Genomic DNA, 72,089 nt, shown 5'->3' with positions numbered 1-72,089 from the left:
TAATCACTCTGACATCAACGGAAATGTAATTGGAAATATAATCAAACACTTCATGAGTGCCCATGAGCTCATGTTTAGCAAAATTTCTATAGGCTATGCAAATGCATGAGAAAATGTTTTGATGGCCTCTATTAAAAAGAGGAGGATCCCATTATCTTTCTAAAATGGCTAGGCTTATTACATGTTATTAATCTTATACCTTGATGAATAAAATGTGCTTTTTAGCTGAAATGTGCTCCTTAGCTGAAATGACTGTGACAAATATATATATATCCCATTTAGCAGACGCTTTTGTCCAAAGCGACTTACAAGTCGGCTGGGGCCACTACTTTTACATATGGGTGGCCCCAGCGGGAATCGAACCCACGACGCTTGGCGTTGCAAGCGCCATGCTCTACCGACTGAGCCACACAGGACCCTTAGACCTGTGAGCCATATGATTGGGAGGTGCTTTGGAGCATGGCAGCCGGGAGAAGGGATCTATAATTAGCCTGTTATATTCAGCCCAAGGGCACAATGGCCACTTTGGCCGTAAAAGGCATGGATTTTTAAGGGGGAATTATGGCCACACAGGGGGGATGCCGGCAGGAAATTTGAGGACTGGTGAGAATATTAAGTGCTTGTCAAATTGTGAATGAGAGACTGATGAAGTATGTGCAGCTTGCAGCTTTTTTTCAAATCATCATTAGAGTCCCATCATGGAGCCTTATAAAATAAAAACAATGTTTATATCACAACTAAAATTGTATAACTAACTCTATATTAAGCATATAGGACCAGTTTCTTTGTTAACCGCTCAACACAGAATTGCCGCTTGTGCACACTATCTTTGAAAATATATTTCCTATTTTATTAAGCTTTGTTCAATTGTATCCTTCATACTATAAAATTTAAAAAAAATCATGTCACAGAATTCTAAGCGAATATTGTCTGCTAAAGGAACTAGTGAAGCCCACAGCATAGCCATATCCGGGAATAACATAAAGGCAACTCAGAGTATGCTATTCTGTTCTTCTGAAATAGACTACATTTTTTACGCTCCACAGTTTTCTGTGTGTATCAAGAATGGTCCGATACCCTAAGGGCATCCAGCCAACTTGAAACAACTGTGGGAAGCTTTGGTGTCAACATGGGCCAGCATCCTTGTGGAATGCTTTCGACTCCTTGTAGAGTCCATGCCCTGGTGAATTGAGGCTGTTCTGAGGGCAAAAGGGGGTGCAACTCCATATTAGGAAGATGTTCAAGCATTTAAGGGCATTGAGAACAGGGTGGTGGATAGGCATAATCCTATGACCCTGGATTAGAAGGTTAAGTTTCGATCCCAGGTGTGGACGTTGGTTTTAAATGTTTTGGTTTAACCCTATCCCAAACCTTAACCCTTTCCTTAACCATTCAGATAGAGTGCCTAAACGTAACCCTTACCTTGAGCTTTTGGAATGAGTGCCTATACTTATTGTTTTAACCCTTTCCCAAACCTCAACCATTTCCTTAACCATTCAGATAGAGTGTCTAAAAATAACCTTTAACTTGGAATGATGGAATGATACAGAGCAGCAGCAACAACAAAAACACTTTGTTTGGATAAACGTCTAATTCTGCAGTGAGACTGTGAGAGCTTGTTGAAAAGCAAACATTTTTTTCCCACGTTACACATCTCAAAAGGCACCGAATTGGTTGAATGACCCACATACCATGTCTGCACTCAAAGACCAAGAGGATGGGAGAGAGAGACACCAGGACAAACACGCAAACACGCACACAACCCTGGCCTCCGTGTTGCAGAGTTTAATTCCCCTTGCGTGTGTGTGCAAGTGTGTATGTGTGTGTCTGTTCAGATGCATGGTGAGGCCCTTTCATCTCTCTGTGATCCCCTCTAGGGATGCGGTAAACAAGAGAACATTTGTTATCCAATAAACACCCTAAGCATCCACAACAGGAGACTAATGGAGCTAAATAGTAGTGTGTGTGTGTGTGTGTGTGTGTGTGTGTGTGTGTGTGTGTGTGTGTGTGTGCGTGCGTGCGTGCGTGCGTGTGTGTGTGTGCGTGTGTGTGTGTGTGTTTCTGTATGTGGTGTGTGTCTGAGTGTGTTGTGTCAGCACTGATTAACACACACACATTCACTCACACACACAAAGCTTTCTACAGTATGACCTACTTTGTAAAAGGTGGAACCAAACTCTGTGATTATACAGTGGGTGCTAATTTGATCAAAGAAAATCCACAAAGTGAAGATATCTGAAAATAAATTGGTGAAATGAATAACCCACAAACATCACTGAGCTTTGGTATGGGGATAGGGGGAAATTCAGATCTGTTTTCTCATAATACCATAACAGGCAAAAATGTATAACTGTATCAAAGGCTTTTCAGAAAAATAAAGAAAGCAAGCAAGTGCTGGTGCTGTTTAATTCAGCTAAATAAAGCTGCTTTCATTCTGAGCTCATAACGCGGCAACAATCTACTGTACACATTCACTGGCAAAGTAATGAGTCAATGAATCAATCAACAACAGACGCAAACAAACGATGCACATGAAATAAACCACTACAAATATCCTTCTCTCTCTCTCAACATAAACTGCCCAACGTGTTTGTTTTTTTGACGTGTGTATTTGCAGTCGGACGACTGAGGAAAAATACATCTGGAGGAGAGTTTTTGTCCAGAAACTCAGACATACAGTTGAAGTCGGAAGTTTACATAAACTTAGGTTGTAGTCATTAAAACTAGTTTTTCAACCACTCCACTATTTTCTTGTTAACAAACTATAGTTTTGACAAGTTGTTTAGTACTTCCAATATGTGCATGGCACAAGTAATTTTTCCAACAATTGTTTACAGACAGATTATTTCACTTATAATTCACTGTATCACAATTCCAGTGGGTCAGAAGTTTACATACACTAAGTAGACTGTGTCTTTAATTTCCAGAAAATTATGTCATGGCTTTACATTTTTTATTTTTTATTTAACCTTTATTTAACCAGGTAAGCTAGTTGAGAACAAGTTCTCATTTACAACTGCGATCTGGCCAAGATAAAGCCAAGCAGTGCGACACAAACAACAAAACAGAGTTGAAAAATGGAATAAACAAGCGTACAGTCAATAACACAATAGAAAAAAGGAAGTCTATATACAGTGTGTGCAAATGGCATGAGGAAGTAAGGCAATAAATAGGCCATAGCAGCAAAGTAATTACAGTTTAGCAAATTAACACTGGAGTGATAGATGAGCAGATGAGGATGTGCAAGTAGAAATACTGGTGTGCAAAAGACCAAAAAAGTAAATAAAAACAATATGGATATTCCAGTCCCCAAATCAAGACATCAGTCAGGAAGTTAATAAAGCTTGGTCGTAAATGGGTCTTCCAAATGGACAATGACCCCAAGCATACTTCCAAAGTTCTGGCAAAATGGCTTAAGGACAATAAAGTCAAGGTATTGGAGTTGTGATAAAGTGCGTCTTGGTGAGAGGTGTAGGAGTCAGGCGCAGCAGAGCAGGGATTTTTTGAGAAGCGTGTTTAATGTAGAGATCTGTACACATATTCCACCAATACAAAATTGGCCCAGATGAATGTCCAAACAACGCTCTCGAAGGAATGCAAACTCGTGTCAGTACACGGAGGAACACAGTTCCGACACTACATACACATACGTCAATGAGAAAACAATAAACAGTATAGAACACTGAACGCTAATACCCACAAGCTTAATCCTGCACGAATTATGGCAGGTAACAGGTGCCCTATATACCCACAGAAATCAAAGCAATTGAAACCAGGTGTGAAAAGGAACACAGACAAAACAACCAGAAAAAGAAAAAGGGATCGATAGCGTGGCCATCACAAAGCCCTGACCTCAGTGGCCATCACAAAGCCCTGACCTCAGTGGCCATCACAAAAGCCCTGACCTCAGTGGCCATCACAAAGCCCTGAACTCAGTGGCCATCACAAAGCCCTGACCTCAGTGGCCATCACAAAAGCCCTGACCTCAGTGGCCATCACAAAGCCCTGACCTCAGTGGCCATCACAAAAGCCCTGACCTCAGTGGCCATCACAAAGCCCTGACCTCAGTGGCCATCACAAAAGCCCTGACCTCAGTGGCCATCACAAAAGCCCTGACCTCAGTGGCCATCAGAAAGCCCTGACCTCAGTGGCCATCACAAAGCCCTGACCTCAGTGGCCATCACAAAAGCCCTGACCTCAGTGGCCATCACAAAGTCCTGACCTCAATCCTATAGAAAATTTGTTGGCAGAATTGAAAATGCGTGTGCGAGCAAGGAGGCCTACAAACCTGACTCCAGCTCTGTCAGGAGGACTGGGCCAAAATTTACCCAACTTATTGTTTGTAGTTTGTGGAAGGCTACCCGAAATGTTTGACCCAAGTTAAGCAACTTAAAGGCAATGCTATCAAATACTAATTGAGCGTATGTAAACTTCTGACCCGCTGGGGATGTGATGAAATTCTCTCTACTATTATTCTGACATTTCACATTCTTATTATAAAGGTGTGATCCTAATTTACCGAAGACAGGGAATTTTTACTAGGATTACATGTCAGAAATTGTGAAAAACTGAGTTTAAATGTATTTTGCAAAGGTGTATGTAAACTTCCGACTTCAACTGTATACTCTGGGCCACACCTCATGCACACTTTCCTACAGGCCAATGCAGCTAATATTTGAATTACCGCCCAGCCCAGACTTGTCTGAAACACGCTTCTGTAAAAAATACTCTGGATGAAGAAAACTGTCTGGATGCTTCGTATGTTTTATGTATCTGTAATAGGTTCACAAATGGAATAAACTGGATGAAACTTGTTTTGGGTTAGTTGGCGGTCACAAGGCAAATGCATTGGTTCCCACTAACGCACCTTTCTATAACAGCATCCTAAATGAATTACCTTTTAGCTTTTTAAAATGAATCACCCTTTCAGGGACCGAGGAATATGAACATTTTTACTTTGAAACTGATCTGGGCCCAGTTATCACCTCAGTTGAAAGAATCAGGGAGCATCAAAGAGAGTCTCCAGTGAGGCCACAACACCATTCCAATACCACTGAGACACAGAGCAGGGGGGCCTTTCAAAGCACAACACCAAAAGAGGACCCGGTGTGCCTGCAAATCGCTTCCCCGCCTGGTGTTTTACAAATTAGCAAACTGGAAGCAGGAGCAGCAAATGCCTGCCTGATAACACACACACACACACACACACACAAATATACACACACACACCACTCTAAAAACCAGGAGCGATGCCAAGAGTGAGCGAGGGTATATAAATGAAACGCTTCTCATGAATCCTTCCCAACTCTTCCACATGCTTCATTCACACAGCCCAAATGGCAAAGATGAGGATCTTAACAAATTGACGCTTAAAATTGTGTCCCAATTACATCTAACTACCTATACTACTTTGCTGAGTAGTGTGCTAGCCAGGCTATTAGCAATATAGCAACACTTATGCTGGCCTGAAAGGATGGAAAGAGAGAGAGAAACTAAACTTTCATTCTTTCATTCTCTTCCTCCTGTCCCCATATGTCCACTCCTTGCGCTCAGAAATGCTTCCAATACTTTTCCAACACTACTTTTAACTAACTACCGCCACTATCTTACTTTGAAGCTTGTTCTTTAACTGTATCATTTGAGCTTGCACGAAAAAAAGTTAACTTATCATGCTGTTTTTTCTCTTCCCGTAAGTGCAAATGCTGCAATATTTCTCAAGCATTTCATGAGATGAGGTTTTCAATTTGGGTCTGGTTGGCCCCCACAGCTACAGTCATCATCAGCCCTCTCTTCTCTTCCTCCTGACGACTATACACTACCGTTCAAAGGTTTGGGGTCATATTAAATCGTCCTTGTTTTTGAAAGAAAAGCACATTTTTTGTCCATTAAAATAACATCAAATTGATCAGAAATACAGTAGTACATTGTTAATGTTGTAAATGACTATTGAGGCTGGAAGCAACAGATTTTTTTAATGGAATATCTACATAGGCGTACAGAGGCCCATAATCAGCAACCAATATCTGGAGCATCAGCATTTGTGGGTTCGATTACAGGCTCAAGATGGCTAGAAACAAAGATTTTCTTCTGAAACTCGTCAGTCTATTCTTGTTCTGGGAAATGAAGGCTATTCCATGCGAGAAATTGCCAAGAAACTGAAGATCTCGTACAACGCTGTGTTCTACTCCCTTCACAGAACTACACAAACTGGCCCTAACCAGAACCAGAATAGAAAGAGGAGTGGGAGGCCCCGGTGCACAACTGAGCAAGAGGACAAGTACATTAGAGTGTCTAGTTTGAGAAACAGATGCCTCACAAGGCCTCAACTGGCAGCTTCATTAAATCGTACCCACAAAACACCAGTCTCAACGTCAACAGTGAAGAGGTGACTCCGGGATGCTGCCTTCTAGGCAGAGTTGCAAAGAAAAAACATCTCAGACTGGAAAAAAGGAAAATATTAAGATGGGCAAATGAACACAGACACTGGACAGAGGAACTCTGCCTAGAAGGCCAGCATCCCGGAGTCAGTCGCGTCTTCACTGTTGACGTTGGAGACTGCAGTTTTGCGGGTACTATTTAAAGATCAATTAGCCTTTTAAAATTATAAACTAGCTAACACAACATGTCAGTGGAACACAGGAGTGATGGTTGCTGATAATGGGCCTCTGTATGCCTATGTAGATAAAAAATCTGCTGTTTCCAGCTACAATAGTCATTTACAACATTAACAATGTCTGCACTGCATTTCTGATCAATTTGATGTCAGAAAATGTGCTTTTCTTTCAAAAACAAGGACATTTCTAAGTGACCCCAAACTTTTGAACAGTACTGTCGATGATGTGACTGATCATAGGGCCCCTCTTCCTCCTCTTCCTCTTCTACTTGTCTTTTAATGGAGAAAAGCCGTTATATCAGTGGATTTAAGTCAAGCTCCAAGAATTTGATCAAAGAGACAACATACTTAATACGGCATTGCCGACAAACCAGTGTGGAAAGACGAGGGGAAAAATGCTTAACCTTTTACTGCAGTGGGCTAAATCAGGGTCACACAGAGTGAAACAAACGTATACACCTCACACACATGGTTATGGGCTTAGAAAAAAGAAGACAGTACCATGTCAGATATTGTATTACATTTTTAGTTTGCCTCCCAATATTACACTCTATATACATCACAAAAGACTGAAATATAACAAAAATGTTTGACATAGAAACACTGGATTTTCGGCGGAATTATAAAATAAATGTTTTATTAATTATAAAATTATGAAAAACATTAACATTACACCACTAAAGGGCACTTTGGTCATTTGACTTCATTTTAAATGCTCGAACGTGTGTGTGCTCATGCGTGTTTGTGCATGTGGGTGTGTGTAAGTGTGTGTGTGTTCATGCGTGTTTGTGCATGTGGGTGTGTGTAAGTGTGTGTGTGTGCATGTCAATGTGTCTCTGTGCGTGCGTCGATGTGTGTGTTTCTTTGTGCGTGCGTATCTGCGTGCTTGCATTTGTGTGTGTGAGAAGAATCCAGAAGGATGGTTAGAACACAGTTGATAGAGCAAGGTGCTTGCAATGCCAGGGTTATGGGTTCGATTCCCACGCAGGACCTGTACAAAAAGTATGAAAATGTATATTTTCTGTCGTGGAAATTCTAACCAATAATGAGTGGAGACAAGGTCAATCGCCAATCAGGATATTACTTTATTCAAAACATATTAATAAGGAAGGCATGTCACACCCACACACACAAGTGGATGATGTGAGTGCTCTGCAATAACGATGGCTGGTCGATGAACCACCCTTAGATATTTGTTGAGAGCCCCGACACAAAGAATACAAAGATCTTTTATAGCAAAGATACACCCCTTTTAGTCTACATGACAGATGTGTGGAATGGGTCACAAGTTTAGGATTCATATGAAACAGTATCTGCTGTAAAGCCTGTTCTCGTTGTGTGGAAACATCATTATCCATACCCGAGACATTTCCACCCTGGTACCTCCCAGTACACAAACACCAACTCATTCTATAGAATGCGGGCTCCGAGAGAGGACAAGACCGTCATAAATCAGTCGCTAGCTCCTCTCAGTTCACACAGACAGTAGAGTTCGAAGAACCCTATTCTGTTGCATAAAACAACCATTTGATGCAATAGCAGTATTAAAACATAATCTTGTAATTTCCCCGCAATAATTCACTACTCTTAAGTCGCTCTGATACGAGCGTCTGCTAAATGACTCAAATGTGACTGTAATCTAGACTGACATTATTTACTGAGCATCTAAGAAAGAGAAACAGGGATAGAGTACTATATGTTCCTGAAGTGCAGACTGCATGGACAAAAGAGGGACAATCTATAGGTAGCTTATCATATTTACCATAGCATGAATGAGGCAGCTCATTATGCTATGGTTGACAGATTAGGCGATCATAACTGGGTGGACTGTGGTTAGCCTTTAGCGCAGCTACTGTTGTCATGGATGGGAATAATAACGAAATATTATGCTATTATGCTGTGGAAAGATGAAAGGGACATCATATTATGTTGGATTTGGTTATTGCTCTATAAATATGAATAATGTGGACTGTTCCTTTCTAATGTAAAGTAAGTGTCTCATCTCCATCTCTTGTCCTCCAACTCTCACAGTCAAGAATTTCAAGACTCACAGTGAGAACTCCGTAATGCAGAAGAACATCTAACAGCGAGTTAGCTACAGTGAGTTTTAACTCCATGTCATTATCCTGTTGAATGTTCCACATAAGCTTATCGCATAATAACATAGTTAGCCTTTATTTTATTTAAGTTACTGTAATACACAAACACAAAACAATGTATGTTTTCAATTAATTAAGAAATTGTAGATCAGAAAATTAGCAACTCGCTAGTTTTTGTGCTGCAAGTGGTAGAGAAAAAACACGCACACACACAAACACGGTTGTTGCTCATTTGGAGGACTGTGTGCCTTGGGTGGAGGGGGGAGACATAGGCTCACCACAGGACAGTAATCAACATCTGCAACCAGTGTCCCCTACAGTCATTACAGTCTCAGAGGGCCTCCCAAAACCTCCACACACGCCCACGTCATCTCCCACCATGAGCTCCACATCAAAGGTACACCCCCTCCCACAGCACCTGTAGAACACACACCTGCTCTTCCAATGTTTCCCCAAGCAACACATTGGCATACTGCCCTGTGACCCCCCACACAAAAAAATACAGCCTTCCCATTCCCAAACATACAGACACCTGGACCAACAGCATACGGTCACCGCGTATACCCTGGCAAAACACCAGGAGAAGAGAGGGAACGAGAGAAACACACAGAGGGAGGGCTAGCAAAGGATTAAAGGCTACAGGATGAATTGAAGACAAGCTCAGGCCTTTGCATAGAATAACCTCGATAGTCTCATTTCTCAGGAAATGAAACTACTCTCACAAATAAAACTATCCGAGTTTGAAGACCGCATTAAATCACATTCTTCAAACTAATAATCTATTTCCTGAAAAACAGCCTAATATGATGACTGATCCACTGCCAACCAACTAGTGTCTCTTTGGTGAGATTGTAGTGGTCATGGTTATCCTACACGTATGCCCGTAAGGACAGTTTAGGATATGCTGTCGTTGTTTCATTACTAACAAAGTGAATTTATTTCCGTGTCCCCCCAGGCAGTAACTATGGTATACAGTACTGTACATAATGAAAAAGTCGAGAGACAGATGTGTTGAAACCGTTGTTATTATTGTGTCATATGCCGTCAGAAACTCATGTTTCTTTTATTCTCTGTTCCATGAGCGAAAGGTTGAGTTCAATTTGATCTCCTCCAGAGAAGTCCATTTGCATTTATTTAATTTCTCTCTCCCGAGGCAGGAAAATACTAAAGGAGGGAAAGATGGAAGAGCGAGGGAAGTGTGAGAGGAGAGAGAGATGGGGAAAGAGGGATGGATAGAGAGTGGGAAGGGAAAGGAGGGAAGGGAAGGGAGAGAGGGAGAATAAGAAGGAGAGAGAAGGAGAGGGGAGATGGTGAAAGTCGGAGGGATAGAGAGTGGGAAGGGAGAAGGAGGGAAGGGAGAGAGGGAGAATAAGAAGGAGAGAGAAGGAGAGGGGAGATGGGGAAAGACAGAGGGATAGAGAGTGGGAAGGGAGAAGGAGGGAAGGGAGAGAGGGAGAATAAGAAGGAGAGAGAAGGAGAGGGGAGATGGGGAAAGAGGGATGGATAGAGAGTGGGAAGGGAGAAGGAGGGAAGGGAGAGAGGGAGAATAAGAAGGAGAGAGAAGGAGAGGGGAGATGGTGAAAGACAGAGGGATAGAGAGTGGGAAGGGAGAAGGAGGGAAGGGAGAGAGGGAGAATTAGAAGGAGAGAGAAGGAGAGGGGAGATGGGGAAAGACAGAGGGATAGAGAGTGGGAAGGGAGAAGGAGGGAAGGGAGAGAGGGAGAATTAGAAGGAGAGAGAAGGAGAGGGGAGATGGGGAAAGACAGAGGGATAGAGAGTGGGAAGGGAGAACAGCAAACTAAGAAGATTGAGGCAGAAAGAGAGTGACAGAGAGGAGACAAAAATATGCAGGGGCGTGACAGATGGAGAGAGAGATGGAAGACAGAGAAAGTAGAGGGAGGGGTGGAGAGCAATCTAGGAGAACAAAGGCATTGATGGAGTCATTAATAAACTATTCATGTATTGACCTATTGAATGACAGGGGTGCTGGTTAGTGGCTAAGCTAAGCTACTACACAGTTCTTGTGTTTGACACGTTGTTGGAGAGAGAGAGAGAGAGAGAGGGAGAGAGAGAGATTGAGCCATCCTCATTACACTAAAAACAACTTTTTATCTTACTTTATTGAGCCCCCCCACATGGTGTGCCACCACAACCGCCACACAATCACATTACAAAGTACACAACAACACATTACAAATCACCCTCCAGCACCACATTCCAACCGTACCCTCCCCCCTCTTAGGGCACCGTCACAACTCGCACAAAGGTCAGGTGTCTAAGCTACATACTGGCCCCGTCTAAAAAATACTGCTGCCTAGCTGTGTGTGTATGTGCGTGTTGCGTTCATGTTGCGTCTGTGTTGTGTGTCTGTGTGTATGTGCATTCATGTGTTTTGTGTCCTTGCGTGCGAGAGACAGAATGACAGAAAACTTTCTGGAGTTTCATTCCACCATCATGATATGCTTGACTTACTTTTCTCATTGTTTTGGAGTAGAGGTTCGGTATTTGGGAAAATCTGTCAAACATTCAGACACCCAGGTCTCAGCGCTCAGTAAAAAAACATTTAGCAGAGACTCTGAAAGGTGTTTTTTCTCTCCCTCAAATGACTCAGTATTTACCTGAGTGGTTTGACAGCGTGGACTGGAGCAGCAGCGGTTTCATCTTGTTTTCCAATACAGCCTTGCCGTCTCACAATAAAGCAGTGTTATTTCCCACCACGGTCAATGCCAGGCTCCTGTCTGAAATATAACAACTCTGAGAACTCACACAGCTTAAAGTCAAAACATGCTGGGTGTTACAATACAAACATATATTTGTCCACGGCGGGTTCAGGGACAACAGATCAACAGATTTTCAACAGATTGAAAAGGGCCAGTGTGGGGACTCTGCTGGTGCATGGGGACGCTAATTGAAAAACATGTTGTGTGGGGCTGTCACCAGGTCAGAATAAGTATTGACTTCCAAACAGAGTGCTTTGCACATTGATTTACTTCAAGAAACAAATGAGCTTATTTGTAAAGAGACAAATGACATTGTATTCTGTGAAACTGTAGAAGTGTGGAAGTGCTGTTGGTAGCTGGTAGCTGAAAAGAGAAGTATTTACTCATCCAAAATAATGTTTTGTTGATTACCGGGACATTGATGTAGTCATTAATAATCTATTCATGTATTGACCTATTGAATGACAGGAGTGCTGGTTAGTGGCCAAGCTGAAACACTACAACGTTCATGTGTTTGACACTTTATTCCAGAGAGAGAAGAAAGAAATTGAGAAACCTGTCCAACCAAAAACATAGAGACCCACGATGGTGAATCACTAAAACAATAGAGAAATACACTACAGAAGAAGGAACAGCACGTCAGAAATCAACTCAATGTAATTGAAGAACCCATAGACTCTAACCACTTCTGGGCAATTTGGAAAACACGAAACAAACAACAACACGAATAATTATCTATCCAAAATGGAGATGTATGGGTAAACCACTTCTCCAATCTTTTTGGCTCTATAACAAAGAACAAACAGCAAAAAAATATACATGATCAAATAAAAATCTTAGAATAAACTATTAAAGACGACCAGAACCCAATGGATTCTCCAATTACCTTGAATGAACTACAGGTCAAAATAAAAACCCTCCAACCCAAAAAGGCCTGTGGTGTTGATGGTCTCCTCAATTAAGGATCGATCACCACACCATTCACAAAAGTGGAGACACATTTGACACCAATAAGGATCTGCTATACAAATTGATGAAAAGTGGTGTTGGGGGAAAAACATACGACATTATAAAATCCATGTACACAAACAACAAGTGTGTGGTTAAAATTGGCAAAAAACACACATTTCTTCCCACAGGGCTGTGGGGTGAGACAGGAATGCATCTTAAGCCCCACCCTCTTCAACATATATATCAACGAATTGGCGAGGGCACTAGAACAGTCTGCAGCACCCGGCCTCACCTTACTAGAATCTGAACTTAAATGTCAGCTGTTTGCTGATGATCTGGTTCTCACGACTCCTACCGAAGGTGGCTCCTCTTCCTGTTCGGGCGGTGCTCGGCGGTCGTCGTCACCGGTCTACTAGCTGCCACCGATCCCTTTTCCCTTTTCTGTTGGTTTTGTCTTATTAGTTACACCTGTTTCTTGTTTACGTTTAGTTGGGCTATTTAAGCTGGTCGGCCCGCCTGCTCTTTGTGCGGGCTTATATATTCCCATTGTGTTTGTGTGTGGTAGTGTGTTGGTAGCGTGTTTCGTTTTGGGGTTTTCCCTCTAGACTTGTTAGGTCCTGGTTTTGGTTATCGTGTTTGTTGCGCCCGTGAGTTTTGGCGCGCACGATTTTCCCCGTGCCTAAATAAAGCACTACTCAGTACTTTCTGCCTCCTGCGCCTGACTCCGCACCCACTACACTTAAGTGTGTCACACTGGTGCTTCTGTCCCCAACCAAGGAGGGCCTACAGCAGCACCTAGATCTTCTGCACAGATTTTACCAGACTTGGGCCCTGACAATAAATCTCAGTGAGACCAAAGTAATGGTGTTCCAAAAAAGTTCCAGTCGCCAGGACCACTAATACAAATTCCATCTAGACACCATTGTCCTAGAGCACACAAAAAACTATACATACCTTGGCCTAAACCTCAGCGCCACAGGTAACTTCCACAAAGCTGTGAAATATCTGAGAGACAATGCAGGAAGGGCTTCTATGCCATCAAAATGAACATAAAACTCAACATACCAGTTAGGATCTGGCTAAAATTACTTGAATCAGTTATAGAAACCATTACCCTTTATAGTTGTGAGGTCTGGGGTCCACTCACCAACCAAGAATTCACAAAATGGGACAAACACCAAATTGAGACTCTGCATGCAGAATTCTGCAAAAAATATCCTCAGTGTACAACTTAAAACACCAAATAATGTATGCAGAGCAGAATTTAGCCAATACCCGCTAATTACCAAAGCCAGAAAAGAGCCGTTAAATTCTACAACCACCTAAAAGGAAGTGATTCCCAAACCTTCCATAACAAAGCCATCACCTATAGAGAGATGAACCTGGAGTAGAGTCCCCTAAGCAAGCTGGTCCTGGGGCTCTGTTCACAAACACAAACACACCCTACAGAGCCCCAGGACAGCAACACAATTAGACTCAACCAAATCATGAGAAAACAAAAAGAGAATTACTTGACACATTGGAAAGATTTTACAAAAAAACAGAGCAAACTAGAATGCTATTTGGCCCTAAACAGAGAGTACACAGTGGCAGAATACCTGACCTCTGTGACTGACCCAAACTTAATGAAAGTGAGCATATCCTTGGTATTGAGAGAGGCTGCGAAAGGCAGACTTGGTTCTCAAGAGAAGACAGGTGTCATGTCTGTGACTATCATTAATTGTGAAGACTGCTATTATCAAGTCAATTCTCTATGACATTGCACCCCCCACAGCAACTCGCCCTAGCCTCCCCCACTTCTCCTTCACCCAAATCCAGATAGCTGACGTTCTGAAAGAGCTGCAAAATCTGGACCCCTACAAATCAGCCAGGCTAGACAATCTGGACCATCTCTATTTAAAATGATCTGCCGAAATTGTTGCAACCCCTATTACTAGCCTGTTCAACCTCTTTTTCGTATAGTCCGACATCCCCATAGATTGGAAAGCTGCCGCAGTCATCCCCCTCTTCAAAGCGGGAGACACTCTAGACCCAAACTGCTACAGACCTAAATCTATCCTACCCTGCATTTTTAAGGTCTTTGAAAGGCAATTCAACAAACAGATCACCGACAATTTCGAATCCCACAGTACCTTATCCGCTATGCAATCTGGTTTCCGAGCTGGTCATGGGTGCCCCTCAGCCACGCTCAAGTTCCTAAACGATATCATAACCTCCATCGATAAGAGACAATACTGTGCAGCTGTATTCATAGACCTGGCCAAGGCTTTCGACTCTGTCAATCACCAAATTCTTATCAGCAGACTCAACAGCCTTGGTCTCTCAAATGACTGCCTCGCCTGGTTCACCAACTACTTCTCAGATAGAGTTCAGTGTGTCAAATCGGAGGGCCTGCTGATCTCTGGCAGTCTCTATGGGGGTGCCACAGAGTTCAATTCTTGGCTGACTCTCTTCTCTGCATACATCAATGATGTCACTTTTGCTGCTGGTGATTCTCTGATCAACCTCTACGCAGACGATACCATTCTGTATACTTCTGGCCCTTCTTTGGAAACTGTGTTAACTAACCTCCAGACAAGCTTCAATGCCATACAACTCTCCTTCCGTGGCCTCCAACTGCTCTTAAATGCAAGTAAAATGAAATGCATGCTCTTCAAACGATCGCTACCAGCACCTGCCCTTCCGTCCAGCATCACTACTCTGGACGGTTCTGACTTAGAATATGCAGGTATCTACATATACCTGTGTCTGGTTAGACTGTAAACTCTCCTTCCAGACTCACATTAAGCATCTCCAATCCAAAAATACATTTAGAATCGGCTTCCTCTTTCGCAACAAAGCATCCTTCACTCATGCTGCCAAACATACCCTCGTAAAACTGACCATCCTACCGATCCTAAAACATCAGTGATGTCATTTACAAAATAGCCTCCAACACTCTGAGAATGAGCGGGAAGGACAAAACGGATTCACTACAGACAGTTTATAATGATATTCATCGAAGTGCTCATTCGATAATAATTGCAATGTATATATATTTACGCCCGAAGGTCATTGTTGTCTTCTCTGTTGGAATCCTCGATCGTCCTGTAGGGTTCATCAGAGTCTCTGGTTAACTTCCCCAGAAGTCACAATGTCTATAGACACTTCGGCGGTTGAGGGTATTCCCGTTCTAAGACTTACATAATTAGCTGCAGACTAGTAATTATACGTCTAAGATGTCCTCTGTGAGTGTAATGTTTACTGTTCATTTTTATTGTTTTATTTCTCTTCTGTATATTATCTACTTAACTTGTTTTGGCAATGTTGACATATGTTTCCCATGCCAAGAAAGTCCCTTGAATTGATTTGAATTGAATTGAGAGAGAGAGAGAGAGAGAGAGAGAGAAAAAGAGAAGAGAGAGAGAACAGGATGGAGAGGCAGAAATAGACTATAAATAAAAGAAGGAACATAACACTTGATTTGGATAGTCAACTGCATGTCTGAAGGGACAAATGAAGCTTGGAGAGAGGAGAACTGGGACAAGTAGGGAGGGAGAATGTTTGAGGTGCTGGTCAGGCACTGGGGAGATTGGAAGCCTTTATTAGGGCTTTGTGAAGGCTTTGACACAGAGCCAGGGATGGACCGGTCAGAGGGGGAGGAAGGAGGAGAGGATGAGGGGCTTAAGTGAACGAGGGGGATAACGTGGCAGGAGTGAGAGGAGGACAGATCAGTAAGGGAGTGGGGGGAGGAAAGGGAGAGAGAGGAAGGGAGTGAGGGGTGAGGGTGTGGTGGGATGAGGAGTGATGGGGTGGGGTGGGGCAGGTGAGTGAAGGGGGGAGACTACACTACAAAGAGTTCCACCAGGACTCCAAATCAAATTCAGCTCACATTCCATCCCTTTCTACATCTATCCATCTATCTCTCCCCCTGGCTCCATCCTTTCCTTTCATCTCTATCTCATGAATACTCCTTCATTCCCCTCTTTACTTCATCTGCCCTCACTCCGTTGATATTGACTAAACTTTCAATCACCCTGTTTGGCTTATTAGAGATTCTTTATGAGAGTCCCATCGGTCCCTCCTCCTCTCCTGTATGATAGAGTTGACAGGAAGTGTTTGGGAGATGCTGGTTGGCTGGGGGTTACTTTTTGAAGAGGGGATGAGGGGAATAGGAGACTTGGTCCAATAGGGAGAGAGTTAGAGGAGCAATACAAATTAATATAAATGAAACTTTCATACAGCACATGACCACAATATAAAATAATAAGAGTTATTCATTTCCAAAAGCAGGGGAGATCCACAGGTCTGGGAGGCATAGGGGGAGGTGTCCTAAATTCAGGCCCACTCCAGGCTGTCATGGCTATGGCGGCGAGGCTCTGGAGGCCCTGGCTACCCATGGTGGTACTGTACATCAATGGTGACTGACATGGTCATTATGTGGACTTGGGAACGGGTGTCAGACTAATGCAGCATACTGGTCCCAGCGGAGGAACACAGAGGTACTTGCGGAGGGAGGTGGAACAAACACAGGAGCAGAGGCTGTTTCACAAGCCTGATTGTTAATGCACAACAGTACACATGCTGTACACACATATACATGGAGTGTTAATTGTGTGTGTGTGTGTGTGTGTGTGTGTGTGTGTGTGTGTGTGTGTGTGTGTGTGTGTGTGTGTGTGTGTGTGTGTGTGTGTGTGTGTGTGTGTGTGTGTGTGTGTGTGTGTGTGTGTGTGTGTGTGTGTGTGTGTGTGTGTGTGTGTGTGTACGTATGCGCATGAGTGTGTGTGGCAATGTTGAAAATCTTTAGCTTTTTCTCTTGTAAAATGTCAGGCACAATGGGAATAGAGTAGACTGCCGCAAGGATGCAGGCAAACATGGAAAAATAGTGAAGAAATGAGGGGAGGTGGAGAGACAAAGAGAGGTAGACAAAGATTGACAAAAAGAGGTTGAGACAGCAAGATAGATTGGTGATCGAAAGATATGTAAGAACGACTAAGAGGGAGTGACAGAAAGAGAGGTAGAGTGATAGAAAGAGAGGTAGAGTGATAGAAAGAGAGGTAGAGGTAGTAATAGAAAGAAAGAAGGAGGTAGCGTGATAGAAAGAGAGGTAGAGGTAGTAATAGAAAGAAAGAAGGAGGTAGCGTGATAGAAAGAGAGGTAGAGGTAGAATGATAGAAAGAAAGAATGAGGTAGAGTGATAGAAAGAGAGGTAGGGATAGAGTGATAGAAAGAGAGGTAGAGGTAGAATGATAGAAAGAGAGGTAGAGTAGAGTGATAGAAAGAGAGGTAGGGGTAGAGTGATAGAAAGAGAGGTAGAGGTAGAATGATAGAAAGAGAGGTAGAGGTAGAGTGATAGAAAGAGAGGTAGGGGTAGAGTGATAGAAAGAGAGGTAGAGGTAGAGTGATAGAAAGAGAGGTAGAGGTAGAGTGATAGAAAGAGAGAGTGGTAGAGTGATAGAAAGAGAGGTAGAGGTAGAGTGATAGAAAGAGAGGTAGAGGTAGAGTGATAGAATGAGATGTAGAGGTAGAGTGATAGAAAGAGAGAGAGGTAGAGTGATAGAAAGAGATGTAGAGGTAGAGTGATAGAAAGAGAGGTAGAGGTAGAATGATAGAAAGAGAGGTAGAGGTAGAGTGATAGAAAGAGATGTAGAGGTAGAGTGATAGAAAGAGAGGTAGAGGTAGAGTGATAGAAAGAGAGAGAGGTAGAGTGATAGAAAGAGAGGTAGAGGTAGAGTGATAGAAAGAGAGGTAGAGGTAGAGTGATAGAAAGAGAGGTAGAGGTAGAGTGATAGAAAGAGAGGTAGAGTGATAGAAAGAGAGAGAGGTAGAGTGATAGAAAGAGAGGTAGAGGTAGAGTGATAGAAAGAGAGGTAGAGGTAGAGTGATAGAAAGAGATGTAGAGGTAGAGTGATAGAAAGAGAGGTAGAGGTAGAGTGATAGAAAGAGAGGTAGAGGTAGAGTGATAGAAAGAGAGGTAGAGGTAGAGTGATAGAAAGAGAGGTAGAGGTAGAGTGATAGAAAGAGAGGTAGAGGTAGAGTGATAGAAAGAGAGGTAGAGGTAGAGTGATAGAAAGAGAGGTAGAGGTAGAGTGATAGAAAGAGAGGTAGAGGTAGAGTGATAGAAAGAGAGGTAGAGGTAGAGTGATAGAAAGAGAGGTAGAGGTAGAGTGATAGAAAGAGAGGTAGAGGTAGAGTGATAGAAAGAGAGGTAGAGGTAGAGTGATAGAAAGAGAGGTAGAGGTAGAGTGATAGAAAGAGAGGTAGAGTGAAAGAAAGAAATAATGAGGTAGACTGATAGAAAGGTAATTTGAGGTTGTCTCTCTGGGGGAGGGAGAGGGAGAAAAAATAGATAGAAAGGTAGTGAAAATGAGTGAAAGAAAGATGGGTAAAGAGAGATATAGAAAGATAGGAAGAGAGATAGAGGTAAAGTAATAGAAAGACAAGTAGAGGTATAAAGGCCGAGAGGGAAGCCTGCCAGAAACAGCAGGGATAGGGCAGGTTTGATGCGTTGACCTTTGCCGGGCCCAGCTGTGATTTCTTCCGTATTTATAATCATTAGGTCTCCTCTCCTCCTCCGTTCCTCTTTCCCTCCTTCGTTCCTCCTCCCCAACTCTCCTGCTCCCTCTGCTAGAAAAGATGAGCTGGGGCAATGGCGGTAAAAACGGGAACGCAGATCGGAAAAGTGTGGCAAAACCACCCTCCCATCCGGGCAGAGAAGGAGAAGACAATCCTAATGGTCGAGCTATTTAGAAAGAGATGTAGTTGCATTCTGAATGATTAACAGAGTAATGGATCAACAGAGTAATGGCCTTTCATATTGTATCAATATACAATGGCTGTACAAAGCATTAGGAATACCTGGTCTTTCCATGACATAGACTGACCAGGTGAATCCATTTGAAAGCTATGATCCCTTCAATCAGTGTAGATGAAGGGGAGGAGACAGGTTAAAGAAGGATTTTTAATCCTTGAGACAATTTAAACCCTTTCCTGTAGTCGAACGAACAAATTGCCATCTAGTGGCCCCATGGATGGAATGTTATTAATATTTTTCATGATTTCATCATTAATTAAAAAACATTTTTTTAAACCTGACGAAATCCGATGTCTCTATGTCAAACGGTTTTGTTATATTTCTGTCTTCTGGTACAGGTACAAGTCAAAAGTTTGGACACACCTACTCATTCCAGGGTTTTACTTTATTTTTACTACTTTCTACATTTTAGAAATAACACATATGGAATCATGTAGAAACCCCCCAAAAAGTGTGAAACATATTGAAAAAATATTTTAGATTCTTCAAAGTAGCCACCCTTTGGGATATAAAGAAGGATTTTATCTAACAAAACAACCATGCATGTTGTATCTGGGACCCTTTGGATTGCAAATCAAAGGAAGATTTTCAAAAAGTAAGGGAATATTTAATCGCTATTTGAGATTTTATGAAGCCTGTGCTGGTTTAAAAATATATATTGATGTGGGGCGCTGTCCTCAAACAATCGCATGGCATGCTTTCGCTGTAAAGCCTATTGTTATTCGGACAATGCAGTTAGATTAACAAGAATTGAAGCTTTTAACTGATGTAAGACACTTGTATGTTTTTGAATTGCACGTTCTCCAATTACACCAGAAGTTGTCGACAGGTGTCCCGCTGGCCCTATTAAGACCACCAAGAAACACTGTGTGACCCTGATTTAGAAGTTACAGTTTTTTCCAATTGCTAACACACTAAAATGACATGAACAGCACAATTATTTAAACTGACACACAGAGAGCAAAACCTCTTCTCAAGTCTCCAAAAGTCTAAACACATTTTTTGCTTTACACACATTTTGCACACGGTTCTCTGCATAAGACACAACATTCTGACATAAAGTCACGTTTGCCATTTCAAAACACTGCCATTCAAAATGACACTACATGAGCTAATTGGCCAATACATGTGTTACCTGGCCAAACACCTCAATGGTTAATTGTTACCACTTCAATCAGGAAGTAAGCACTATGAAAAGACCACAGTTGAGCACCTTGGAAGCCGTTGCAGAGAGAGGAAGAGGAAGAGGGAGGGTGAGAATGAGAGGGGGGGGGGGAGTGAGAGGTAGGGGTAGAGCTGGTAGAGGAGTTCATGGCCAAAGAAGAAAACATCTTTCAAATGAAATCCGAGCAACCTTAGTTGATCATGTCATCAACCAAGGGCTGACAATGCGAGAGGCTGGACAAAGAGTGCAGCCCAACTTGAGCCGTTTCACTGTCGCCTGTGTCATCCGGACATTTAGACTGGAGTACAGGTATGTAACCTAAATGTCTTTCACACTATGTAGTACACCCCATGTCATAGTGTATCAGTTGGGTGACACCTGTTTACTTCATGAATGGCTGATGTCATACACTAACTGCACAAATTTGCTGTAGAATTTACTCTACTGTGGGGGAAATATCTTTAGGCTGCATTGTCCAAGCCCTATATTTGATTTTTTTTGTTTTTCTAAAGGACTGAGAGAGGCAACCATGGTGGAGGAAGGGGCCACAACCACGGTGGAGGAAGGGGCCACAACCACGGTGGAGGAAGTGGCCACAACCACGGTGGAGGAAGGGGCCACAACCACGGTGGAGGAAGGGGCCACAACCACGGTGGAGGAAGGGGCCACAACCACGGTGGAGGAAGGGGCCACAACCACGGTGGAGGAAGGGGCCACAACCACGGTGGAGGAAGGGGCCAAGTGTTCATCGGGTACAGGAAGCTAACATTGTAAACTTGGTTTTGGAAAATAATGAAATCAGATTACGAGAAATCCAAAGCCACATCATCCAAGACAACACCATATTCAACAACATTCAACGAGTCAGTCTGTCCACATTGGCTCGCATTCTCACGCGAAACCAAATCAGAATGAAACAATTTTATAAGGTGCCGTTTGAGAGAAACTCTCAAAGAAACCAAAAGGTCAGACGAGCATATGTGGATGTAAGTACAATATTGACTGCAGTACACTACACGCAACATTGTTTCCCAGTGTACTGGATAACACCATATTGACTGCTTTTGTTCTTTGTTTTCAGGGAGTACTGGAAATGGATGCTCATGCAAACCCACATGAGTTCATCTTCATAGATGAGGCTGGGTTCAACCTTGCAAAGAGCAGAAGAAGGGGGAGAAACGTCATTGGCCACAGAGCCATTATAGATGTTCCTGGCCAACGTGGTGGAAACATCACAATGTGCACTGCCATCTCCAATACGCATGGTGTCCTCCACCGTCATGCCAACCTTGGACCATACAACACAGCCCATATTCTCACATTTCTGGACAGACTCCACAACATTCTCATACCACCAGAGCGTATGAATGATGCAGATCATCAAAGAACTCGGTACGTTGTAGTATGGGACATCGTGAGCTTTCATCGTGCAGCCCCAGTCCAAAACTGGTTTGCTGACCACCCACCATTTCTCGTGCAATACCTCCCACCATACTCATCATTTCTGAACCCCATAGAAGAGTTTTTTTCGGCATGGCGGTGGAAGGTATATGACCAGCAGCCCTTTGTGCGCATGCCTCTCGTGCAGGCTATGGAAGAGGCATGTGATGAGATTGATGTGGGTGCGATTCAGGGATGGATAAGGCACTGGAGTCACTTCTTCCCTCGATGTCTGGAAGGGAAGATATTGCCTGTGATGTGGACGAGGCGTTGTGGCCAGACCCAGCTGTGCGACAAGATGCTGCCTAATTATTTTTCTTGCCTCTTTTTTTCTAAATATTTTTTCTGCACATTTTTTCTGCAATTTTCTTTTTCAGTTTACTGTTTTTTGTGAGCATATTTTTGTTCAGTCCAATGTAAATATATCTGCTGTGCATATGTTGCACTATGTTGCACTGACTTGTTTCAAATGCATGTGTTTGTATCTGCAAATATTTCTGTGCATCTGAAGATTTTCTACAATTTGAACTATTTTAGTATTATGGCAAAGCATACTAAAGATGAGTACTTTTCATTATGCCCAACAGTGTGTGGTTGGTTAGACAAAAATCTGGTAATATGAATGAAGTGTGTGCCATTTCGTGCAAACATTTGATTTTGATAATGCTATATGTAGTTTTGCTTGCAGTGCTTCATTTTGCAGGATATATGAGGTATTTTGCAGTTTGGGTGTGTGGTTTTGTGAATTGTGTTAAGTATTTTGATAAAACCAGCCTAGTTTGAAAAATTGTGTTTTAGCAATTGGTAAAAACTGTAAAGGCTAAGACATGGATTGTGTACGTGTTGCCATTCAGAGGATGAATGGGCAAGACACAATATTCCTGTGCCTTTGAACGGGGTATGGTAGTAGGTGTCAGGCGCACCGGTTTGAGTGTCTCAAGAACTGCAATGCTGCTGGGATTTCACGCTCAACAGTTTCCCGTGTGTATCAAGAAATGGTCCTCCACCCAAAGGACATCCAGTCAACTTGACAAATAGTGGGAAGCATTGGAGTCAACATGGGCCAGGATCCCTGTGGAACACTTTCGACACCTTGTGGAGTGCAAGCCCCAACAAAATTTGAGGCTGTTCTGAGGGGCTGTTCTGAGGGGGAGTTCTGAGGGGTGGCAACTCTATTAGGAAGGTCTTTCTAATGTTTGTAGTCTCGATCTCAATACAACATTGATAAATGTGTACAAACTCTGGTGCTGCATTATGTGTTCAGGAATATAGGCTTAGACAGTTCAGGGACAACTTCATGCAGAAAAAGACACAAATTCAACAGCAACACAATCACAACTCTGGCATATTTACATTGATGTGATCACTGAAAAGGTTGATTAATGTGCACTGTGCAAGTAAGTCAGTCTAATAGTCCCATGCTTAGTGAGAGGCATTAGGAGGAGTCCCAGCACTCCTGGTAATCAGGTCAGTCTCTCTTAATTACCCATCATCCTCCAGATCCAATTAAAACCATAGCCTTGTTAAACTCTCTCTCTCTCTCCCTCTCTCTCCCTTGCCTCACCATGCCTCATCCTTCCATCTTTCTCTACTCTCCATCTCTCTCTCTCATCCTCCATAGCCAAGCCTCCTCTCACACTCTCCATTTAATGACAGTCTACCACTGGCTCTTGCTTCCCTTCCTTCCCCCTCTCACTCTCTCCTTCCCTCTCTCTGACTGTCAATCTGTTCTAAACCATCCTTAGGTATCCTCATTTCTCCCCCTAACTCAATGTATGTTCCCTCCCTTCTCTCTTCCCTTCTCCAATCAGTCCAGAACTGTCACGTCACTGTCCTCTGTATTGTTTATGCTGTGGTCTTGTCTCAGAGAGTTTTCATGAATCATGCCTGCTCCGTCCCAGCACACTCATCACTTAATCAACTTAACCTCTATTGGTCCCGGGTTTTAAAAAATGCGCCCTTAACCAGAGTCCCTTATTGGCTATCAGAACAGAAAGACCGCAGCAAACCATTGACAACTACCATCTTCAATATCACCACACTACATTTATAAAAGGCTACACACTCTTATTTAAAAAAAAAGGTGTTATCTAGAACCTGAAATGATACTTCGGCTGCCTCCATAGTAGAACCCTTTCCACAGAGGGTTATACATGAAATACAAAAGGGTTCTACCTGGGACCAAAAAGGGTTCTCCTACGGGGACAGAGGGTACAGATGACCTAAAGATGTGTTATAGAATTGAACTCAACGTGTCATCTACAAAAGCCTGGAGTTGACTTTCTATCACAAAAGTCCTGTACTAGACGGAAGGACTTATAGAGAGAAGAGAAGGCGTGTTGACTTATGCTGACTGTTTGAGTTAAACAGAGGTCCTTCTCTCCAGTGGGACTCCCTCGGGTGATTCTTTACAGCATTATGGCATCCTGTCTCGGGCAGAGAGATGGGAGGTGTCCAGGCAGGTAGTTTGGCTGACTAGTGCTCTACTATAGGAAGGCCATTCTCAACGCAATCATCCGTTGTGATAATAAATACTAGCATTAGCGATATTACTGTTTAACGTAGATGTTCTATTTTCTCCCGAGATTGCAAGGGAATTTGTATGTTCATGTAGTGCCCATCAGTTAGGAATGTTTTAACCTTTAACCTTAACCTAAAATAATTTGTTTACCGCCAGTTTCTGGTGCAAAGAGCACCAGAAACTAGACTAACCATGAGCTTTGCGGTCTGTGTCTTCCAATCACAGAGCAGATACAAGTCATGTGATCCGTGTGTTAACACGTGTGTTCACCAACAGATCACGTCAGTTCCAGAACCAAAACCAGAGAAAAGAGGCGGGCAGCCTGACAGAGCCATGCTGGAATCAACCGGTATCACGGACCATCTACGATATAGCTTGATTGAAATTTAAAGGCAATGCTTCGTGTTTGCGGAAAATGCATTCATGGTAAACTCGGCATACAGTATGTCGACTCAATCGGAAATTACCTATAAATTTGAACGCGCTTCTTCAGCGAATCCAGACCTAAAGCTCTCTTTGTTTTTGTTCTCTCTCTCTCTCTCTCTCTCTCTCTCTCTCTCTCTCCACCCTCCCATCACCAGGGCATCGGATAACAAAGCCAGACAGAGGGGTTCATCTCGTGAGCTTTTCCCCCGGGGCGATGCTCCAATCTGGGGCAGAGAGTGAAGCAGAGTGGCCCTCTCAGTGAAGCTGTGCTTGACTACGATGATGATGATGTAAGGAGAGTCTGAGGGTGATGTCTGGAGGTTTGTCCATTCGAAATTGCATTCCTGTGTGTGTCACACTACTATTCAACTCTCAAGTTCAATTAGGGATTTCAAACAGTTATTGTTTCAGTTAGAGTATCCCATACACACAAACTATAGGTCATAAGTTGATACAAATAACATTTAACTTCACCAGTATCATGTTATGAATTCTCCATTAAATCTTAACATACCTTTATGGTCAGACATATCAGCAAAGATTTTTATATCAGTGTTTTTGAAGACTTTTAATGGATGAAATGTTGTGTAACAGAATACTAAATGGTTGTTGCAGGGTGCATTGAGTGGATAATGTGTGTGTTTGTGTCTTAGCAGAGTGTTGTTGCTGATGTCTCCTCTCTTACTAGCTGACCTTTCCCTCAGTCAGTGATGTCAGAGTATAAAGCTCATAGAGGACAAATCTGACCCCTGCACTCTTATCAACACTGGTCTGATTCTCCTGCTGACCTCCTCTCTAGAGGAACACACGCAAAGGCACATACGCAAGCAAAATAGTGTTTAAACATCGTAATGTGATAGAGTTTAAACATTGTAATGTGATAGAGTTTAAACATCGGAATGCGAGAGAGTTTAAACATCAGAATGTGATAGTGTTTAAACATTAGAATGTGATAGTGTTTAAACATTGGAATGGGATAGAGTTTAAACATTAGAATGGGATAGAGTTTAAACATTAGAATGGGATAGTGTTCAAACATTGGAATGGGATAGAGTTTAAACATTGGAATGGGATAGAGTTTAAACATTAGAATGGGATAGTGTTTAAACATCGGAATGGGATAGTGTTTAAACATTAGAATGGGATAGAGTTTAAACATTGGAATGGGATAGAGTTTAAACATCGGAATGGGATAGAGTTTAAACATTAGAATGGGATAGTGTTTAAACATCGGAATGGGATAGTGTTTAAACATCGGAATGGGATAGAGTTTAAACATTAGAATGGGATAGTGTTTAAACATCGGAATGGGATAGTGTTTAAACATTAGAATGGGATAGAGTTTAAACATTGGAATGGGATAGAGTTTAAACATTAGAATGGGATAGTGTTTAAACATTAGAATGGGATAGAGTTTAAACATTAGAATGGGATAGTGTTTAAACATTGGAATGGGATAGAGTTTAAACATTAGAATGGGATAGTGTTTATGTTATGTACTTGAGTGAAGACCCAAAAGCGGTTTTAACAGAAAACAGAGTTCTTTAATGAAAAACAGGAATGGCATAAATCCTCTTCCAACGTTGACAATGGAACAAAAAGAACGTAGTATAGTGCAGGATGCACCTGCCAGGCAGACTCCGACAGGATAGGACAAGGTGGAAGCAAACGAGACGACAGCTTGCTTCTGGCATCAAAAACACAAACAAGAATCAGACACTGAAAGTAGCAGGAACAGAGAGAGAAATAGAGACCTAATCAGAGGGGAAGAGAGAACAGGTGTGAAAGAGTGAATGAGCTAGTTAGGGGAGATGTAGAACAGCTGAAGAATGAGAGACAGAGAAGGTAACCTAAAAAGACCAGCAGAGAGAGACAGAGTGAAGAGAAAGGACAGGAACAGACATAACAAGACATGACAGTACCCCCCCACTCACCGAGCGCCTCCTGGCGCACTCGAGGAGGAAACCTGGCGGCAACGGAGGAAATCATCGATCAGCGAACGGTCCAGCACGTCCCGAGAGGGAACCCAACTCCTCTCCTCAGGACCGTACCCCTCCCAATCCACTAGGTACTGATGACCACGGCCCCGAGGGCGCATGTCCAAAATCTTACGAACCCTGTAGATGGGTGCGCCTCGACAAGGATGGGGGGGGAAGGACGAGCGGGGGTGCGAAGAACGGGCTTAACACAGGAGACATGGAAGACCGGGTGAACGCGACGAAGATAGCGCTGGAGAAGAAGTCGCACTGCGACAGGATTAATGACCTGGGAAATACGGAACGGACCAATGAACCGCGGGGCCAACTTGCGAGAAGCTGTCTTAAGGGGAAGGTTCTGAGTGGAGAGCCATACTCTCTGACCGCAACAATATCTAGGACTCTTGGTCCTACGCTTATTAGCGGCCCTCACAGTCTGCGCCCTATTACGGCAAAGTGCCGACCTGACCCCCTTCCAGGTGCGCTCGCAACGCTGGACAAAAGCCTGAGCGGAGGGACGCAGGACTCGGCGAGCTGAGATGAGAACAGCGGAGGCTGGTACCCGAGGCTACTCTGAAAAGGAGATAGACCGGTAGCAGACGAGGAAGCGAGTTGTGGGCGTACTCTGCCCAGGGGAGCTGTTCTGACCAAGACGCAGGGTTACGAAAAGAAAGACTGCGTAAAATGCGACCAACAGTCTGATTGGCCCGTTCGGCTTGACCGTTAGACTGGGGATGAAAGCCGGACGAGAGACTGACGGAAGCCCCAATCAAACGGCAAAACTCCCTCCAAAATTGAGACGTGAACTGCGGGCCTCTGTCGGAAACGACGTCAGACGGAAGGCCATGAATTCGGAAAACATTCTCGATAATGATCTGAGCCGTCTCCTTAGCAGAAGGGAGCTTAGCGAGAGGAATGAAATGAGCCGCCTTAGAGAATCTATCGACAACCGTAAGAATAACTGTCTTCCCCGCTGATGAAGGCAGTCCGGTGATGAAATCTAAAGCGATGTGAGACCACGGTCGAGAGGGAATGGGAAGCGGTCTGAGACGGCCGGCAGGAGGAGAGTTCCCAGATTTAGTCTGCGCGCAGACCGAACAAGCGGCGACAAATCGACGCGCGTCACGTTCCCGAGTGGGCCACCAGAAACGCTGGCGAATGGAAGCGAGCGTACCCCGAACGCCGGGGTGGCCGGCTAACTTGGCAGAGTGGGCCCACTGAAGAACGGCCGGACGAGTAGGAACGGGAACGAACAGAAGGTTCCTAGGACAAGCTCGCGGCGACGGAGTGTGAGCGAGTGCTTGCTTTACCTGCCTCTCAATTCCCCAGACAGTCAACCCGACAACACGCCCTTCAGGGAGAATCCCCTCGGGGTCGGTGGAGACCTCAGAAGAACTGAAGTGACGAGATAAAGCATCAGGCTTGGTGTTCTTTGAGCCCGGACGATAAGAAATAACAAACTCGAAACGAGCGAAAAACAGAGCCCAACGAGCCTGACGCGCATTAAGTCGTTTGGCTGAACGGATGTACTCAAGGTTCCTATGGTCAGTCCAAACGACAAAAGGAACGGTCGCCCCCTCCAACCACTGTCGCCATTCGCCTAGGGCTAAGCGGATGGCGAGCAGTTCGCGATTACCAACATCATAGTTACGTTCTGACGGCGATAAGCGATGAGAGAAAACGCGCAAGGATGGACCTTGCCGTCAGAGAGAGAGCGCTGAGAAAGAATGGCTCCCACGCCCACCTCTGACGCGTCAACCTCAACAACAAACTGACTAGAGATGTCAGGTGTAACAAGAATAGGTGCGGATGTAAAACGATTCTTAAGAAGATCAAAAGCTCCTGGGCGGAAACGGACCACTTAAAGCACGTCTTAACAGAAGTAAGGGCTGTGAGGGGAGCTGCCACCTGACCGAAATTACGGATGAAACGACGATAGAAATTAGCGAAGCCCAGAAAGCGCTGCAGCTCGACGCGTGACTTAGGAACGGGCCAATCAATGACAGCCTGGACCTTAGCGGGATCCATCTTAATGCCCTCAGCGGAAATAACGGAACCGAGAAAAGGGACAGAGGCGGCATGAAAAGTGCACTTCTCAGCCTTCACATAAAGACAGTTCTCCAAAAGGCGCTGGAGGACGCGTCGCACGTGCTGAACATGAATCGAGAGAGACGGTGAAAAAATCAGGATATCGTCCATGTAAACGAAAACAAAAATGTTCAGCATGTCTCTCAGGACGTCGTTAACTAGTGCCTGAAAGACAGCTGGAGCGTTAACGAGGCCGAAAGGAAGAACCCGGTATTCAAAGTGCCCTAACGGAGTGTTAAACGCCGTCTTCCACTCGTCCCCCTCCCTGATGCGCACGAGATGGTAGGCGTTACGAAGGTCCAATTTGGTGAAAAACCTGGCTCCTGCAGGATCTCGAAGGCTGAAGACATAAGAGGAAGCGGATAACGATTCTTAACTGTTATGTCATTCAGCCCTCGATAATCCACGCATGGGCGCAGGGACCCGTCCCTCTTCTGAACAAAAAAAAACCCCGCTCCGGCGGGAGAGGAGGAGGAGACTATGGTACCGGCGTCGAGCGAAACCGACAAATAATCCTCGAGAGCCTTACGTTCGGGAGCCGACAGAGAGTATAATCTACCCCGGGGGAGTAGTTCCCGGAAGGAGATCAATACTACAGTCATACGACCGGTGTGGAGGGAGAGAAGTGGCCTTGGAACGACTGAACACCGTGCGCAGATCGTGATACTCCTCCGGCACCCCTGTCAAATCGCCAGGCTCCTCCTGTGAAGAAGAGACAGAGGAAACAGGAGGGATAGCAGACATTAAACAGGTCACATGACAAGAAACATTCCAGGATAGGATAGTATTACTAGACCAATTAATAGAAGGGTTATGGCGCACTAGCCAGGGATGACCCAAAACAACAGGTGTAAAAGGTGAACGAAAAATTAAAAAAAAGAAATGGTTTCGCTATGATTACCAGAGACAGTGAGGGTTAAAGGCAGCGTCTCACGCTGAATCTTGGGGAGAGAACTACCATCTAAAGCGAACAAGGCCGTGGGCTCCCTAACTGTCTGAGAGGAATGTCATGTTCCCGAGCCCAGGTCTCGTCCATAAAACAGCCCTCCGCCCCAGAGTCTATCAAGGCACTGCAGGAAGCAGATGAACCGGGCCAGCGGAGATGGACCGGAAAGGTAGTGCGTGATCCAGAAGGAGAGGCCTGAGTAGTTGCGCTCACCAGTAGCCCTCCCCTTACTGATGAGCTCTGGCTTTTACTGGACATGAGGTGACAAAATGACCAGCGGAGCCGCAGTAGAGACAGAGGCGATTGGTGATTCTCCGTTCCCTCTCCTTGGCCGAGATGCGGATACCCCCCAGCTGCATAGGCTCAGCATCCGAGCCGGCGGAGGAGGGTGGCAGTGATGCGGCAGGTGGCAGTGATGTGGAGAGGGAGCAACGGAGAACGCGAGCTCCTTTCCACGAGCTCGGCGACGAAGATCAAACCGTCGCTCTATGCGAATAGCGAGGGCTATTAAGGAGTCCAGACTGGAAGGAACCTCCCGGGAGAGGATCTCATCCTTAACCTCGACGAGGAGACCCTCCAGAAAACGAGCGAGCAAAGCCGGCTCGTTCCAGTCACTAGAGGCAGCGAGAGTGCGAAACTCAATAGAATAATCCGTTATGGATCGATTCCCCTGACATAGGGAAGACAGGGCCCTGGAAGCCTCCTCCCCAAAAACAGAACGGTCAAAAACCCGTATCATCTCCTCCTTAAAGTCCTGAAACTGGTTAATACACTCAGCCCTCGCCTCCCAGATTGCCGTGCCCCACTCACGCGCCCGTCCGGTAAGGAGAGAAATGACGTAGGCGATGCGGGCTGCGCTCCTGGAGTAAGTGTTGGGCTGGAGAGAGAACACCACATCACACTGAGTGAGGAATGAGCGGCACTCAGTGGGCTCCCCAGAGTAACAGGGCGGGTTGTTGATCCTGGGCTCCGGAGACTCGGAAACCCTGGAAGTGGGCGGTGGATCGAGGTGGAGTTGGTGAACCTGTCTTGTGAGGTCGGAGACTTGGACGGCCAGGGTCTCAACGGCATGTCGAGCAGCAGACAATTCCTCCTCGTGTCTGCCTAGCATCGCTCCCTGGATCTCGACGGCGGAGTGAAAAGGGTCCGGAGCCGCTGGGTCCATTCTTGGTCTGATTCTTCTGTTATGTACTTGAGTGAAGACCCAAAGCGGTTTTAACAGAAAACAGAGTTCTTTAATGAAAAACAGGAATGGCATAAATCCTCTTCCAACGTTGACAATGGAACAAAAAGAACGTAGTATAGTGCAGGATGCACCTGCCAGGCAGACTCCGACAGGATAGGACAAGGTGGAAGCAAACGAGACGACAGCTTGCTTCTGGCATCAAAAACACAAACAAGAATCAGACACTGAAAGTAGCAGGAACAGAGAGAGAAATAGAGACCTAATCAGAGGGGGAAGAGAGAACAGGTGTGAAAAAGTGAATGAGCTAGTTAGGGGAGATGTAGAACAGCTGAAGAATGAGAGACAGAGAAGGTAACCTAAAAAGACCAGCAGAGAGAGACAGAGTGAAGAGAAAGGACAGGAACAGACATAACAAGACATGACAGTTTAAACATCGTAATGGGATAGTGTTTAAACATCGGAATGGGATAGTGTTTAAACATCGGAATGTGATAGTGTTTAAACATTGGAATGGGATAGAGTTTAAACATTAGAATGGGATAGTGTTTAAACATCGTAATGGGATAGAGTTTAAACATTAGAATGGGATAGTGTTTAAACATCGGAATGGGATAGAGTTTAAACATTAGAATGGGATAGTTTTTAAACATCGTAATGGGATAGAGTTTAAACATTAGAATGGGATAGTGTTTAAACATCGGAATGCGATAGAGTTTAAACATTGGAATGGGATAGTGTTTAAACATTAGAATGGGATAGAGTTTAAACATTAGAATGGGATAGTGTTTAAACATCGTAATGTGATAGTGTTTAAACATTGGAATGGGATGGGATAGAGTTTTAAAGTTTAAACATTAGAATGGGATAGTTTAAACAGAATGGGATAGAGTTTAAACATTAGAATGGGGATGGGATAGAGTTTAAACATTAGAATGGGATGTTTAAACATGGGATAGTTTAAACATTAGGGGATAGTGTTTAAACATCGAATGGGATAGTGTTTAAACATCGGAATGGGATAGAGTTTAAACATTAGAATGGGATAGAGTTTAAACATCGGAATGAGATAGTGTTTAAACATCGGAATGGGATAGTGTTTAAATATCGGAATGGGATATAGTTTAAACATTAGAATGGGATAGTGTTTAAACATCGGAATGGGATAGTGTTTAAACATTAGAATGGGATAGTGTTTAAACATCGGAATGGGATAGAGTTTAAACATTAGAATGGGATAGAGTTTAAACATCGGAATGGGATAGTGTTTAAACATCGGAATGGGATAGTGTTTAAACATTAGAATGGGATAGAGTTTAAACATCGGAATGGGATAGAGTTTTAACATCGGAATGCGATAGAGTTTAAACATTGGAATGGGATAGTGTTTACACATCGGAATGCGATAGAGTTTAAACACATCTTCTTGGACTGAAAGTTGAAATGAAAGTTAGGTACCTGAAGCCTTTTTCTTCTCCTCTCCTCCTCTGCTACTCTTCCCTCTCTCCTCTACTAGTCTTCTCATATTCCTTCCACCCTTTCAAGCCTATCCAACGCCTTGGGACATTGCAAAACAGAGAGAGAGAGGTTGTGAAATGGAGGCAACACAGAAAGAAAGAGAAAGAAAGAGTTCCCTGGCACAGGCTCTAGATAGGCACTTTCACATACTAATTTCCCACATTACTTAGCCGTTCCCAAAACTACTGACAAGCACTGCCTCCTGATTATTCCCACCATGCATTATCCTTCCACAAATTACACTGCTCTGCACCACACAACTATCCCATCCATCCCCTTGCTGCTGTCAGCCCGGCCTGATTTGGAAATATTGTTTAATTATCCTCAGAGAGAAAGGGGTTGTGTCCCAAATGGCACCCTATTACCCATATAAGGCCCACGGGGCTCTGGTCAAATATTAGTGCACTAAATAGGAAATAGGGTGCCATTTGGGATGAACCCGAGGTCTCTAATAACAGCTAGGCTTGGATTGTGTTATCTCCAACCGCTCTGAAAAAAAAAAACATTCTTTATGCCCACAGCCAGCCATTATTGGCCCATATATCAGCTGGCGCATGTGAAAGCAGTGTAAAAACAGTCACACTAAATATATATCTATCCCCAGCCGGCACGGACACGCCGTCTGCCTGCTTCGACACCGCCTGTCTGTGTTCAGAGAAAGGCCTTGTATTGGAAACCATGGTGCCCGGAGACAACAGGAGTCTGAGTCTCCAGTGCTGGTGGGAACAGGACTAGTCACATCCAGGCCCATGTATATGAACAAAACTCTCTCGTGCTAGTTCTTATTTTTTATTTATTAATTGCCGATACCCAACTGCCAACACCATAGGATTCATTACCAAACTTTTCATGATAAAAGTGACTTTTTTTTATTTCAATATTTCAAAGAACACAAATTGTTATTCAGGAGTAAGAGTGTTTATATTGGGAGGATGTGTTTGATATTTTGCTGAGCACTGATGGTTAGAACACAGGGCCACTCTCTGGTCTGTCTGTTGGGACTACTGGAGCACAGGCTTTTTTCACACACACACGCACACACGCACACACGCGCACACACGCGCACAAACACACACACACACACACACAAGCACTTACGGACAACTACACATGCACGTACACATGAACGCATGCACTATGAAGCACTCTGTGTCCTGATAATGCTTGATTACATTTCATACACAAACACACACACACACACACTCACAAGCACACGTGCCTAGTGTACTTGCATGTATCCCTGTGCAGTATGTGCTGTATGCAGGATGTATCATATTCCTGCACATGTGCACATACACAGCTCTTTCTTAGAGATAGAAACAATTCATATTTGACAAGTCACTGCAGGCTGTAAACCTCCAGTGACAGACAGCGGAGTGTTAAAGAGATCAGTAGATCAGGTAGAAAAAGAAGAACCCCATTTCTGAACAATGAAGGACAGGTGAATGGAGATCAAAGCGTCTTCTAGATCAGTTGGCATGAAAGATTAAATTACAGATAGTTAATAATCGTCCCATTAGAGTGTCGTTTTTACCGTAATTATGTCTCTGTGCTCTCTACAGAGGTCAAACAGAAGCAGTGAAAGCTCATTCCACGATTTAGCAAACTGCTCTTGAACCTGTGGCGCAAAGGTCAAAGGACGCGATACATTCTCCTACCACCCCCTGAAGGAATCACCCTTTGATGATAGTGTGAGCGGAAGGAAAAGGGTGAAAGAGAAAAAGAACGCTAGAGAAAGAGGAGTAGGAGGTGATGGTGGACGGCGGTGTTACAACAACATAGGAATCAATACGGGCGTAGGCCAGGTTTCAATTCATTCCAAAACAACACGCATGAATTCTTTCCAATTTCCAGCTAATATTGCCTTTCTGCACGCCTGCACCCCCTCTGCCACCATCGCACTGCACAAATCCCCAGATATCTGTCAGAACCTGAGACCAAAAACAGAATAAAGGGGGGAAAATAAGAAAAGGTAGTGAAAGAGAAAGAAAACTTTCGTATTTTTTGTCTCTGTCATCTGTAGCAGAATGGAAAGTAGCCCCTTGATATAGATGCTAACATCGAGAACTTTTCATTTAATCTTTTTTTCCATTCTCTTCCAAGCCCCATAGCACTATTCAATTGTGGTGGAGGTGGTGTACAAAGAAAATGGTCATAAAACAATAATGCTGTGTGTGTTTTGTAATATAATACAGGAAAGGCAATGGTCCTTGACTGGATAATACACAGGCAAGTTAAACTGTGTGGTGCTGAGAGAGAGAGAATGGATACTGTAGTACAGTGCATTGTAGGCTGTATACTGTACAATGGACGAATTGTATGGCCCTGAACATTGTGCTTTCCCTTTATTAACAGTACTGACTGCTCAATAGATTTTGACTGGTTGCAGGTTCATATCAACAAAGAACAAGAATTACAGTATCACAGAGACAAAGGACAAGTTTGTGAGATGCAGGGTACAGTACTGTAAAAATAGGGGTACAAGGAGGAGGAAGAACAAAAAACAAAATTGCAAAGAGCAAAGCAGAGTATTAATTTCTGATCAATTTTGAGCTACTATGATAGAACATGTTTTCCTTCATCAAAAGACACTGACGGAAAAATATGAATATTTTTTAAGATAAAAAATGTACTTCTCCCTGAGAATTGTATGTTTTGAACAATGTGTTTTCTATTTTTCGGGGTATTTACTGACTGCTTGAGAGTGTATATAATTTTGATCACTTTGTTCATGATTTGAGAGCAGTGTTTGATTTTGAACACAGGTTAAACTGTTTTGAGGCGAATGTTTCATTTTGCAAGAGGAGTCAGAGGTTATGTAAATAGTGGTTGAAGATGAGGTTTTGTGTTGAATGTTTTCAGGAAATGGAGCAAGGTTTCAGAAATAGTGTTTTAGCAATTGGGAAAAACTGTAATGATAGACACACAGGCACAGCCTGTAAGCCGATAATCGTGATAGTAATTCATATTACAGTAAGACAATCTCTCAGTGAGAAACCAGGTGAGCCAACCTGTCACCAGAGACAGGGGGAGAGAGGGAGAGGGAGAGGGAGAGGGAGAGGGAGAAGGAGGGAGAGAGGGTGGGAGGAAGTAAAATAAGAAGAATAGGGAGCAAGAGAGAGGGAGGGAAAAGGGAGTAGAGGCAAGAAGGGAGAAAGGGTGATACAGAAATTAGAAAGTTAAAAAAATGCATTTTCTGGGGAAGAGAGAATGGAAGTATCCAGACAGGATTGCCAGGTATTGAGAATGAAGTAAAGCCTTGATTTACTTGATGGAAGGAGTGATAAAGAAGGTGAGAATAAAAGAGAGAGGGTTTCATGACTATACTGTGGTGCTTTAGTTGAACGCCACACCTTCAGGGTCTTAGTTAATCAGCCTAACGAACTGCAGTGGATTAGAAGACATCGTTAGGTCCAGGGAGAAATGGGATTGAAGCGAAAGAGGAGGGTTAATATACCTGAGTCATGTGACGAGGGTGGTGTGATGATATAGAGGAGAGAGTGAGAGAGAGAGAGAGAGAGAGAATGTACATTGTAGTTCTATATCAGTGGAGGACCATCCTCCTCAATGACTATGCTGACTATGGTGTTACTTTAGCTAATATGGTGACAATGATGTAGACTGTAGAGGTTTGGCTTGGAAAGTTTTTTTGCCTGGTCACATACAGCTGATTTGTTGTGCATTGAAGTCCACACGCAAAGGGAAGAGAAGGAATACAACGTGGCTGTCATGAGCGTGAACTCTGTTTACGTTTGATCAGGAGTGTGTTTGGTTGAAAAAACGTTGCATTAAAATAGAAGCAAACGGAACAAAAAGGGGAAAACATACTTGAATTTGTCCAATAGAAACTTTCATTTGCAACTGTTGGACTAATGATTACACACTACATCAGCTAGACGCAGGCAAGAGTGTGCAAGGCGGTATTGAATATCACTGTCTGTCACCTCAAATTTGTCTCTTGACCTGTGTGCACTTACGTTGTAAACTTTAATTCGTAGGCTAGGTTGTAGCAACCTCATGATGGGTACAGAGAAAATGTGAGTATCATGTAGTAGCCTAAACCTATTGAACTAGGTGAATGAAATATGAATGAGAGTCATCCAATATGTTGTAATAGAAATAAGGCCAGGTTCATGAAAACATTTTTGTTGTCTCTCATCTTAAACAGCACTGGCCACCGTTCTATAGTATATATAGTATGTTGTGCCCACCTAAATATATAGTACGTTGTGCCCACCTAAATATATAGTACGTTGTGCCCACCTAAATATATAGTACGTTGTGCCCACCTAAATATATTGAACATTGTGCCCACCTAAATATATAGTACGTTGTGCCCACCTAAATATATTGAACATTGTGCCCACCTAAATATATAGTACGTTGTGCCCACCTAAATATATAGTACGTTGTGCCCACCTAAATATATAGTACGATGTGCCCACCTAAATATATAGTACGTTGTGCCCACCTAAATATATAGTACGTTGTGCCCACCTAAATATATAGTACGTTGTGCCCACCTAAATATATAGTACGTTGTGCCCACCTAAATATATAGTACGTTGTGCCCACCTAAATATATAGTACGTTGTGCCCACCTAAATATATAGTACGTTGTGCCCACCTAAATATATAGTACGTTGTGCCCACCTAAATATATAGTACGTTGTGCCCACCTAAATATATAGTACGTTGTGCCCACCTAAATATATAGTACGTTGTGCCCACCTAAATATATAGTATGTTGTGCCCACCTAAATATATAGTGCGTTGTGCCCCCTAAATATATAGTACGTTGTGCCCACATAAATATATAGTACGTTGTGCCCACATAAATATATAGTACGTTGTGCCCACATAAATATATAGTACGTTGTGCCCACCTAAATACATAGTACGTTGTGCCCACCTAAATATATAGTACGTTGTGCCCACCTAAATATATAGTACGATGTGCCCACCTAAATATATAGTACGTTGTGCCCACCTAAATATATAGTACGTTGTGCCCACCTAAATATATAGTACGTTGTGCCCACCTAAATATATAGTACGATGTGCCCACCTAAATATATAGTACGTTGTGCCCACCTAAATATATAGTACGTTGTGCCCACCTAAATAGGTTATTGTGTATGTATCTAGGGCTTCCGAGTGGGCCAGTGGTTTAAGGCACAGCATCTCAGTTCAAGAGGCTTCACTGCAGTCCCTGGTTCAAATCCAGGTAGTCCTACAGGGCGGTGGACAATAGGCCACCATTATAAATAAGAATTTGTTCTTAACTGACTTGCCTATTTAAATAAAGGAAAAATGTCAATAAAATGAAACATCTCACACTACTGCCACCAATGTTGCTACAATTGTTTACACTAATCCTGCGACTATATACGTATCACTACTATTCAGACTACTGGATGTGCAGTGTCATCATTCACACAGACTGACTGTGTCCTTATCATTATGGAATGATCAGAACCAGGTCTGATACGTGGCATAATCAATAAGATGCTGAGGGTGCAACCACCACCTCACAACCCATTACAATAGGATTCAATAAAACCACAGATTCCCTTTTAAATAGACTCATGACACTTGTGGTGAGACAATAGTTTTTGCATCAGTATCAAAGAGAAACACGACAGTAGGCTAGCTTTTCTCTGTTCAGCACATTCTGCTCTACTCGCACCCACCCACCAACCCACGCATGCACCTAGAGGGTTGGGGGATATATTTTGTTTATGTTGATTTCCTGTGAATAGCCCAATCAGATTGTCAAACATTGAACGGGTCCCATTGCTCCCTGAGGATCACAAGCCAATTTCAGCCATTTTGGGGGAAAATTACACCGTTCAGAAAATAGTTGTTTGTTTGGGGTGTTTTATATTTATATTTGATCTCCTCTCTTCTACCCTTTTGGCTGGTGCATAAATCTCAATACACTCAGGCATAGGAAAGGCAGCTAGCTATCACTGGGAGGACTGAGAGGAGGTAATAATGCACAAAACATGGCCGCCGAAAACATCTCCGTCTAGACTTGAGGGCCTTGCCCCAACAGCTAAACTACTGAATGACTGTAAACAAACCTCTGGGAGGAGAGCATTTTAGTATATTGGCTTGTGTATGGTCAATGACATGACACTTGTACTTCGGGCAGCTAAGCGAAAATGGAGGAAAAGTGAACTTCTGGAGGACCTGTTATTCTGTCACTCCCTCTTACCTTTTCTTCCTCTGTATCCTCTACTAAAGCCACTTTATATCACTCTAAATGTCAAGCTTCTGCCTGTAACCCTAGGAAACTCTTCACCGCCTTCTCCTCGCCAGTTTATCCTCTACCCCCTTCCTCCTCCCTCTCTGCGGACCACTTTGTCAACCACTTTGAAAAGTTTCTCCAGACTCCCAGAGAGCAAAGAACCTTAGCGTGACCCTGGACAACACCCTGTCATTCTCTACAAACATCGAAGCAGTGACTCACTCCTGCAGGTTCATGATCTACAACATCTATAGAGTACGGCCCTACCTTACACAGGAAGTGGCGCAGGTCATAGTTCATGCACTTGTCATATCCCGTCTAGACTACTGCAACCCGCTGTTGGTTGGGCTTCCGGCTTGTGCCATCAAACCCCTGCAATTTATCCAGGATGTTGCAGACTGCCTGGTGTTCAACCTTCCCAAATACTCCCATGTCACCCTGCTCCTCCGCACATTCCACTGGCTTCCAGTCGAAGCTTGCATCCACTACAAGACCATGGTACTTGCCTACGTAGCAGCAAGGGGAACTACACCTCCCTACCATCAGGCTATGCTCAAACCCTACACCCCAACCTGAGAAAACTCTGTTCTGTCACCTCTGTTCTCTTGGCCCTCCCACCCCTATGGGAGGGCAGCTCCCACTCAGTCCAGTCCAAGCTCTTCTCTTTCCTGGCACCCCAATGGTGAAACCAGCTTCTCCCTGAAACTAGGATAGCAGAGTATGCCCATCTTCTGAAAACCTCTGAAACCATACTTCTTCAAAGGGTATCTTAAAGAATCCCACAGCACCCCCCATCACACCCCCTCCTCACTCCTATGAATGATGAGCTATAATCTTTCAGAAAACAACACTCTCATTGTGGCCAAATTCTAACTTCCCAACACATCTCTCATTGACATTGACCACTATGCATGTACTGTATGTACTGCATGTCATTGACATTGACTAAGTAATGCTAGTGAACTGGGCTAATCAGTCCAGGGTTCAATTCCAGGGTTAAATCAGCCCAGTCCAGTGTTAAATTTTGATCAACCAGAGACAGACAATCGTCATCGCTGACTGGAGACAATTACTTCTCCCAGTAATAGACTCAATAGGCTCTCATTATTTTTAATCGTCAATTGTTACCTAGTCTATAAAGCTCTAATTGGAGTGAGAAAGAGAGAGAGAGAGAGAGAGAGAGAGAGAGAGAGAGAGAGAGAGAGAGAGAAGACTGAGAGATGTGCATCATGTCTTGGCTGTGTCCAAACAAACTAAGACAGTCGTGAAAAGGGCATGACAAAGCCTATTCCTCCTCGGGAGACTGAAAAAATTCTATATGGAGTGCCAGAGTGCGCTCAGGGTTTCCATATATTCAGAGCGTTGTCAGATTGTTCATTCGTAAATTCAGAGAGTTTCGCTCTTGGAGCATTCAGAGCGCACACTGGACACTCTGGCCGAGGAGTAGGGTTGATCCGAGCATTCTGACCTCAGTGTCAGTCAAGCACCCAAGCTAACAGTGCTAACATTGGCTAGCTACTTCCTGACACAAATGAGAGAACACCTCACTCTGACCATTTTTCTCGCTCGAGCATAGCTGGTTAGTCTGTTATGTTTTCATGCTATCCAGAGCGTTAGTGATTAACTGTGCTGCTGGCAACAATTTAATTACGCTTTTTTTTGCCGACGTTTACTGACACCGGCCATATTCAACGGTGTTGAGCGTTCGTAAATCCTTCAGTTATTCTGCTCTCTGGCACACTCAGACGAGAGTGCTCTGAAATCGGAGTAGATAGCCAGAGCGAATTTACGATTGCACCCAACATATAGGCAATATCCAATTTATCATGGCATGTTACTTGGTTATAACATGACATGCTACTGGTGTTTTTTTGAGGGGGAGGGGGGGTTTGACATGCTACTGGTGTTTTTTTGAGGGGGGGGGTTGACATGCTACTGATGTGTCAAACTGCATCATTGTAGCCTACATGTCAGCATCCAATAATATGTCTTTGTACCTGTCTGTCCTCAATGTATCTCTCATCACTCAAAAGAAAGCCTATGTCGCTGCTATTGTAGGCATAAACTTTTCTCTTAGCGTAGTAGAGAAAGCTGAGGCCATAAACTAAAGAGGTTTATCTGAAATCATGACACAGCATTTATATTAGACCCAAAATGTCTGCCTCTTTTAAAGCCAGACTCTCCTCTTTCGGCGAGTAGCTCTCGAGAGCAGGCGACAGCGCTTGACAAACAAACGAAAAACATCTGAGAGGAACAATATCCTGTTGGAGAGGAGAGGGGGAGCAGAGACGGGGATTAGACAAACGACTTGAGTTTATTGAGGTGGAACACCCCCTGCGTTTCTCCGTTCTCTGCATTGTAATGCTCTCCAAATATACAAGAGAGCAGAGAAAGCAGGCCCTAAACCCAGGCAGATGACAATGATAGAACACTGTATTAAAGTCTCTCTCTCTCTCTCTCTCTCTCTCTCTCTCTCTCTCTCTCTCTCATGGACTCTTTCACCCTCTTCCTCAGTATCTCTCTCACTCTATCTATCTACCCTCTGGTGTTGCATTACAGTTTTTCAATTGCTAAAACACTAAAACCCATTGGCTGAACAAAGTTATCAATTGCCTGGACTCATTTAGCTAATTATGCAGTCTGTTGTTAATACCTTAAACCATTTCACATGGTAAAACGCAGTCTGTTGTCAATACCTTAAACCATTTCACATGGTAAAACACAATTTGCAGATCTCACTTAGACTTTTCAGCAAAACTCTAAACACATTCTCATTCTCAAAACACATTCTGCACTCTAATTTATATATAGTATTTACTGTATAGAGAGAGTGAACAGAGGGTGGGAATAGAGGATAACACAGAAAGAGAGGTGGGGTAAGGAGGAGAGGAAGAGAGGAGAACAATGGAAATCAAGTGGTTTTAAGACAGAGAGCTTGATCTCATTGTTGCCGGTTCAGTCAGACTGCCGTGCCCGCCTATCTCTCCTGCCTCCCACCTCTCTCCCCCACCTCCCACCTCTCTCCTCCACCTCCCACATCTCTCCCCCGCCTTCCGCCCCTCTCCCCTGCCTCCTACCTCTCTCCCCCGCCTTCCGCCCCTCTCCCCCGCCTCCTACCTCTCTCCCCCACCTCCCGCTCCTCTCCCCCGCCTCCCATCTCCAGACATCCCCCGGGTGCCTCACATCTCCCTCTATTCCCACTCTTCACTCGGCGAGCTCTCATCTGCACCGATTTCAATGTCAAATTCTTCTCAAGGTGTTCAACAAAGAGCTCGGAGAGGAAATCTATGATACATTTGAATGGTTAAAATAGGTCTTACGGGATAGTGTGTGTGTGTGTTGGGAGAAGTCCATACTACAGTATGATATAATAGAGGGGGAATGAAGCCCCTAATGGCTCTCATATTAATCCACCAGCGCGTGTTTGTCAACTCTCAGCCTTTACAGATTCCCTTCATTTTCCACCAGTATTATCATTACATATCTCTTCTTCTCACTGTGGAAACCAACAGATCTACAGCACCGACCAGAGATCAGGACTGCTGCCACGACCTTCACGAGGTTCATTTGTTTTACGATTCTACCCACACTCACCCATCAATCACCCACGCGCACGTTAGGGCGCACGCTAAAGACTAAAACGGAGAGACGAGAGTACAGAGGAGAGAGCCCACATGTTCTGAATTACACGCTACCCCTCTCCTCCTTTCCTCCCTCCCTCCGTCCCCCCTCCGTCGCCACGTCCGCCCGCCCCTCGTTTATCTTAATGCAAGAGAGTGATGAGATCTCTTCTCTTTCATTTGGAATTTGCCTCATCAGAGATAAATTGACGCCGTCAGCCTATCATAATAATGCAGATCAATGACACTCTATCAGGTCTCTGTCAGGGAGAGGGGGAGTGAATGAGTAGAGAGAGCGTGAGAGAGAGAGAGAGATCTTTCATCCGGTGCTGAGTGGAAGTGCCTGTGTGATGTTGACTAACTCTCTGTCAATCTCCGAAGGTGTCTGGAAGTAGTCTAACACAATCAGAGGCCAGACACAGAGAATTGTCTCATTATAAGACGGAGGGGGAGCGAGAAAGAGTGGGGGGAGAGATGGAGGGGAGGGAGAGAGAAAAAGAGGAAGAGAGAGAGTGGGGGCAGAGGGGAGAGAGAGAGAGAATATAGAGCATAGGTAACATAAATTGGACATGAGAAAGTAGAGGAAAAAGAGCAATATAAAAAAGAAAGAAAAGGAAAGCGGCAGAAGAATTACAGCAATAGAGAAACAGAGAAAGAGAATGAGAGAGAGGGAATGGTAACGACAGACAGAGGAAGATGAAGAGGAGGAAGATGATGAAAGATTCCATTGACTAGTTGGCTCTGTCTTAATCAACGTAGATTGTCTGGATATTCCTCCTGTGTTCAGACTGTGTTGAATTGAGGCTGTCACAGATGCACAGCAGTGAGCAGGGCAGGCAGGCAGGCAGGCAGAGAACACACACCTCTATTCTGGCTGTGGTGTGGCCACTGACAGAGTCATCCAGGGACGGTGGAAGGTGGACAGTGGCAAGGAAATGGGTCTGGCACAGTTTGATGATAATGATTGATACATTTTAGGATCCTCTCCACGCAAAGCAGAAAAGCCATTACACAGCTCTGATTGAAAACCACAGACGGGTGACCAGACCAGTACGCAAGATGCACCAGGGGAGGGGACAGAGGAGGAAGGGAGTGGGGATGAGGGGTTGGGGGGGGGCAGCTATAGCAGGAGAGAGGGGAGAGGAAGACGGCTGAGCAAGGTGGAAGTAACAGAGGAAATGAAGGCGGGAGGAAGGCAGGAAGGAGAGGAGCGTTGGAAGTAAAGAGATGAGAATGAAGGGTGTGAAGAGGAAGGAGCGATGAGGAGAGGGGTGCACCGAGAAACACCGGTGGGAATGAAGGGGGGAAAGGAAGGGAGGAACCATCAAGATCAGTGTATTGTAATGAGAAATGGAGGAGCTATATATATGAACCACAATATAAACTCAGCAAAAAAAAGAAACATCGCTTTTTCAGGACCTTGTCTCTCAAAGAAAATTCGTAAAATTTCAAATGACTTCACAGATCTTCATTGTAAAGGGTTTAAACACTGTTTCCCATGCTTGTTCAATGAACCATAAACAATTCATGAACATGCACCTGTGATACGGTCGTTAAGACTAACAGCTTACAGACGGTAGGCAATTAAGGTCACAGTTATGAAATCTTAGGACACTAAAGAAGCCTTTCTACTGACTCTGAAAAACAACAAAGGAAAGATGCCCAGGGTCCCTGCTCATCTGCGTGAACGTGCCTTAGACATGCTGCAAGGAGACATGAGGATTGCAGATGTGGCCAGAGCAATAAATTGCAATGTCCGTACTATGAGACGCCTAAGACAGCGCTACAGGGAGACAGGACAGACAGCTGATCGTCCTCGCAGTGGCAGACCACGTGTAACAACACCTGCACAGGATCGGTACATCCGAACATCACACCTGCGGGACAGGTACAGGATGGCAACAACAACTGCCCGGGTTACACCAGAAACGCACAATCCCTCCATCAGTGCTCAGACTGTCTGCAATAGGATGAGAGAGGCTGGACTGAGGGCTTCTCGGCCTGTTGTAAGGCAGATCCTCACCAGACATCACCGGCAACAACGTTGCCTATGAGCACAAACCCACCGTTGCTGGACCAGACAGGACTGGCAAAAAGTGCTCTTCACTGACGAGTCGCGGTTTTGTGCCCATTTGTCGGAGTAGCGTTTATCGTTGAAGGAATGAGCGTTACACCGAGGCCTGTACTCTGGAGCGAGATCGATTTGGAGGTGGAGGGTCCGTCATGGTCTGGGGCAGTGTGTCACAGCATCATCGGATTGAGCTTGTTATTGCAGGCAATCTCAACGCTGTGTGTTACAGGGAAGACACCCTCCTCCCTCATGTGGTTCCCTTCCTGCAGGCTCATCCTGACATCATGCCAATGCCACCAGCTATACTGCTCGTTCTGTGCGTGATTTCTTACATAACAGGAATGTCAGTGTTTTGCCATCGCCAGCGAAGAGCCCGGATCTCAATCCCATTGAGCACGTCTGGGACCTGTTGGATCGGAGGGTGAGGGCTAGGGCCATTCCCCCCAGAAATATCTGGGAACTTGGTGGTGGAGTGGGGTAACAATCTACATTTTTGTAATTTACTAATCATTAGTAAAGCATTTTTGCAGTCCTTAATCAAGTGAGTGCTATTCATACTTCAAAAATGCTTTATACATGTTTTGCGTGAGTAGTCAGGCTTTCATAAGATATTATGAGCAAATGGTCATCTACTAGGCATTTATTCCGTAATATTTATTCTTTATCTATTAAATATGTTTAATCATTCACATCTTGGATGTTGCTGGGCCCAGCACAAGCAGTGTGACTCCTGGTCTTCTGGTGCCAGTGCTGAGGTAAAGGATGCTAGGCTTAGCAGAGACAGCTCAGAGGTGAGTGCAGTGGAGGTAGGAAGGAAACAGAGAGAGACAGATGGACTCTGAATTTTTGTCCCAGTCCGCTCCTGTACAGATACACTCTCACAGGCTTTCTCCCTTCAAACACACATGAGGGGTGGGTTGAGACTGAGAGCGATGACACACACACACACACAAACACACACACACACACAGAGACAGATAACCGGATAAATGGGTTCACACATGGGACTGTGTGTGTTCGGCAAGCTTTTTTTCTTGGGGTAATTTGCCGGAGTGAGGCATTATCTTCTGCTCTACATGAGAACAAACGGATAGAGGCAGCGAAAATAGAAAAAGAATAAGAAAAAGAGAGTGAGAAAGGAAAGTCCGCGGTGGGCCTAGTCTGACAGAGTAGCAGAGTAATTATCTTTACTTTTATGGAGGAAAAATAAACACACACACTGTGTGTGTGTGTGTGTGTGTGTGTGTGTGTGTGTGTGTGTGTGTGTGTGTGTGTGTGTGTGTGTGTGTGTGTGTGTGTGTGTGTGTGTGTGTGTGTGTGTGTGTGTGCCTGGATGTATTAGTATTCCACTGTGGACCTGTGTTTCATTAGAACCAATGAAAAACAGTGAAAAACAGTGAGAGTTGAATCAATAGTCCTCAACCCTGCTCAGGCAAAGGAAGGCCTGGAACACCAGCTCCCCAAGAAATAATTATTCCAAATGTCAAACTCTTGCAAAATGAGGAGTTATATCACTGCGCCGCGGCGGAATGTACAGTTATTGTATTTTTGGGAGAAACTGAAATGTTTTTTTGTTCAAACCCCTGGTTGGTGAGAGAGATAAACCTTGACTGTTTAAATGTGAGATTTAAACAAACCATTATGTTTTAGTGGGTTTAAACCACTGTTGATTTAGCCACGTGTGGTTTCCATGGGTGAATGGACAGCAAAATAATCATACACTGTTCAGAATGTGTCTTCATGGCCCCTCTTTAGTGTGCAGACGTTGGTGCACTAGTCCACAGGTATGTGCGTGGACTGCTTTCCTCCAATGCTTTTACTCTAAACACTCTTCCATGCTCCTGCTTGTATACACACCTGTGGTGTACTGTGTCCATTGTGATGTTATGTGTGCCATATGATCTCCATCCAAGGTGTAATACGGTGCTGTTACCCTGAGAGGAGAGTGTGAGCTCGTAAATGAACATCAAGGAGAGTCTGGCCCGGGGCCACCACAGGAACACACACACATGAATAAACCCTGACTACAACCAGGGGATTAAACACACTTTACACCTCACTAAATTACACTCCCTGGTTCCACCATCTACAACATTAGACAACAGTGGTTACAGTCTGTACAGTGTAGCTCTATGTTCCTATTCGCTCAGTTCATATTTACTAAATTGCAGTCCTAGTTTGCACCAGCTCAGCCCTCGGACAGTGGTGATGACACTCCATACCGACGAGATCTGTGTTCCCTATTGTTCAGAGTTTATATTCCGTATGGCTCTGTTCTATACTGTGTGAGTCATGTGCTTGGATTAATTGGTTGAATGTATAGGACTTTGGTAGGTGTTGCTGTGTTCAGTGTCCACTGTTCCACAAGTCTACAGTATCTGTCACATTCTGACCATATAGTTCTTGTGTGTTTCCCTTGTTTTAGTGTTGGTCAGGACGTGAGCTGGGTGGGCATTCTATGTTGTGTGTCTAGTTTGTCTATTTCTATGTTTGGTCTGATATGGTTCTCAATCAGAGGCAGGTGTTAATCGTTGTCTCTGATTGGGAACCATATTTAGGTAGCCTGTTTTGTGTTGGGTTTTGTGGGTGGTTGTTTCCTGTCTTTGTGTTTTCTGCACCAGTTAGGACTGTTTCGGTTTTCACGTTTATTGTTTTGTATCCTGTTCATGTTAGAGTTACCTTATTAAATTAACATGAACTCTAACCACGCTGCGTTTTGGTCCGCCTCTCCTTCACAGGGAGAAAGCCGTTACAGTATCCTGTGTGTTCTCTGTTGCACTACATTGCTTCATGGTTCCATAGTCTGTATTCTCTGTCTCTGTAAGGGCTCTGTTTGATTGGATATGGGGAGGGAATCAAGTTCACAGGATGTATGGATGGAAGTGAGTAGAAGAGAAGGAAGGAGGAGAACTGTGTCGCCATAGAGACAACTGTCATTCCGTGACTTCCATTACTCAGCCTCATGTCCTCTTCTGATCTTTCTCACTCCTATGTTATTAATGCATGGAATGGGATCTGCTTGTGGTGATGGCAGCAGAATTCATTGAGGCTTTCAAAACTAGGTTAGACATGATATTGGTTCCAGATTAGATTACACGGAGTTCATTCAAACATACTTCTGCTCCTGTGAGCCAGAATAACAATGTGTCTACAGTATGTGTCTTGAACAAACCAACAAACCACAAACCATCAAGAAGTTTTGGGGACATGGAGTATTGTACACATTGACTCTCACTTCAGGCACAGTTTGGGTACAGTGCTATTCACGGTGACTTATCTCTGTCCCAGTCTCTTACCTGGGGAGCAGAATGCGGGTGACTGATTTCACTCAGCTCCAAGGTGTGTTTTCTAATTATCTTTCCCTTCTATTTTTTCTCTCCTTCCTTTATTCTCCCCGGTCCCCTCTTCACTCACTCACAAACCAGGACACAATAACAGAGTGAAGTGGGGGCCGGTGAGGAGATGGGGGAGGAAGGGGGGACAAAATATTAATTAAAGTTCTCGTGGCGCTCAGAACACACACACACACACACACACACACACATACTCATACGCACGCACACACACTCATACACACACACACTCATACGCACACACACGCCTCGGTCTGCGTGACTGTGATCGATGGGCAGCCTGGTTTTTGTTTATCTGAAGTGACAACCGGCGGTGCGTGGGCTGCCGTACGAGTGTGTACTGGTTCACCCTGGGTAGGAACACAATGCAGCACTTCTTGGTTCATGTTTCATGCCACCATACATTTCTTCACATGCTCAGTCAACATGGCAGCTGAGACTGGAGCGTTGCTCTACCACAGTCACCCCTGCTTGAGATAATTATATTGATTTAACAAGTGGGCTTTATGCACAAACCTCCAATGTCGTCAGTTAGCCTAGCGGTTAAGAGTGTTTGGGCCAGTAACTGAAAGGTCGCTGGTTCAAATCTCTGAGCCGGCAAGGTGGGCAAATCTGCCGTTCTGCGCTTGATCAAGGCAGTTAACGCCCAACAGCAACTTCTCCTTGGGCGCTGATGATGTGGATGTCAATTAAGTTAGACCCCGGCACCTCTCTGATTCAGAGGGGTTAAATGGGGGGGAAGACTCATTTCAGTTGAATGCATTCACTTGTGCAACTGACTAGGTATCCCTTTTCCCTGTCTAAGGGGCTTGAACATAAATATAGGAATGCTAGTGTAGACAAGAGCTTGTACAAGACATGTGCATACAAACTTCTCCTATGCACAAACACCTATGCAAAGCTTAAACGCACAAGAGCAAATACACATAAGGACACACTCAGTCACAAGGTGAGTGAACGTCTTATCGGAGAGCAGTTATGGAAATGAGAACGCTGCTCTGTGAGAAATAAAGTCAAATTTATTATAACACACACACACACACACACACACAAACACAAGCCAGAATCAACAACAGGGCAGGACAGAGACTGCCAATGAATAGATACAGAGAGAAAGAGAGAGTCAAAGTGTCTGACATTGGTCTGTGGCTTAAAGCAGAGGTAAGAGAAGAGAGGAGGATAAGGTACGTGAGTGGGGTGTGAATGTATACGATATCGAGTAGCTGGGGACACTTGATGCTGAATGATTGCCCTTACTAAGTTTGATCATACGCAGTGAAAGAAAAAGTACTTTAAACAGTACGTAGAAAATAGTTACCGGAACGAGCGTTTGAACTGTGAGCTTTCTCGACCAAAGAATATAAAACTATATCAAAACAAGAGAGGCATCAAACTCAAGTCGAGACATAACTGAGAGTTAATCATTTAAACAAACACACTCAGTCCCTCCGAGAACAGCGTCAGCTACAGCAGAGCAGAGCATCACTCCTCATTATTCATCTCACACCTACAGGGGTGATGAAGTCATTCCTCATTCTAATGCCTTTCAGGGTTCCTTCATCATAGAAAAAAACAGTCGGGATTGACTATCACGTTGTCACAGGGAAATCCTCTGGTGATTGGAGCCTAGCCTCACCCACAAAGGCATCATGGGTAATGGTTATTTTTTTCTGTTCTTTACGCCAAATAGTCCTTTAATGGAGGCATTTGATCCCAGAGGTTTAGACAATTACGATCAGCGTCCTGCAGCTGTTTTATAGAGCCCACGCACACACACACACACACACACACACACACACACACACACACACACACACACACACACACACACACACACACACACACACACACACACACACACACACACACACACACACACACACACACACACACACACACACACACACACACACACACACACACACACACACACACACCACAATATCATGGTACCCCAGCTTTACTTTTGGCTGCACAAAAAACACTCTCCCCTTTCTCTCCATCCCCCTGTTATCATGGTTTATCTCTGTATTGATGCAAATGTGGTTGAGTCTGTTGAATAGAGCAGTGAAATGATATTGCCATTCATAACCAAACATTGGGCTGCTGGTTGAAGAGATGGACGGTCAAGTCAATTGCCCTACCAACTGATCCCAGGTCTGTCTCATAAAAATGTTATATCAGTATTTAGTCCAGGCTCTACTGTTAGACTGTCAGGCTGTCTCTTGCTTTGACATTTGAACCTATCATGCATATGATCTGCTGATGGTTGTAACCCTGCTACTTAGCAGAGGCTACGCTGCACCCCTACAGGCTAAAGAAGAGAGAGAGCAACAGAGAGAGAGAGAGAGGGATAGAGAGGGATTAAGAGAGAGGGGGGATAGAGAGAGAGGGATAGAGAGAGAGGGATAGAGAGAGAGAGTGGGGGGGGCGTAAAGCGAGAGGTAGAGAGAGATAGAGAGAGGGGCGATAGAGAGAAAGGGGGGCGTAATGAGAGAGAGAGAGAAAGGGAGGGGGCGTGAAGAGAGAGAGCGGGGAGAGAGAGAGGGGGAAAGGGATACAGAGAGATGAAGACATCTCTCTCTCTCTCTCTCTCTCTCTCTCTCTCTCTCTCTCTCTCTCTCTCTCTCTCTCTCACTTTTGTTTGAAAAGAAAGCTTTTACCTTGGCCCATTAACTCTCCACACGGTCAAGTCAATAAAAGACAACTCACCACTAAATCACAAACACTTACAAACTGACAGTCACACACCCATGGACTAACACACACTACTTTGTTGAGCTCCTTCAAGTCATTAGCACCTGTTAAGGAACATGCTCGTCAGACAGTCTGTCTCCTCTCCAACCCTCTCCTCTCCACCCCTCTCACTCTCCTGTCCTCATCCTCATCCTCACCTCTCCTCTCCACCCCTCTCTGTTAGCTTGGTTGGTGGTATGACTGGTGCAGTAAGTTGTGGTTCGGTGGCTGGAGAGCAGTGCAGAGTCAGAGTCAGTCTCAGACAGACGGTAGATCAGTATTTGGGTTCAGTGGCTGGAAAGCAGTGCAGAGTTGGAGTCAGTCTCAGACAGACGGTAGATCAGTATTTGGTTTCAGTGGCTGGAAAGCAGTGCAGAGTCGGAGTCAGTCTCAGACAGACGGTAGATCAGTATTTGGTTTCAGTGGCTGGAAAGCAGTGCAGAGTCGGAGTCAGACGGACAGACGGTAGATCAGTATTTGGTTTCAGTGGCTAGAGAGCAGTGCAGAGTCGGAGTCAGTCTCAGACAGACGGTAGATCAGTATTTGGGTTCAGTGGCTAGAGAGCAGTGCAGAGTCGGAGTCAGACGGACAGACGTTAGATCAGTATTTGGTTTCAGTGGCTAGAGAGCAGTGCAGAGTCGGAGTCAGACGGACAGACGGTAGATCAGTATTTGGTTTCAGTGGCTAGAGAGCAGTGCAGAGTCGAAGTCGGAGTCAGACGGACAGACGGTAGATCAGTCTCTGCAACCTCCAGACAAGCTAAGTTAACTAGAGCAGAAAGCTGTTGAATAATCCAAGTCTGCCCCCTACAAACAGACAAACAACACTGAACCCAATCCACTCTCTAAACAAGTCTATCTCCTCCAAACACTACCGACATTGAACTCATGTCATTATATATTCACATCTGTTTCACATCACTATTAGGGTCTTTAATAGGGCCCAACATCTGTGAGTGTGGACGACCTTGTTTTGATGACTTTGAAAGCCTTTGATGTCCCTTTGCCATCCTATGCCGGCATTTTGCACACTGAGGTTCATGTCCTGTCTGGTTCACTGTCTGGTACATGACAGACAGAATAATCTATCTGAATAACCATTCTAAGGCTCTTAAATTCATCTGTTCTAAGCTCATCTGTAATGCAGGTCTGGAAAGAGAAGGTAGGAACCCCCACTGTGGTGGGACCACATTAGGATGCTACTGTTGCCACGGCATCAGTCGCCCCCGACAACAGGGTGATGAGTGTCACCACAGGGGGTCAGTTTGCCCCTCCTGCCACCCCTCTGCCTTTCACCACCTCTCAGTACCTCTCAGCTCTGACATGCCTATCAAAGACAAGTTGAGCAAAGTGGCTTTTTGGAAAGGGAAATTCAAGGTAGGAGAAAAGAGATGGCATACTTTGGAGTAGTTTGACCATGGAGAGTAGTTTCTGCTCACACGCACACACACCTTCAATTTCAAACCAGCCATCTCTGCTCCCTGGCCTCTCCCTTCTGCTCTGCAATATCAACCACCCTGACTTCAAATCCCTGCCTAAACCTCTTACCATCCTCCTCCTACTTCTCTAACCTTACTGTCAGATTGAGGTTTGATTTATACACACACATCCACGCACACACGCGCGCGCGCACACGCCTGGAGTTTCAAGCTCCACTGTGTGTGCGTGTGTGTGTGTGTGTGTGTGTGTGTGTGTGTGTGTGTGTGTGTGTGTGTGTGTGTGTGTGTGTGTGTGTGTGTGTGTGTGTGTGTGTGTGTGTGTGTGTGTGTGTGTGTGTGTGTGTGTGTGTGTGTCGGGTGTTTATTGGAGTGAAAGGGCACCCTTATCAGCCCGCCGCCTCCCATAAGGTCTAGGAGCTCAGTGATTCTCTCCGTAAGCGCTTTTCTAACGGCCGTGACATGAGAGCATCCTCGGCAGTATTTGTCATCCCTCACACCTTCTCTTCTCTCTCTCTCTCCTCCTCCTCTCGGGAGGCCTAAAAAAAAACATATGTTTGATCCAGGAAAGAAAATATATATAATTCTCCTCTTATCTTCTCTCCGATACTTCATCAGAACTTGCTGGACTTATCCCAAACTCACTTGTAAAACTATTCACTTGTGTCTGGATATTGATCTTCCATAAGCAGGACAAACAAAGGCTGCTTAGCTTGCTTATTTAATTTAATCACAGGGGTAAATATGGTGTTCGACAGCACACTCAGACAGTGTTGTGTTGGTGTTCATTAATTATGCAGCAGGCAGTGCAGACTCAGGCCAGGTCTCACACCCCTTGGCCCTTCCACCCAGACACGCTGCTCATGAATGCTTCTCCTCTCTCTCACGTCCCTCTGTGGCTAATTAGAGACTGAGCTAGTGAGGGAGGGCACGAGGAGCCACCAACACACACACAAACACACACACACGCAAACACACACACACACGCAAACACACACGCACGCACACACAAAACGTGTCGTGTAAGAGTGACACTCGGTGTAACAATCAGAGGCAAGCACTACCTACAGGTACACACACAGCAGGCAGAGATGCTCTCCCAATCAGGAATGAGAGAGAGCGAGAGAGCGAGAGCAGGGGATGTGGAGAAGGATGTTTGGATGCTGTAGTACACTAGGTCTGACCGTGGGAGAGACACCAAGTTAAGTGAGGCTGAGGAGCATCTCGTCAAATATCCGCTTGTTCTGTGAGATAGACAGAGCACTGCCGCGGGGCAAAATAAAGTTCCTAATTCAGATTCAGGTTGCAGGAAACAGTGAACATTTTTTGCTAGCTTTTCGCTGGCGCCGACAGATAAGATGCTTCGGGAGGGTAATCAAGTGTGCTATTAAGGTAAAGGCCCTGAAAAACAGTACTCGCTAAGTAGGCAGCGTGATGTGTTTTACGCACACACACACACACACATGCACACACACACACACATGCACGTAGGGAGGCAGGCAGGGGCACGCTTGCACGCACACACATTCACTGGCTCTAGTGAGGACACTCACGGCTGAGAACTGACTTTCGCACATCCCTATGCAGGTAGAGACTACAACATGGGAGCACTACAGGTAGAGACTACAACATGGGAGCACTACAGGTAGAGACTACAATATGGGAGCACTACAGGTAGAGGCTACAACATGGGAGCACTACAGGTAGAGGCTACAACATGGGAGCACTACAGGCACTACAGGTAGAGACTACAACATGGGAGCACTACAGGTAGAGGCTACAACATGGGAGCACTACAGGTAGAGACTACAACATGGGAGCACTACAGGTAGAGACTACAACATGGGAGCACTACAGGTAGAGACTACAACATGGGAGCACTACAGGTAGAGACTACAACATGGGAGCACTACAGGTAGAGACTACAACATGGGAGCACTACAGGTAGGTACAACAGAGACTACAACATGGGAGCACTACAGGTAGAGACTACAACATGGGAGCACTACAGGTAGAGACTACAACATGGGAGCACTACAGGTAGAGACTACAACATGGGAGCACTACAGGTAGAGACTACAACATGGGAGCACTACAGGTAGAGACTACAACATGGGAGCACTACAGGTAGAGAGTACAACATGGGAGCACTACAGGTAGAGACTACAACATGGGAGCACTACAGGTAGAGACTACAATATGGTACTGTGGCACCACAGACAGACTATCAACCAGTCAATCAAATGTATTTATGAAGCCCTTTTTACATCAGCCGATGTCACAAAGTGCTGTATAGAAACACGGCCTAAAACCCCAAACAGAAAGCAATGCAGATGTAGAAGTACGGTGGCTAGGAAAAACTCCCTAGAAAGACAGGAACCTAGAAAGAAACCGAGAGAGGAACCAGGCTCTGAGGGGTGGCCAGACCTCTTCTGGCTGTGCCGGGTGGAGATTATAACTGTACATGGCCAAGATGTTCAAACTTTCATAGATGACCAGCAGGGTCAAATAATAACAATCACAGTGGTTGTAGAGGGTGCAAGAGGTCAGCACCTCAGGAGTAAATGTCAGTTGTTTTTTCATAGCCGATCATTCAGACTTAGAGACAGCAGGTGCGGTAGAGAGAGAGAGAGAGTCAAAAACAGCAGGTCTGGGACAAGGTAGCACGTCCTGTGAACAGGTCAGGGTTCCATAGCCGCAGGCAGAACAGTTGAAACTGGAGGAGCAGCACGAGCAGGAGGACTGGGGACAGCAAGGAGTCATCAGGCCAGGTAGTCCTGAGGTCTGGTCCTAGATCTCAGGTCCTCCGAGAGACGAGAAAGCGAAAGAGAGAGAAAATTAGAGGGAGCATACTTAAATTCACACAGGACACCGGATAAGACAGGAGAAATACTCCAGATATAACAGACTGAACCTAGCCCCCCGACACATAAACTACTGCAGCATAAATACTGGAGGCTGAGACAGGACGGGTCGGGAGACACTGTGGCCCTGTCCGACTATACCCCCTGACAGGGCCAAACAGGCAGGATATAACCCCACCCACTTTGCCAAAGCACTGCCCCCACACCACTAGAGGGATGTCTTCAACCACCAACTTACTACCCTGAGACAAGGCCGAATATAGCCCACAAAGATCTCCCTCAAGGCACGAACCCGAGGGGGGCACCAACCCGGACAGGAAGATCACATCAGTGACTCAACCCACTCAAGTGGTGCACCCCTCCAAGGGATGGCATGGAAGGGCACCAGTAAGCCAGTGACTCAGCCCCTGTAATAGGGTTTGAGGCAGAGAATCCCAGTGGAGAGAGGAGAACCTTCACAACCCTGGGCCAGACGACACGCAATCATAGGACCTACTGAAGAGATGAGTCTTCAATAAAGACATAAAGGTCGAGACCGAGTCTGAGTCCCTCACGTGGATAGGTAGATCATTCCATAAAAATTGAGCACTATAGGAGAAAGCTCTGCCATTATTATTTTCAATGCCTAGAAACAGTGGGTTAACTGCCTTGTCACTAGTCCAATGCTCCAACCACTAGGCTACCTGCTGCCCCATATAGAGACTACAACATGGTAGCACTACAGGTAGAGACTACAACATGGTAGTACCACAGATAGAGACTACAACACGGTGGCAATACAGGTAGAGACTACAACATGGTAGCACCACAGGTAAAACCTGCAACATGGTAGCACCACAAATAGAGACTACATCATGGTAGCACTACAGGTAGAGACTACAACATGCTGGCATCAAATCAAATCAAATTGTATTTGTCACATACACATGGTTAGCAGATATTAATGGGAGTGTAGCGAAATGCTTGTGCTTCTAGTTCCAACAATGCAGTAATAACCAACAAGTAATCTAACCTAACAATTCCACAACTACTGCCTTATACGCACAAGTGTAAAGGGATAAAGAATATATACATAAGGATATATGAATGAGTGATGGTACAGAACGGCATAGGCAAGATGCAGTAGATGGTATAGAGTACAGTATATACATATGAGATGAGTAATGTAGGGAATGTAAACATAAAAGTGACATAGTTTAAAGTGGCTAGTGATACATGTATTACATAAAGATGGCAAGATGCAGTAGATGATATAGAGTACAGTATATACATATACATATGAGAAGAGTAATGTAGGGTATGTAAACATTATATTAAGTGGCATTGCTTAAAGTGACTAGTGATACATTTTTTCCATCAATTTCCATTATTAACGTGGCTGGAGTTGAGTCAGTATGTTCGCAGCAGCCACTCAATGTTAGTGGTGGCTGTTTAACTGTCTGATGGCCAAGAGATAGAAGCAGTTTTTCAGTCTCTCGGTCCCTGCTTTGATGCACCTGTACTGACCTCACCTTCTGGATGATAGCGGGGTGAACAGGCAGTGGCTCGGGTGGTTGTTGTCCTTGATGATCTTTATGGCCTTCCTGTGACATCGGGTGGTGTAGGTGTCCTGGAGGGCAGGTAGTTTGCCCCTGGTGATGCGTTGTGCAGACCTTACTACCCTATGGAGAGCCTTACAGTTGTGGGCAGAGCAGTTGCCGTACCAGGCGGGGATACAACCCGACAGGATGCTCTCGATTGTGCATCTGTAGAAGTTTGTGAGTGCTTTTGGTGACAAGCCGAATTTCTTCAGCCTTTTGAGGTTGAAGAGGCGCTGCTGCATCTTCTTCACAACGCTGTCTGTGTGGGTGGACCAATTCATTTTGTCCGTGATGTGTATGCCGAGGAACTTAAAACTTACTACCCTCTCCACTACTGTCCCGTCGATGTGGATAGGGGGGTGCTCCCTCTGCTGTTTCCTGAAGTCCACGATCATCTCCTTTGTTTTGTTGACGTTGAGTGTGAGGTTATTTTCCTGACACCACACTCCGAGGGCCCTCACCTCCTCCCTGTAGGCCGTCTCGTCGTTGTTGGTAATCAAGCCTACCACTGGAGTGTCGTCTGCAAACTTGTTGATTGAGTTGGAGGTGTGCATGGCCACACAGTCGTGGGTGAACAGGGAGTACAGGAGAGGGCTCAGAACGCACCCTTGTGGGGCTCCAGTGTTGAGGATCAGCGGGGTGGAGATGTTGTTACCTACCCTTACCACCTGGGGGCGGTCCGTCAGGAAGTCCAGTACCCAGTTGCACAGGGCAGGGTCGAGACCCTCGGTACTATGGTACTATGGTTACTATGGTTACTATGGTGTTAAATGCTGAGCTGTAGTCGATTGACAGAATTCTCACATAGGTATTGCTCTAAAACCAGATGGGTTTGGGCAGTGTGCAGTGTGGTTTCGATTGCGTCGTCTGTGGACCTATTGGGGCGGTAAGCAAATTGGAGTGGGTCTAGGGTGTCAGGTAGGGTGGAGGTGATATGGTCCTTGACTAGTCTCTCAATGCACTTAATGATGACGGAAGTGAGTGCTACGGGGCGGTAGTCGTTTCGCTCAGTTACCTTAGCTTTCTTGGGAACAGGAACAATGGTGGCCCTCTTGAAGCATATGGGAACAGCAGACTGGGATAAGGACCTGAGTGCGGGAGCTTCTTGTTTTAGTTTCTGTCTGTTGGCTGGAAGCAACAAAATGGAGTCGTGGTCAGCTTTCCCAAAAGGTGGGCGGGGGTGTGCCTTATATGCATCACGGAAGTTAGAATAACATTGATCCAGGGTTTTACCAGCCCTGGTTGCGCAATCGATATCCTGTCAGAATTTTGGGAGTCTTGTTTTCAGATTAGCCTTGTTAAAATCCCCAGCTACAATAAAATCCCCAGCCTTATTCTAAGATGTATTAAATACATATTGTCTGTGTTAATCTATACACAATACCCAATAATGACAAAGCAAAAACATGTTTTTGCAAATGGTTAAAACATTAAATCAGAAATACCTTATTTACATAAGTATTCAGACCCTTTTCTATGGTTCTCGAAATTGAGGTCTTTCTGTTTCCATTGATCATCTTTGAGATGTTTCTACGAACTTCAATGGAGTCCACCTGTGGTAAATTCAATTGATTGAATGTGATTTGGAAAGGCACACACCGGTCTATATATAAGGTCCCACAGCTGACAGTGCATGTCAGAGCAAAAACCAAGCTATGAGGTTGAAGGAATTGTCCGTAGAGTTTCGAGACAGGATTGGGGAAAGGTACCAAAAAAAATCTGCGGCATTGAAGGTCCCCAAGAACACAGTGGCCTCCATCCTTCTTAAATGGAAGAAGTTTGGAACCACCAAGACTCTTGCTAGAGCTGGCAGCACGGCCAAACTGAAACAATCTGTGGAGAAGGGCACTGCTCAGGGAAGTGACCAAGAACCAGATGGTCACTCTGACAGAGCTCCAGAGTTACTCTGTGGAGATGGGACAACCTTCCAGAAGGACAACTATCTCTGCAGCACTCCATCAATAAGGCCTTTATGGTAAAGTTGCCAGACGGAAGCCACTCCTCTGTAAAATGCACATGACAGTCCGCATGGAGATGGCCAGAAGGAACCTAAAGGACTCTCAAACCATGAGAAACAATATTCTTTGAAACCAAGATTGAACTCTTTGGCCTGAATGCCAAAATGTCATGTCTGGAGGAAACCTAACACCATCCCTACAGTGAAGCATGGTGGTGGCAGCATAATGCTGTGGGGCTGTTTTTCAGAGGCAGGGACTGGGAGACGAGTCAGGATCAAGGGTAAGATGAACGGAGCAAATTACAGAAAGATCCTGCTCCAGAGCACTCAGGACCTCAGACTGGGGCAAAAGTTCACCTTCCAACAGGACAATGACCCTAAGCACACAGCCAAGACCACACAGGAGTGGCTTCAGGACAAGTCTCTGAATGTCCTTGAGTGGCCCAGCCAGAGCCTGGACTTACTGATCGAACATCTCTGGAGAGACCTGAAAATAACTGTGCAGCGACACTCCCCATCCAACCTGACAGAGCTTGAGAGGATCTACAGAGAAATATGGGAGAAACTCCCCAAATACAGGTGTGCCAAGCTTGTAACATCCTATCCAAGAAGACTTGAGGCTGTACTCACTGCCAAAGGAGCTTCAACATAGTACTGGTTAAAGAATCTGAATACTTATGTTATTGTGTGTAGATTGATGAGGGGGGAAATGATTTCATCCATTTTAGGATAAGGCTGAAAAATCTACAACCACACCAGCCCCTTTGGGAGGAAGAACTGGTCCAAGAAAGAAAGTCACTGCCCTAAGCTATATATATATATATATATATATATATATATATATATATATATATAACTACAGTAGCTGGATAAGAGCGTCTGCTAAATGACTTAAATGTAAATGTAATGTAAATGTAGCTAGGTTTCAATCCAATAGCGGCAGATTGTCAATGCGAAGATTCTAGAATCCGCATAAAAACAATATGCGTAGGTGTGTTTCCATCAAACTGACTGATAAAAAGCTATGGGTGAAGGGTCTCGGGTTTGAAACCAAGCTGTGTCACAGCCAGCGAGTACCGGGAGCCCCATAGTGCAGCACACAATTGGACCAGTGCAGTCCGGATTAGGGGAGAGTTTGGCCAGGGGGCTTTCCTTGGCTCATCGTTCTCCTGCGACTCCTTGTGGCGGGCCGGGCGCCTGCAATCTGTCATCAGTCTAATGGTGTTTCCTCTAACACATTTATGTGGCTATCTTCTGGGTTAAACAAGCTGTGTGTTAATTAAGAGGTAGCGCTGCTAGGCAGGTCATGTTTCGGAGGACACATGTCTCGACCGTTGCCTCACCCGAGCCGATTGAGGAGTTACAGCGATGAGACAAGGTCGTGACTAACAATCAGAGAGAAAATGGGGTAAAAACTCTTTTAAAAAAGCTATGGGTGAATTCCAATGTACCGAATAAAAAAACTGAAGTTCAATGTGTTTCCATTGCATTTTCAACTCAATACATGGTTTTGTCACAAAAACTGTTTGAGATATAAAAAAAAGCTAACTTGCCCAATCTAGCGCATAGTCTCTAGACATGAGTTCACTGATAAAGTGGACCGGGTAGGTTATATGAGATGATATGGATAATCGCAGCCAAGCAACGATCATCATGTCACCATAATGCCCTGGGGCATAGCGTATTTTATTTAGTCAGCACGAGGTCATTTTACTGACAAATGTCCTGTTTCCATCAGACCTGTTGTGTCTTTTTTACGTGTCAGGTAATTAATGCGAGTAGAATTGTCGGATGGAAACCTGGTTAGTGTCGACACTTTTCACATATACTGTATACGGTATACGGTTCAGAGGGAAAGAGTGAGTCTAACCTTGCCTGCGGCAAAATGCATACCTTGAAATGACGTCCTCTGTCTGAGTCTCTCTCTTTATATCTCATCCCTTCACACACACACACACACATACTGGCAAACACAGGCATAGGCTACTTGCTATCGTACACTCATATTCACAATCACAATCACAATCACACAAACACACACACTCACCACACACACACAGACTCATTGGCATTCTCCTGAAGAGGCAGAGCTCCATCTCAACTCATTTAACATTTGCAGTACAATGAGGATGGAACAGAGCTCACAATTAGACAGCATGGGGAAATGTGTTCATCTGTTCTTCTGGATCCTTCTCTCTCTCCCTCTATCTTTCTATCAATCTCTCTCTCTCTTTCTCTTGTCTTTCTACATACCGTTTCTCTTTCTCGCTATCCCTCTCTCCCGCTCTGTCTCTCCCTCTCTCCCTCTCTCCCGGTCTCTCTCGCCCTCTCTTCTCATCTCCATCTCTCCCTCTCTCTGACACACACATTCTCTCAAGGATTTATTGGCAGCTTAAGGTATTTCGCCAGTTTTGGCATTGATATGAAAATGCTCCATTGATCGACCCATTTCTCTGAGCGGATTACAATAACATTGGACCATATGACAGAAAAATAGAGTTCCAACTCCTAGTACTGGGGAGAATTAATGTTCTCTCTGTTTTACCCCTCCAGCAACACTGGTTAATAAGCTTCTCAGGGGGCTTGTTTTTCCCATCATGAATAAACAACAACAATCTGCATTCTTATTACATCTTGCAGAGAAATATATTTTTCCTTTAAATCTCCCATGCATCAGGGTTTCTCCTCTGTTGACTTTTAGCGGAATCTGATTTTTTTTATGACACCTCAGAGGTGTCATGTGACTGTTACTCTCTGTTATTATCTATGCATATTCGCTTTAATAACTTGTCATGACATTGGCCTGGGGGATAGGTTTATGACCGTCATAAATTTTTACCTTTATTTTACTAGGCAAGTCAGTTAATTAAGAACAAATTCTTATTTTCAATGACGGCCTAGGAACAGTGGATTAACTGCCTGTTAAATACCTCCACCTTTTTCCTCTATCTACCCTACTGAGGTTACATTTGCAAAACCTTTGGTTAACATAGAGATTCTGGGAACATCAGTAGGTGGGGGGAAATTAACTATATTCTGGTAATCTGAACAATTGATCATATGTGGTGGTACTTAATGAATATTATGTCAGTTCAGTTGTCATCTGAGACATTCTCATCAATGATAAGATGACATAAACTCTACAGTGGAAAGTCTACACATCAGAGTTATCGGATTCACATGAAATTGTTGTTCAATTTAAATGTTTGAATATGAAATTATTCGTGATGGGATGAAATTGTCACGCCTTGGTCTTAGTATTTTGTGTTTTCGTTAATTAATTGGTCAAGCCAGGGTGTGAAATGGGTTTATGTTGTTGTATTTCATAGTGGGTTTTTTTAGTTATTGGGATTTAGGCTGAGTAGGGGTGTTGCATAGGTTTGGTTGCCTGAGGCGGTTCTCAATCAGAGTCAGGTGATTCTCGTTGTCTCTGATTGGGAACCGTATTTAGGTAGCCTGGGTTTCACTTTGTATTTCGTGGGTGATTGTTCCTGTCTCTGTGTTAGTGTTCACCAGACAGGCTGTATAGGTTTTTCACGTTCCGTTTGTTGTTTTTGTATTTATAAGTTATTTCATGTATCGTCATTTGTTTCATTAAAGACATGAGTAACCAACACGCTGCATTTCGGTCCAACTTTCTTGCGACAAACGAAGAACGCCGTTACAGAAATGTGATTTTAGCTTCTAAAATGTGAGATTTGGGTTTTCATAAGATAGGGCTGCTCAATCAGTGGCCCGCCGCTGTGAAGGGACATGGGCTATAAAACTTTTCAAACACGCGTTACTCTCCCTTCCAATATAAGCCCTTGACTACAATATAACTTCCTGTTCCGAGGATGTAGGATGACCGTCCTATGTCAGAATGGTTCAGATAATAACTACAGAATGAAGCCAACATCAGCATGAGCTTTGGTTGCGAATGGTATGAACTTTGAACTCTTATTCACTACAGAAGATAACCAAGAATTTACAACTTTCAGATGAGACTGAATTAAGATGACGATTGATATTGACTGCTATTGATGTAAAATATTACTAGGTCTTTAAGAGTTTATTCGGAAGATAACAGCTCTATAAATATTATTTCGTGGTGCCCGACTCTCTAGTTAATTACATTTACATGATTAGCTCAATCAGATGATATTAATTACGGAGAAATTATTTTATAGAATAGCATGTCATATCAATTAATCCAAAGACACAACAAACTCTACCTACAGTTGAAATCGGAAGTTTGCATACACCTTAGCCAAATACATTTAAACAGTTTTTCACAATTCCTGACATTTAATCCGAGTAAAAATTCCCTGTTTTAGGTCAGTTAGGATCACCATTTTATTTTAAGAATGTGAAATGTCAGAATAAAAGTAGAGAAAATTATTTATTTCAGCTTTTATGTATTTCATTACATTCCCAATGGGTCAGAAGTTTACATACACTCAATAAGTATTTGGTAGCATTGCCCTTAAATTCTGTAACTTGGGTAAAACGTTTCGGGTAGCCTTCCATGAGCTTCCCACAATAAGTTGGGTGAATTTTGGCCCATTCTTCCTGACAGAGCTGGTGTAACTGAGTCAGGTTTGTAGGCTTCCATGCTTGCACACGCTTTTTCAGTTCTGCCCACAAATTTTCTATAGGATTGAGGTCAGGGCTTTGTGATGGCCACTCCAATACCTTGAGTTTGTTGTACTTAAGCCATTTTGCCACAACTTTGGAAGTATGCTTGGGGTAATTGTCCATTTGGAAGACCCATTTCCGTCCAAGCTTTAACTTCCTGACTGATGTCTTGAGATGTTGCTTCAATATTTCCGCATAATTTTCCGGCCTCATGATGACATCTATTTTGTGAAGTGCACCAGTCACTCCTGCAGCAAAGCACCCCCTCAACATGATGCTGCCACCCCGTGCTTCACAGTTGGAATGGTGTTCTTCGGCTTGCAAGACTCCCCCTTTTTCTTCCAAACATAACAATGGTCATTATGGCCAAACATTTTTGTTTCATCAGACCAGAGGACATTTCTCCAAAAAGTACAATCTTTGTTCCCATGTGCAGTTGCAAACCGTAGTCTGGCTTTTATGGCGGTTTTGGACCAGTGGCTTCTTCCTTGCTGAGCGGCCTTTCAGGTTAAGTCGATATAGGACTCGTTTTACTGTGTATATAGATACTTTTGTACCTGTTTCCTCCAGCATCTTCACAAGGTCCTTTGCTGTTGTTCTGGGATTGATTTGCAATTTTCGCACCAATGTTAATCTCTAGGTGACAGAAGGCGTCTCCTTCCTGGGTGGTATTGTAACGGTTGTCGTATGAAGGAGAAGTGGAGGACCAAGGTGCAGCGTGGTATGTGTCCATATTTATTAAAATGAACACAGAAATAGCAAAAATAACAAAGAGAAACAAGCGAAAACAGTTCTGGCTGGTGCAGACACAAAACAGAAAACAATCACCCACGAAACACAATAGAAAACCGGCTACCTAAATATGGTTCTCAATCAGGGACAACGATAGACAGCTGCCTCTGATTGAGAACCATACCAGGCCAAACATAGAAATAGCAAATCATAGAAAAACTAACATAGACAACCCACCCAACTCACGCCCTGACCATACTAAAACAAAGACATAACAAAAGAACTTAGGTCAGAACGTGACAGGTATGACACCTTCGTGGTCCCATGGTGTTTATACTTGCATACTATTGTTTGTACAGATGAATATGGTATCTTCAGGCGTTTGGCAATTGATCCCAAGGATGAACCAGACTTGTGTAGGTCTACCATTTTTTTTCTGAGGTCTTGGCTGATTTATTTTGATTTTCCCATGATGTCAAGCAAAAAGGCACTGAGTTTGAAGGTTGGGCTTGAAATACATCCACAGGTACACCTCCAACTGACTCAAATGATGTCAACTAGCCTATCAGAAGCTTCTAAACCCATGACATCATTTTCTGGAATTTTCCAAGCTGTTTAAAGGCACAACTTAGTGTATGTAAACGTCTGACCCACTGTGATACAGTGAATTACAAGTGAAATAATCTGTCTGTAAACAATTGTTGAATAAATGACTTGTGTCATGCACAAAGTAGATGTCCTCACCGACTTGCCAAAACTATAGTTTGTTAACAAGCTATTTGTGGAGTGATTGAAAAACAAGATTTAATGACTCCAACCTAAGTGTATGTAAACTTCTGACTTCAACTGTATGTACATAATTGCCTCAATTACCTCGTCTAACCAGTGCCCACACACATTGACTCTGTACCGGTACCCCCTGTATATAGTCTCGCTATTGTTATATTACTGCTGTTCTTGAACTACTTGTTACTTTTATTTCTTATTCATATTGTTTAAAACTGCGTTGTTGGTTAGGGGCTAGTAAGTAAGCATTTCACTGTAAGGTCTGCACCTGTTGTATTCGGCGCCAGTGACTAATACAATTTGATTTGTTAGGATTCTCAGAAGTCTCCATCTGTCTCACTGTCTCTAAATCTCGCTAGTCCTCTCTCTCTCCATGTCTTAGTCTCTCTCTCTCTCCCGCTCTCTCTAGTCTAGACAAAGTGACAGCTGTGTGTTTGAAAGCCTTCTTTTTACCTCACTGCCTAAATCTTGCTCGTTCTCTCGCTCTCTCTCTCTCCCTCCCTTTCTCTGTCCCTCTCTGTCTCTTGTTTATTAAATACCCAGTGTATTACAAAGTGTTGTTGTGTTTAGAGCATTCTGTCTGTCCTGTTTGTCTGACTTTTCTATATAAGCTGCTTATCCCTGTTGTCAGCGTGCCACCTCACCCCCTTGCCTCACCCTCTCATCCAATCCTGGAAATGGAGAAAGTACCACATCACTATTAGTGACCATACAAAATACTCATCAAGGTCGGAACAAGGGTGAACCCCCTTTATCTGTTCACCCATGTACTCTCTACAATAAGCTTGTACTAATAAGTCTACTCAGTATGAATAAAGTATAGATACAGCATAAGCAGCCTGAAAGGAGGGCATGTTTTGATTCATTTCAGTGTTGCTGTTAAGTGTGCATATATGATAATTCAGCTTTTACAGGCCATAATTGCTGTCATTATGTGTGAGATGTGCATTGACGCCTGGTGATTGAGCAGAGAGGCTGGGGAGCGCTCGTTATGCCAAACGACATGTTGACATGATTAAGCCCTACTGAGATTCTGTTCTGTTCCACAGAGCTGTGATATAGAGACTTGTAATGGCCCTTACTGACTGCTTCTTTTCTATGACTAACTGTTTATTTTCTATGACCCCTAGCTTCTTACTAGTTTGAAGTCCTTACCGACTGTTTCTTTCCCATGATGTCCTTACTGACTGTTTATTCTTTATGACCCCCAGTCCCTTATTGACAGGTTCTGTGCTATCAGGCTTAATGGACTGGATCATTAGTGATCATTGTTCCAAGTCCTTGAAGGTTGTTTGTTGTTGTCCTGCTGTCATTATATCCTGTATTGATGGTTTTCTCATGTGACTCCATTTCAAGAGTGATTGCTTTAGTAACATGGTTCAATCTACAGGTAATTGCCAAAATAAAAGAAACACTTGAGTAAATCAGGGATAAAAAGTATATTGAAAGGGTCATGTATAAAAATGCTAGGCAGGCCATTATTTTGGCTACCATGGCTATGCCCCCATAGGATGACAATGCCCCCATAAATAGGGCACAAGTGGTCACTGAATTATTTAATGAGCACGAAAATTATGTAAACCATATGCCATGGCCGTCTCAGTCACCAGATCTCAACCCAATTGAACAGTTATGGGAGATTCTGGAGTGGCGCCCGAGACACAATTTTCCACCACTATCAACAAATGATGGAACTTCTCGTGGAATAATGTCATTGCATCCCCCCAGTAGAGTTCCAGACACCTGTATAATCTATGCCAAAGTGCACTGAACCTGTTCTGACTCGTGGTGGCTCAATGCCCTATTAAGAAACTTTATCTTGGTGTTTCCTTTATTTTGGCAGTGACCCGTCTGTCCTTAGTGACTGGTTCTACCTCCAGTCCTGACTGTTTCTTGTTTCCCGATGACTGGAGGAAATTGTGTTTGTGTGTGAGTGTGTGTGTGCGTGTGATATTTCCCCTAGTCTCCTGGGGTCAGTGAGAGGACTTGCTGCTGCTAATGAAAACAACTGTGGTTGAAGATATGAAGAAAGCCTGCAGGGGGTTCTTACTGTTTAATGACATCTGGGTCATGTCCTGGCTTACACACACACACACACACACACACACACACACACTCTCTCTCTCTCTTTCTTGCACACACATACAGGCCACACACACACTATTTCCTGCGCACACATACAGTACACACACTCTATTTGTAGATTGTAGATAGATTGTAGATACCAGTGGCCCTTCTAATCTAAGCCAGCCCACACTAATACCTGTCTGTGTCTGGAGCAGGAGATAGGGGTTATGTGAGGTGAAGGCTGATGCTAGGGCCTCAGCATACAAACACTACCAGTGTGTTACACTCAAATAGACATGCTTTCAATTAAAGCTCTAAAGGCCCTCCAAACGTTGACTCTAACCTCTAGACCACAGGTCAGGTCAGTATTATCTGAGAGGTCCTAGCTCCCTCTCTCCTCTCTACTCCTCTAACCATATCAGGCCAAACACAGAAACAGACAAACTAGACACAACACAGAATGCCCACTCAGATCACGCCTTGACCAAACAAAACCTATAAACATACAAAGCAAACTATGGTCAGGGTGTGACAATTATTGACCATAGCTGTTGTATAAAAAAATGGTTGTATGGTTTTTCAAGCTCTGCCATATCGTCGATTCAGAGCTATCTACAGTATCTAATAGAACTCAGAGGCTTAATGAAAGCTTCTCTAATGTCAAACATGTAAAGTGTGGTGTCCCGCATGGCAGCTTGCTAGGCCCTCTAATATTATTTTTCTTTTGTACCAATGACCTGCCATTGGCATTAAACAAAGCCTGTGTGTCCATTTATGCTGATGACTCAACCCTATACGTGTCAGCAACCACAACTAATGAAGTCACTGAAACACTTAACAAAGAGTTGCAGTCAGTTTTGGAATGGGTGGCTAGTAATAAACTGGTCATGAACATCTCTAAAACTAAGAGCATTGTATTTGGTACAAATCATTCCCTATACTCTAGACCTCAGCTGAATCTAAAAATAAATGGTGTGGCTGTTGATCAAATTAAGGAGACAAAATTACTTGGTGTTACCTTCGATAAAATCAAATGTTATTTGTCAAATGCGCTGAATACAACAGGTGTAGACCTTACAATGAAATGCTTACAAGCCCTTAACCAACAACACAGTTTTAAGAAAAATAAGTGTTAAGTAAAAAAATAGATAAGTAAAACAATTATAAGAAGAAAAATAAGCAGCAGTAAAAGAAAAGTAGTGAAAGCTATATATAGGGGGTACCGGTACAGAGTCAGTTAGTCAAGGTAATTGAGGTAATATGTACATGTAGGTATAGGTAAAGTAACTAAGCATAATAAACAGAGAGTAGCAGCAGCGTAAAATAGGGGGGGAACACCAATAAGACTAGCTTATATGTCCGACCCCAATAAGACTAGCTAATATGTCAGACTCCAATAAGACTAGCTTATGTGTCAGACTCCAATAAGACTAGCTCATGTGTCAGACTCCAATAAGACGAGCTTAGGTGTCAGACTCCAATAAGACTAGCTTAGGTGTCAGACCCCAATAAGACTAGCTCATGTGTCAGACTCCAATAAGACTAGCTTATGTGTCAGACTCCAATAAGACTAGCTTATATGTCAGACCCCAATAAGACTAGCTTAGGTGTCAGACTCCAATAAGACTAGCTCATGTGTCAGACCCCAATAAGACTAGCTTAGGTGTCAGACTCCAATAAGACTAGCTTACATGTCAGACCCCAATAAGACTAGCTTAGGTGTCAGACTCCAATAAGACGAGCTTATGTGTCAGTCACGAACCGGCTCAAAGCCCGTAACAAAGGGAGACAACGTGGAGATAAGGAGTAACAAAATATATATTTATTAACCAAAGCAACTAAGGAAAATATACAATGGTGTGTGTAATCAGTAATCAGTAGTGTAAGTGAGTGTTTTGCATGCTGAATGTGATAATGCAGGGTGTTGAAAGGTGCCAATGCAAACAAACAAAAGGCCACCAAGAACCACAACATAATGTACAATGGTGTCTGCATGGAGAGAGTCTCCTCCATGAATGTAGAAGAGGTCTATTTATCCTGGGACACACCTGGCCCAGGTGTTTCCCATGGAGCTGACGACCCTCCCCAACTCCGCCCACCGGCATCCTAATAAGGAAACAAGAACAAAGACAGAATACGGCAGACAGAGTGGGAGGGTCATCACAGTGTCAGACTCCAATAAGACTAGCTTATATGTCCGACCCCAATAAGACTAGCTCATGTGTCAGACTCCAATAAGACGAGCTTATGTGTCAGACTCCAATAAGACTAGCTCATGTGTCAGACTCCAATAAGACTAGCTTATGTGTCAGACTCCAATAAGACGAGCTTAGGTGTCAGACTCCAATAAGACGAGCTTATGTGTCAGACCCCAATAAGACTAGCTTAGGTGTCAGACTCCAATAAGACGAGCTTATGTGTCAGACTCCAATAAGACGAGCTTATGTGTCAGACCCCAATAAGACTAGCTTAGGTGTCAGACTCCAATAAGACGAGCTTATGTGTCAGACTCCAATAAGACGAGCTTATGTGTCAGACCCCAATAAGACTAGCTTATGTGTCAGACTCCAATAAGACGAGCTTATGTGTCAGACTCCAATAAGACTAGCTTATGTGTCAGACTCCAATAAGACAAGCTTATGTGTCAGACTCCAATAAGACTAGCTTATGTGTCAGACTCCAATAAGACTAGTTTATGTGTCAGACCCCAATAAGACTAGTTTATGTGTCAGACTCCAATAAGACTAGCTTATGTGTCCGACCCAGTAAGACTTATGTGTGTGTCAGACTCCAATAAGACTAGCTTATGTGTCAGACCCCAATAAGACTAGTTTATGTGTCAGACTCCAATAAGACTAGCTTATGTGTCCGACCCAGTAAGACTTATGTGTGTGTCAGACTCCAATAAGACTAGCTTATGTGTCAGACCCCAATAAGACTGGTTTATGTGTCAGACTCCAATAAGACTAGCTTATGTGTCAGACCCTAATAAGACTAGCTTATGTGTCCGACCCCAGTAAGACTAGATTGTCCGACCCCAGTAAGACTATCTTATGTGTCAGACTCCAATAAGACAAGCTTATGTGTCCGACCCCAGTAAGACTAGATTGTCCGACCCCAGTAAGACTATCTTATGTGTCAGACTCCAATAAGACAAGCTTATGTGTCCGACCCCAGTAAGACTAGATTATGTGTACGACTTCAGTAAGACTATCTTATGTCTCAGACTCCAATAAGACGAGTTGATGTGTCAGACCCCAATAAGACTAGCTTATGTGTCCGACCCCAGTAAGACTAGCTTATGTGTCCGACCCCCAGTAAGACTAGCTTATGTGTCCGACCCCAGTAAGACTAGCTTGTGTCCGACCCCAGTAAGACTAGCTTATGTGTCCGACCCCAGTAAGACTAGCTTGTGTCTGACCCCAGTAAGACTAGCTTATGTGTCCGACCCCAGTAAGACTAGCTTATGTGTCCGACCCCAGTAAGACTAGCTTATGTGTCAGACCCCAGTAAGACTAGCTTGTTTCCGACCCCAGTAAGACTAGCTTATGTGTCCGACCCCAGTAAGACTAGCTTGTGTCCGACCCCAGTAAGACTATCTTATGTGTCCGACCCCAGTAAGACTAGCTTATGTGTCCGACCCCAGTAAGACTAGCTTGTGTCCGACCCCAGTAAGACTAGCTTGTGTCCGACCCCAGTAAGACTAGCTTGTGTCCGACCCCAGTAAGACTAGCTTGTGTCCGACCCCAGTAAGACTAGCTTATGTGTCCGACCCCAGTAAGACTAGCTTATGTGTCCGACCCCAGTAAGACTAGCTTGTGTCCGACCCCAGTAAGGCTATCTTATGTGTCCGACCCCAGGAAGACTAGCTTATCTGTCCGACCGCAGTAAGACCAGCTGTCACCATTGGAGTCAGCTAATGGGGATCTTAATAAAATCAAAATCAAATATTCCCTGGATGAACCGGGACCAGTGGGAGTCAGGAGGCCCCGTCAGGGGTACTCTGCGTTCACAGATCTGAGAGAGCATCAAAGGGAATTCCATAAGAAATCCATAAAAAGTTATCACTGAATTAGGCCTTTTCTGCACTCATTCGTTCCACGAAGGTAAATCTCATCCATAATTCAGTCTGATGTATGCAATTATGTCATTGTAGTAATGTAATAAAAAAGAATTATGGAGCGCCTTCATTGTGATGGAGTTTAATAATTCAAGTCAACACCACCAGGATCAAACAGCAGCAGAGGGGGTTTTCAGTCGAGGACTTGGCGGGGGCTGAGATGGCCAGATTTAATAATGCAGATTTCTTCCACCGCCAAATAGCTTCATAAAAGTGTAAGACGGCTGACTCTCCTTTGCCCCCTACACCCACTCTGCTATTCATTAGGCCAAATGAAAGCTGTCACTTTAAGGATGGTTGGAGCACAAGCTGGGCTGGCAGGATGAGGCTCTTAAGACAGACCTCCTCACACTAGCCAGGTCACCCAAGATTCAAGGCGTTCGTTCCGGTCACCAGGAAGGATGTCGGGAGATGCCTTCAAAACCCACCAGTAGGGGCATCGCTGAGCGCTATTACCATCAAGTAGGGGGTTGTGGATTAGGGCCGGCTGATGGGCGTAAACTGTGAGCTCCAGCTGCGAGGGTCGTGTGTTAAAGTCCGGTGCTAGGCACTCATTTTTATTTAAATTGTTTTAACCCTATCCCAAACCTTAACCCTTACCATAACCATTCAGAATGAATGTCTAAATTTTTAACTGTTGAAATTTGACCTTGAATACTAAAGTCATGTCAAAGCGTGAGATCTAGTTGCTCAATGCCTTTCAAATTAGCGGGGGGACACACACTTTACACACACACCAAGACAGCTTTTCAGTGGAGCAGAGCGAACAGACACAGTCTATGATTCAGATGTAGCACCCTGCCATGGCTGCACCACAGAAAACGCAAAATACATCATCTCGGTTGCCCAGAAGTCAAATTCTCTCTCACAAGTTTGTCATTTCCTGTTTTACTTCTGGGGGGAATGCCGTTAACAATTGTTATTACCTTTGTGCAAAGGAAGGGCACGTCATCTCCTCCCTCGCAAACGTAAACTCTTGGCCAAACCTCTCCCTTCCGCTAATTTCGCCCATGTTAATCATGGCCAAAGAGGAAATACGGCCAATTTTGACTTTGTGTGGCTGCGGAATCTAGTGGAAACCATTTATCACGGACTTGAAAATCACCACATCAGTTTAAACAACAGCTTCTCCCAATCCTGATTTGTCCAAATAATCAATGATGAAAATCCAAAACCAGGAACTACTGCTGCTCACGTAATCACATAATTCTACGTGAGCCGTGGCAGATTCTCAACGTTTAATCTGCCCACGAGAATCTGTCCACGAGAGATTCCGGAATACCTAAAACATTTAAGTAAAACTCTATTGAAATGAGTCTTTACAAAGTGAGACACATGCACGCACATGAACACACACAAGTAGAGTGTGAAGCGCGCTGTCTCTGTTGTGCATAGAGAAGAGATCACTGGGGCCAAAGAAAAGCTTTACATTTCTCTGTTGTCTCCCCCGAAAGACAAG

The sequence above is a fragment of the Oncorhynchus masou genome, chromosome 27, assembly GCF_036934945.1.
Source record: "Oncorhynchus masou masou isolate Uvic2021 chromosome 27, UVic_Omas_1.1, whole genome shotgun sequence".
NCBI lineage: Eukaryota > Metazoa > Chordata > Actinopteri > Salmoniformes > Salmonidae > Oncorhynchus > Oncorhynchus masou.
Note: the sequence above shows the minus strand (reverse complement) of the source record.